Here is a 66,188-nt window from a genome sequence, read left to right as displayed (position 1 = left end):
GTGTTTGAAAATGCACCACGAATCTTCACTGAAGTTCTAATCTCATCATAAACAGTTAAAGGAGTTATTGGGATAATTAAATTATTGCTGTATTTTTCAAATAGTGATATTAAATGTTGTTTATTTTGTCAAGGATTCCAAAAAAAATTCCTGGGATGGGGTCCATATCTGATGTCGTGTAGTCAGTCTGCCAGACAAGCTTGTGATTCAGAGCAGGTAAATCGAAGGCATTATAGTCATTACGCTCCTCTGGAGCCAGGGGTGATTAGATAAAGTGGCTCGCTAGCATTTCTGCATGGGGAACACTTTATTAGACCCATAATGCAAGAATTGGATTAAAATGATTAATGAATTATTGGTCCATCCAACATTTTGCTACTAATGGTAGTCCTCATCTGACAGTTAGATCCTCATTCAGTGTTATTACCTGATTAATAGTCATGTGGACAATCAAAATTAGAAACAACTGTGAGCTCTGAGTGGATTCAGATACAGTGGAACAGCCTAGCTCCACCAGACCTTTCAGAAATGCTGGCCATCCGCATCCCTAACAGAGACCCAGTACAAGCAGATCACCCCAGTACAAGCACTGGGCTGATCGGGCCTTCTCTGTCGCTGGCCCCAGACTGTGGATTGCTTGTCAACACTTCTTTAATGCCAGGAGAGGTCGATTTCATTTTTCAATTAAAGTGCAGACTCACATGAGCCATAAAAAGTCTAGAAAAAGCAGATGAAATATTCCTCTGAACCTTCACCTATAACCCTGTCTTTACAATTACCCAAGTGTTCCATACACAACCAAAAAAAGGAGCTAGTGTTTCTAGGGCATTCAAAAAAGACCACTACTGCTCATCGTAAAGAAGGTTGAAGCACAAGGCGTCTGGACATGTACAGTTTTCTTGAAGACGTTTCGCTGCTTTTACCCAGACCCACCCACTGAGGTCTGCAACCACATATAAACCATGTTTTCCCACCAAACAGTTAGATATGATGAAGCTGCTTGGATGAGCAGCAAAACATCTTCAAGAAAACTCTACAAGTCCAGACGCCTTGCTTCAACCTTCTCTACGTATGATGACCTGGATGACTGAGAATCTTCATCAACATTACTGCCCATCATTGACTGTATGTACAGACAGATGACATGGCTCCACCTCCGCCCACTGGACAAAAGTGGGGTGATCTCACTTCAGATGCCAGCATGTTGTTCTTGAACCCAGAGTCTGCACAGTGGAGGCTGAAAGGTGAAGCCACAGCATCACCCAAACACACACAATCCCTGTCTCGACCCAGTAGCTTTGCTGCTCCACTGACTGCTGACCACAATATTTTCTTTCCTTGGTTTTTAGCCAACATTACATTAATGTATCCAAAAAAATTAGCATTTAGATACAGATCAGAGTGTCTTAATAAATATGTATAGCATGTATACATAGTCTGCCTATTTAAAGCTCTTCATATAATTTTGATAACTGTGTTATACTGCACACATATTCAAGTTGCCTCTACGTGTAGACGTGATTGTGCTTTTCCCATAGACATGCAAGACTTGACAAGATATGTTGCAGTAAGTAATGAGCCCAAAGTGGGTGAAGATGTGACAACAGTGAAAAACAGCTTGTGGTTCAGAGATGATGGAGTTAGTGAGGATGAGGACATTTGAAGCTTTTTGTGGTTTTGACCAATACAGCATTATTCAAACATCAAATGAACTCATTACGCATAATCTGTAAAAACATAAATCAGCATGTGGGCCATTACCACAGCAAGCTAAGGAAGGCTAAAAAGCTTTTTGCTAAATCCAATTTTGCCCACAACCCAGATTAGTAGTAAAGCAGGAAAGGTTTTGGTCACAGGGCCATCATTATCTGTGCCATATGTTCAGTTTTGTTGAGATTTTTACACCTTAGACACTAAGATTTTATATATACAATATATACATTTTTATTAGCCATAACTAAAAGGAATTGTTGTAATTTGAAAGAGGTCCCCACCCGGGCCCACCCCACTGTCCATATGAGCTGTCTTATCAGCACCCGGTCAGGGATCAAGCACCCGGGCAGGCGGCCAGGAACAGATGATCTTTTCTTGGGTACAGCCCAGCTCTGGGGCAACGGGTTTGTTACTTGAGAAAGTGATCTAATGCCAGCATGCGCCTTGTTATCTGCTCTGGCAACCTCAGATGGCTGCAGGGATTTAACGAATCGAAGGCTTCAGTCTAAAGCACCTGTGGATAACACACACTGAAGGAGTATAGACCCATGCAGGCTAAAGAAAGGCATTTTTTAAAAAACGGTGTTTTATTGTGGAAAAGTCAGATTATGTTTTAGCTAACTACAGGAGCTGGACCGCAGTAGCCCTTAGGGATAGGGTGCTAAAAATAACCATAGATGGCCTTAAATCTGCAGGGAACCTTTAACCAGGAGTTCTAGGTGCTGTTTTTGCTTAGGCTTTAAAATGCAACTGCTTAAAATCAGGGTAAGGTTGCAGGTTGTCATGCTGCCTGTTATAAAAAATTATTTGTGTCAGTCTGGCTGAAAAAAACACATTTCATTTCAGCACTCTTTCACAAAAAATGTGCTGCTGGCCTGAACCACAATTCCTCTCTATTGTGCCTCCAAGGTAGAACAGTTCCTACTGCATTATTGGCATATTATATCAATGCATAATTTCAAATGTTTCCACTTATCGGAGGTCTTTGGCAGGCTGCCTTCCAGAATCTAAGTGATGTTTGTTGTTGCTCTGCTGTGAGTTAGAAGGATGCTCAAACTAAGATGGAACAAAGCGCTTCCATGTGACACCCCCACAGGCACAAACGCTGTCCATGGTCCTTGGAGCTGTCAGCAGTAGCGACAGCAGCAGCCACTTGGACAGGCTTGCTGTAACTGGTGCTCCGGTGTCTTCCCTCAAAGTCGTCTTTGTTTACATGTTGATGAAGATTCTCGGTCATCCAGGCCAGAATACGTAGAGAAGATTGAAGAAAACTCTTCAAGTCCAGATACCTTGCTTCAGTCTTCTCTTGTCTTTGTTTACCGAGTCCAAAATATTTGAGGCTTGGTGGGATCCGTTTGGAAATTCGGACTTCCTATCCACACACTGCTTAAAAGTTCAAAATAAAACTCACACTGTTTATCATCTAAAGATTAGTCATTCAATCCATGAAATCCAAAGTCTTTAACCTCTGACAGAGAAATCGACAATATTTCAGAATCCCCCTAAATGTCTTAAAATGGGCTTTCAGGGGAGTTTGTGTCATTTTCAGGGGAGCTCCGCCGTATGTTCTAAGTAATGATACTGTAAATGTCAGGAAACCTGATGCCTAGCAACATGTTGGTGTTCATGGACCACTGCTTCTTTGGTAAGTTTTGAGGGTCAGTGTCGAGGGAGTGGGCACCACATTCTTGAGATGTTTCAGTCTGGGTTTAGAACCCGTCACAGTACGGAGTCAGCACTGTTGAGGGTTTTTAATGATGTACTTTTAGCTTCAGATGCGGGTCACTGTGTTGCTCTGGTTCTGTTAGATCTAACAGCGGCCTTTGATACAGTGGACCATCAGATCCTCTTGTCTCGCATGGAGAACTGGGTGGGCATCCATGGTGGTGCTTTAGACTGGTTCAGGGACAGGGAGAAACTTTTGTGTACAACTTGGAACAGCGGAGTCACGTGCAGCACCTCTCACGTGGGGCGTACCTCAAGGCTTTATACTTGGCCCTCTTCTTTTGTCCCTGTATATACTTCCTCTTGGATCTATTTTCAGAAAGCATGGTGTCACATTTCACTGTTATGCTGATGACTGTCAAATTTATCTGCCACTAAAACAGGGAGAGGCCTCTTGTGTAGACAAACTTTTAGACTGTATTGCAGAGATTAAAGGTAGGGTAGGAGATTTCATTGTGATGCACTTTTTGTTAAATTAGTGTAACTTCTCTTTACAATCTGATAGCAACCGATTAGTTCGGCAGTTTAAAACGAAGAATATTAATCATCTGTGGAAGCTATAAAACGCTAAAAACATCAGCCAATACTGCGAGGCACCCCTGCGCGTATAGTTGGCTGGTTGTCACTCTCTTCCTGCTCTGCACGCACCAGAGAGGTACGTGCATGATGGCCGAAGTCACAGACTTGTTGGGAAATCTGGCTGACTCTCACTGAGTTTTCAAAATCTCCTACCCTACCTTTAAGGCATGGATGTCATTGAACTTTCTCAGCCTGAATGACAAAAAAACTGAAGTTGTTCGGCCTTTGTAATGCCTCCAAAATTCATGTGGATCTGGGTCCTCTGAGTCAATATAAGATAAGATAAGATAAGATAAAACTTTATTAATCCCGAAGGAAATTCTTGTGCCAGAGGTATCAAGTTGCATTACATGCAGTTAAGTACAGAGTATAAGAGTATAAGTGTCACTATAATCCAAAAATAAGAGTACAGTACACAGTATGAGCACAATATATGATACATGGATACAATATGGAGATGTAAGGTGCTAAGTAAGCATAAATATAGACAAGTGGAGGGAATGACAGTGATGCCTGACATGATTATGTGACACAAACTGCCAAAAATCTGGGGGTAAAACTGGACAGTAGTCTGAAAGTCCTAACACAGAGACAAACACTCATGCTCATGCCTGTGGTATTTTAGGGTCACTAATTAACCTAACATGGAGAACTTTGAAACCAGAGTTCCTTGAAAACCTGAAACCTGAAAACATATTTGTAGTTTTATGCTTTCTTGCCAATCAAACAAAAGACCAATAGAAAGACAGTGACTGTGCGGCCAAGCTGCCTTTGTGGTTCAGATTAAAAGTGGGAAATAATATCACTGTGTCTAACTGCTAATGCTTAATCGCTTGTCCTTGGCTACCATCCAACAACTGAGCATGGCTGCTCTGCCTGCCTGGTGAGTCTTAAAGTGAATACAGTATGATGTGTAGCAATTTTACAGCCATAAATGGGGCAACTACAAACCAGAACATCTGGTTCTGGTTGTGGAAAGTAATTTAAAAAAAATTCTACATTGCAGGCAAGTTTGTGTACCTCTGAGGAGGGCCTGTTTGACCTACAGCACTGACTGTACATCTCTCGCTAAGTTTGGTGACTTTCTTTTGTCAAAAGCGACCAGGGATCTAGTGACTGATTTGATCTTTTCCCTTTTCTTAATTATACCACATTATAATCACCTCCCCAGTGAGATGTTCAGAGTATGTCCAACTAGGAGGAGGCCTGGAGGGAGCCCCATGACATGGTGAAAGGATTATATGTCTCAGCTTTGAATGAGCTGCCGAGTCAGAACCTTTGACATTTTAAACCACACACCCTTCAGTAGCACTATTACCAGCTCACATTACAATATTCACTTAATATGCATTATATGTTGGATATACACTCAACAAAAATATAAACGCAACACTTTTGTTTTTGCTCCCATGTTTCATGAGATGGACTTGAAGATCTAAACTTCATTCCAGATACACAATATTACCATTCCTCTCAAACATTGTTCACAAATCTGTCTAAATGTGTGATAGTGAGCACTTCTGCTTTGCTGAGATAATCCATCCCACCTCACAGGTGTGCCACATCAAGATGCTGATCTGACATCATGATTAGTGCACAGGTGTACCTTAAACTGCCCACAATAAAAGGCCACCCTGAAATGTGCATTTTGTTTCTGCTTTATTGGCGGTCTGGGGACTCAGAACCAGTCAGTATCTGGTGTGACCACCATTTGCCTCATGCAGTGCAACACATCTTCTTCGCATAGAGTTTATCAGATTGTCTATTGTGGCCTGTGGAATGTTGGTCCACTCCTCTTCAATGGCTGTGCGAAGTTGCTGGATATTAGTGGGAACTGGTGCACGCTGTCGTATACGCCGGTCAAGCACATCCCAAACATGTTCAATGGGTGACATGTCCGGTGAGTATGCTGGCCATGCAAGAACTGGGACATTTTCAGCTTCCAAGAATTGTGTACAGATCCTTGCAACATGGGGCCGTGCATTATCTTGCTGAAACATGAGGTGATGTTCATGGATGTATGGCACAACAATGGGCCTCAGGATCTCATCACGGTATCTCTGTGCATTCAAAATGCCATCAATAAAATGCACCTGTGTTCTTCGTCCATAACAGATGCCTGCCCATACCATGACCCCACCACCACCATGGGCCACTCGATCCACAACATTGACATCAGCAAAGCGCTCACCCACACGACGCCACACACGCTGTCTGCCATCTGCCCTGAACAATGTAAACCGAGATTCATCCGTGAAGAGAACACCTCTCCAAACTGCTAGACGCCATCGAATGTGAGCATTTGCCCACTCAAGTCTGTTACGGCGACGATCTGGAGTCAGGTTAAGACCCCGATGAGGACGACGAGCATGCAGTTGAGCTTCCCTGAGACGGTTTCTGACAGTTTGTGCAGAAATTGTTTGGTTATGCAAACCAATTGTTTCAGCAGCTGTCTGAGTGGCTGGTCTCAGACGATCTCGGAGGTGAACCTGATGGATGTGGAGGTCCTGGGCTGGTGTGGTTACTCGTGGTCTGTGGTTGTGAGGCCGGTTGGATGTACTGCCATATTCTCTGAAACGCCTTTGGAGACGGCTTATGGTGGAGAAATGAACATTCAATGCCCGAGCAACAGATCTGGTTGACATTCCTGCTGTCAGCATGCCAATTGCACGCTCCCTCAATGCTTGTGGCATCTGTGGCATTTTGCTGTGAGACAAAACTGCACATTTCAGGGTGGCCTTTTATTGTGGGCAGTTTGAGGTACACCTGTGCACTAATCATGATGTCAGATCAGCATCTTGATGTGGCACACCTGTGAGGTGGGATGGATTATCTCAGCAAAGCAGAAGTGCTCACTATCACACATTTAGACAGATTTGTGAACAATGTTTGAGAGGAATGGTAATATTGTGTATCTGGAATGAAGTTTAGATCTTCAAGTCCATCTCATGAAACATGGGAGCAAAAACAAAAGTGTTGCGTTTATATTTTTGTTGAGTGTATATTGCTTTCTTTGGACACACATGTGCACATACGTTTACATAATGTAAATTAACTGGCTTTAAATCAATTCAATCAAATTAGGACTCTCTTTTATTTAATCAGTGACCTACCACGCTGGATTATGGAGGGGAAACACTCCAGCTAACAAGATCCACCTCTGAGAATTTAACTTTTAAATCAAGCCTAAGTGCTATTGTAAGGAAGCGGTAATTTGTGCCAGACAAAACAAACCGGTTTGTTTGCAATCCCCACTCAGCCTAAAGTCCTAAAACCCATACAAAGAGGCTGAAGTTTGCCTGCATGGTCTCCATTTAAAAGGATCTGTATTGAAAAGTTCACGACCTCCACATAGGTTCATGCCCTCCACATGCCCCTTCACCCAATCCCCCTCCGCAAACAAGTTGCTGTGATGATAATCCCTTTGCAGGTGTAGGTTAACAGTCCCAGTGAGCGTCTCAATTTAAAATCACTCAATCAGCTGATCGCCACAAAAATCGCCTTTGATTTGGGTGATTTGTGCAAGTTTAATATCTTCTCATCTTGCACCTAGAATGACCACAAGGGCCTCTAAATGCAGGATAAAAGATGTAGCACGGATATTTCTGAGGATGTTCGGCACAAACACAAAGTGGTTAGGATGAGGAAAAGATGCCGGACAGAACAGTACCAGAAGTACCAGAAGGGTGGCAACGTTCCTGAGAGGATTTCTAGCTCAGACCCAGACTCTTTTACAGCACATGTTATCAGGCAAAATAGTTCAATTTCTTTTCGCCATTTTCTACTAAGATGATGACAAGTCTCAACTTATTTGACAAGCACCACTGGCTTAACTTGCATGGCAAAAGTAAATGCACACCATTTGAAGCTTTAGCTGCTCTGCCACTTGTAAAGATAGAAATACAGCTGACGATTGTTAGCGTAATTTATTGGTTGTATACAATTAATCAATCAATGTAATTGACATAAATGTAACATTTACAGGCAAACTAGTGGAAAATGTTCCAGTTTCCACTAATAATAACTTTCTTACCCTGTTATCTTTTATCTTTATTTTTACTGTACTATATTCTAATTTATTCTACTTAATTCTTGCTCTGACTGTCGGTGTTGTATTGCTGCTGATACCCGAATTTCCCTGAGGGACCTTCCCAAAGGGATTAATAAAGTATATTCTATTCTATTCTATTCTTTGTGCATTTGTCAGCTTCCTGACCTCAAGGCTTTCCTTATTACCTGTGTTTAGTTTGACTGGTAGTTTCACTGTCAACATGGGGATGGCCAGAGTCTCCCACATAGACTCTAAATGGATCTCCAGACTTCATTCAGAGGGTTGAAGTAAGGCACCTGGACTTGGAGATGCCTTGCTTTAACCCAGAATGAAAATGACCTGGATGACTGAGAATCTTCATTAACAGATCTCCAGACTTGTATGGGTGGCACATTCTGGGGTACATGGATGCTGGTCTGGTGTCTGGTCTGTCCAGATAAAACAACAACACAGGGACCATTTTTGTAGGAAGTGACGTGCCATGAAAGGATCATAATTCTGCATATTTCTTCCCTGGAAGCCCCGTAAAGAAATATGTACATCATGAAGAAACATAAAAACTGCACAGCTCTCTTCACTTTATAGATTTATTGTAGCTCACCGCCGTCTGTGTAGCGCCGATGATGACGGGGTGTCAAGGCGTCTGCGTGCACGTTACGTATCAGTTCATAGCGGTGTGAATGGTTAGAAATAATTCGTGTCAGTAAATTCTCCGTCGTGTCCAGCTTATGACTTGCGGTTTACTATTTTACTAGTTTCACAATACTTTTTTGCTGGTTTACAAGGAAATAAAACCTCAGCATAGCAGTGACATCAATCAGTTTTAGAGGTAGATTATATGGGCCTATAAAAACAGTTGTGTTATCTTACTTAGATAGTTAGCTCATCAGCTGCAGTCATGCCAGGAGTGCATCTGGAGAAGGACGGATTGTATTTACAAATGTCAGATCGATAACGTTTGTGACTGCCGTCCCACTCACAACAAACAATCGCTGTTTCTTCCTTCTCCTTCTGTGTTCGGACATTCCGCCTTATATAACTGAAACCCAGAAATGTCAGCTATAATTAAAGTTTTGTGGTTTGGAATAAAGCTTGTCCACAAAACAAGCTGAACAGTTCCCTGCTGACCTTTGGGAACAGTGTGTGTGTATACAATGACTTTCTACATTTTGAAGGCATCACAGGGTCTTGCTGAAAGAAATTTAGCTTTGCACTGAAGATACACGTGTCTATATAATCCATAATAATTATATAAAATATAAACACCTCTAATTGTATTCATGTAGGGAGCTCATGACTGTCCCATCAATGTTTGGGGTTAGGCAACAAAAGCATGAAAATATGTCTATTAAAACAGCCCTAAACCTTCCATAAGTGTTGGGACTGTAATCCTGTCCTCACTACAAGTGCTTAGAAACATATTACTGTTAACAGGCACCACATTGTGTTAAAATTATAATCTCTGTATAGGCAAAGGCATTTCTTACCTGATAACAAAGCCCAAAGAGTCTCAGGTTACTTTATTTAAACATAAAACATTTATTTAGATATTTTCAATATTTTACTTGTCTGACCATGTCTTGCTGCTGTTCCAGGGCCTCCTTCTGGTTGGACATGCTCGAATGTGGAGACACTCCTCACCCGACCTCTGAGGGAGAGTCTGCCAGAGGAAACTCATTTCAGCTGCTTGTCTTAGGATCTCGTTCTTTGGGTCACTTCCCACAGCTTGTAGCAGTAGGTATGAGTGGATGAGGACCATTGCACCAAATTAACAGGCGCTGATTCTTATCCCTGCTGTTTCACGATTGGCTGTAAAATGCTCTGCTGAGAGCTGCAGGTCTCACAGAGTCTGACGGGCTTCTGTTCACTTGTATAGGGACAGACTGTCAGTGGTGGAGGAAGTACTGAAGCTGGGTACTTAAGTAGAATTACCCAGTAAAATACATACTTAAGTAAAAGCAGAAGTGCTACATCAGCAATCCTACTTAAGTGAAAGTCTTAAGTAGTACTCACACAGTGAGTTGTCTGTAGGTAGAGTCATGTTGATAAAGAGTGCAGATGTAGCTCCTGGTGATACCTCTGCCTCTACAGACTACTTAAAAATGTACTTAAGTGCAGTAAAGTAGTACAAATACTTAGTTTCTGAATGGCCTGTAGAAAAACACCCAGTGAATTATGGGTGCTGATGCATGAGAGTAGCTTCTATTACGGCTATCACTCAAATAACCCACATAATAATAATGAAAAAAACACCCCTTGCTTGTTGGCTTCATTTGCTTTGACAGGCTATTCAAAACACACACAGAGAACTTCTAATAGAGTCACAGCCACCGCAGTGCCAAAGCATTCCAACACGTCCTCACACAGGGAAGGTGGACCGGCAGCCAGAGGTGCTGCCTGCCAGCAGGCAAGTCCGGTCAAGGGTCCCCTTAGGGCTGACAAACTTCACAGTTTTGGAAATGTAGAAAGTTTTAAATGACAGTAGGAGACTTCCCTAAGGCCTCCTCCACCTGCCCCTTTTTCTATTAACAACAACAAAAAACACTACTTCTTTTTGCTGCATTCACATACTGGTTTTATATTCATGTCTTTCACTCACCTGTAAAAGAGCTAAAAAGAAGGTAAAAGAGGACCACAAGACAGGTGAGTCTGAGGCCAAATAACACGAAAGAAGGCAAATTATAAAACAGCAATTAACTTAAAATCAGCATTTAATAATTTAACACATTTTACTTGACTTGAATTGCCTTAATAAATTTATATAAACGACACAACCAATCCAGACTAATAGCAAACGCATCATTCCGATAATCTCATTCAAACATCAGTGCAGACGAACCACTCGGCTAATGACATCACCGCTAACGCTAACTGGAGTCAGGAATTAACAAACCTGTAGTCCAATCAATCAAACAAGATTGGAGGTGTGTGTTTGAGCTACTTTGATTCAACAAGGAGCATCTGCTGATGTGAAACATGTCTCAGGAGGACTTCTGAGTCCAGACAAATCACTTTCTAAACAAAGTGCAGCGTCGCTGCAGAAGGCTTTGAGGTCAGAAAAAAGGAACCTTGCTGATTAAAGTGAAATTAAGTGTTCTATCTGATGTTCTTGCACTAAACATCATCTCGACACACCAGCGTGTGGGACAGCGGTGGCAGCAAAGTCATGTTTAAGGCCTTGATGACATTTGCTTTTGCTGATTCATCCTGTATCAGCAGCACTGTTGGCTCAGCGTGTGTTTCCTCATTCTAGATCTAGAATCTTCCTTCATTTTTCATAGTTGAACCAGTTCTAAAGAGAAACAATCATAGGACCAAAGTGCCAGAGCTCTCAGCAGCAGGTAGCTTGTGAAATATGCGGCACAGCCGCAACTGCCGTCTGTTTTTGCAGTAAGTAAGTCCAGAATGAAGCTTTATGTGTAAAAGTTCTCATGATCTGGACAATCGGTTCACTTAATGACTTTATTAAATGAATTCAAAACTAATCTAGCGAACCAACAACCAGAGGGACTGATACCTCATAGAAAAAGTGTCTTTAGGGCGGTTGGTGTTTTCTTGGTACCTAATAAATGAAGGAACAAAGTTGAAGGGCCAACATTAGTCAGCAAGGTTTACATCATAAGTACTCACCCGAAAGACAAGTGGCTGGAAAAGCTTCATGTCAAGCAAGAGTTCATCATCAGTTTCAAAAGTGACTGGTAGTTGTAGTGGAAGTGGTTAGCCCCTGTACTTCATTAAGCTTCGTTGTCTAAGTCTGAGTAGATTTGGTCTTGGCCAAACAGAGCCACAAAACCATCTAAAAAGCACATAAAGTATATTTTCCACCCTTCCTGTCTCACATCATGGACTTTGTGGCGGTCTCTGGTCTTTCTGTACAATGTACCACTGAGTTCAGTGATAACACTGACGGCATCATTGAGTGGTTAGAGAGTGGCTCCCTATTTCAAAAGACGTAATTGACTTTTAAGGGTTCATCCATGATTTTTGTCTCGCGATTAACACTAAAAACAACAGTCTAGGAGTAGCTGGTTTATTTAGCCATGCACCGAACAGCCTGACCTCACCCTCTGGAGGACGGTTACAGGCGTGCACGCTGATGCTGAGTTGGACCTGCAGCAGGTACTGCGGTTTATTTTTGCACAGTTAATCCTGCTGCTCATCTACCATTAGCCACATGAGCAGTTCCACTTCCTGTTGACAGGAGAAAGTAGGTTATGATCTGGCATGGCACAAATCTCTTTACTACTGTTCCCCACATGACGGGTTCGATTACAGGTGTGATACTGATATTTCTTTGTTCTGTGTAATATTGGTGCACTCAAGAGATTTACATGGATTAGAAATGTAAGAAGGCTTGCACAACTCCCAGACCTGACGCTCTTTCCGCATATTTCTGATCCTGTTATTTAAAATGAAATTCAGAGTTTTTAGGCAATTAGTTCCTGGAGTACACGACGTGTATCACATTGCCAGCTGCTTTTAGGGATTAACAATTGGCCAGATTATTTGACGTGTGTGTACAGCTCCAGTATTATGTTGTCAAAGTCTTCCTGCTACAAAGCTTTGGGGCTTTTTATTTCACACATGGAGGCACATTTATAAGCAGGTTTCTGAGATGAAAGATGACATTAGAGAAATCCAAACATTTTTGACTTGATGTGCCAGTTCCTAGAAAATAATCCCACTGTGGGATTAAACACAGAATTCTGTGAGTGCTAAACACTGCACCACCGTGCTGCCCCGTGAAGGAGCTGCAGTATTTTCATGTTACAATCCCATTTAGGAAAACAGGGGGTTAAGGTCCAGCAGTGAGGTGGCTGAGTTTATTTGGATTATGACCTCATAAGGAGGCCTATACCCAACATGAGATGGATCACCACAGCTGAAGATGGCATATTGGAAATGTCAATAACATAGATTGATAATTAATAATTCAAGTGGAATAACAGTGATGCTATAGAGCACAGCAGGGATGCTGTATTTGTTTTAGATCAACACGGAGGTTAGCATTTCACAGGTTCATTACACACAAATCCACTTTTTAAGGGGATTATTGCACACACACACAGACACAAAATTAGGTTTGTGATGTTTACACGTCTTCACAAATTAACTTTGATAACGTTTGAATCCCATATGATTGCTACAAGTTAAAAGTTGATGCTACAGTTTAAACTTTAGAGGTGGTTTTAACAGCTTGAAAATCCCTGTGTTTTGTGTAAAAAAATAAAAACTGACCCTGAATATCTCATGTTAACCACAGACCACACTTCTGACCTTCTGACCAAAAACACATTCAGAAATCCTGCTGAATCCTGGAGTAGTGATGCAGAAGTGCTGCAATGCATGTCAGGGTTTGAGGACTCATTTATGTTGTAGGTACAGCAGCGATTTACCAGGTGTACCCCAACAAAAAAAAATTAAAAGATTAAAGCACCAGAAACCTGTAATTACAACTTGTAGCCACAGGGGCCGCTGTTCAGCAAGCAATACACAGAGTTGTTTTACTGCTCTCGGCATTCTCTGAGTTGTTTCAATTGTGTGTTTCCTCTCTGTGTGTGTGTGTTTGTTTCCCATTTTCCAAAAACATTAAAGATCAGTTTCATCCTCTAACAAAAGAAAGGTTTCTGATCGTGCTCACATTTCTCATTTATCTGCCGAGATTTAAAGTTTCAACGTTTCCGTCACAAATCATGCACCACGGTTCCAGGAACCCGGACCAAGATTAAAGTAAAGATATGCTTTATGGTCCCTTCTGGAAATTTGTCATGGGTTCAGAGTTATTGCCACAACCAACCTTCAACTGCCAGACATGCAGTTCATAGCTGCATCCTAATGACAAATAATGCGTTCATAATAATGAAAGGTCGGAAAGTGTGGAAGTTTATGCGATCAATAAATCAGCGTAAAAACAAAGGTTGCGTGAGTCTAAGTTCACAGAAGTTATTCTGATGAACAGGGTTATAAATTTTGTATAGTTATTATAATTGTTATAACATATTCCAGCAAATATTCACAAACCATGAGAAGATGGTGATTTACATTTACAAGCTGACTCGTTGGCACCACAGAGGCTGGAGGAGGAATCCACTCACCCTCTGCTCACAACATAATCCCACAGATGTGGTCAGATTAAGGACTGTTTTTGATACACATTCATACTAATTTGTACATGGCACTCTTTGTGCAGAGTTGTGAAAGTAGGAGAGGTGAAAAGGTTGAGTGCAGGATGAAGGCGCAGGGAAAGCTTCACGGATTAGAGCTGAGATTAAACCACTTGGTGTGTTAACAGAGGAGAGCTGCCACTGGCTCTGCCCTCCCGTCTGCCTGAGAGACATATATGAGGAGTTTCAAACTTAATAGTGAGCTGGTGCTGACAAACACTGCATCAACCTGTCTGCACATTACCCTGAAGTTACTTTCTCCTGTCAAAAATGACTCAGCAGGTGTTTCAGCAACTGTTTCAGGCCTACTGTGCACTCAAGCTTGCTGTCAGTGCTGACATTTAAAATGCTGTGTTTTTAAGCAGATAATATGGTGTCTGGGGATGAAAAGCAGTCAAGTTAAAATGAAAGTGATATACAAATGATCTTAACCGTGCTGTATCTTGGCACATTTTACTCTTCATCTTTCAGGAGCTGTTTCACGGGCCTGGTACAAGACGCTCTGATACCAGAGCGAGTGGTCACCACAGTGGGGCTGAGAGATGAGGTTCCTAAAACTGCAGTTCATCGAGTGTCCACTTGAGGGTGGCTCCAAAAGGTATATTTTCAAACTGTATTTTTTTTTGTCTTGCTACAATGAGAAATGTACACAACTAGGGCAATAGTGGTTCAGTGGTAGAGCAGGGTTGTCCAATACCCGGAAGGTTGGTGGTTCGATCCCAAGTCCTCCCATTGTTGTGTGTCCTTGGGCAAGGCACTTTTTCCGCACTGCCTCCAGTGCACTCACTGGTGTGGTGCTCCTTGCTGGTCATTGTATGACACTGCTTGGCAGCAGCCTTAAGCAATTTCCCTCTAAGAGTATTAAAGTATCTATAATAAAAAATAAATAAACTAGCATCACAAAAGCAAGTTAATGAACCGTTAGCTTTGTGACTATTATTTGCTCAATCTTTAGAAAGTGTGGTGCTGAGATGCAGGCATGAGCATGTGTGGCTCACAACTAACAGGTCCAAGATCCAGTTCGGTGACAGAATCGCTCCCAAAGTGAGATCAAGTTCACTTTTTCTGTTGGATTCAATAAACACATGATGGACTGCTGGTCTCATAGCGGGGTGTAGCATGTGTTTTCACTGTCTGTGCCCACAGACTCTGGTTCATACATCATGTATAAATCATGACCTGTGGTGAGTGTGGTTTAAATTTTTCTTTTAGCCTGGAATCAAACCAACCAGGTTAGCTATCAAGTGACAGATCTGATCCGCAGCAGAGTCCAGCCTCCCCTCCTGTGCTCTAATGATTTCAGAGGAATGTGCTGTAGATGGTTATCTTCCAAACGTGCTCTTTATTTGTGAGGAGTTGTTGACATAGGCGCAACCAAAAAGTGCAAAGTTGATGTTCTGATAGCACAGGCTGATTGATCCCGCCCTCCCTCTGTCTTCTGGGCAGCAGCTTGCACACTACCCTGTGCTACCTGCCCATGTAAGTGCATGATAATGTGTAAACACATCAAGAACATTAGCTTTAAAAATGATGATCTGACAGGATTGTCTGTTTAGCTGTCCCCTAGTGGACAAAAATCAATGTCCTTTGTCTCCAGACTCTGCAGACATTCCACTGGAGATCCCTGTGTAAGTACAGGAAATCCTGCTTCTTGTAAGGCTGGATTACATTTCATTGATGAATATCCACGAAGTCGTAGTATTTCACAGACAGATTTGCAAAATAAGCACTTTATGTAAGTGCGCCTCTCAGACAGTCGCTGTACGTGAGCGGTAGGAGAGCTGGGTTTCTCAACCGAAGGTCGTGGTCATTCAGTAAACAACCCTGATTGGTAATCCTATTGTCTCGCTGCGATCCAGCCAGAGTCTTATGAAAATTCGGCATCCACAGCACAAAAGCTTTTGAGCTGAAACGTGTGTGTGTGCAGCAGAACCTTCTTTGAGTCTGACGAGCTCCCGTCAAGGCCTGAACAACCACGTGCTGAGCCTGCCGCATGTTGGAGATTCTTCTGTCCTCCTGGAGGCAACGAAGGCAGCCCTGCCACACCTCAGGCAGGGTGACACATACACATGTTTATATACGCCACAAAATGATTTGTAATTTCACTTCCTGCACACATGAGACCTCTGACACCCATTACTTCTACACTGCATTGTCCTGTCTCAAACCGTTTTTGAAGCACTTTTCATTGCCTCCTTTAAAACAAAAAGCAGGTGGATGCACTGTCCTCCATCAGTAAATGTCAGCTGTTAGTAAAACAACAGGAAAACACAGGACTCCCTTCTCTTCCTTCTCTTGTTCGTATGTGTGAAACATACAAACGTGACTCCACTAAAAATATTCAGTGACCACCAGTTAAAAATATCCCACAAATAATCACAGAGGACCTCAACAGGAAATGCCATTATATGCTCCTACATCAGGCCAGTCTAAAGTCACAAAGGGGGACGCACAGAACTCAGTACACTGGGTCCCAAAAACACCAAGGAGCAACATTTTTTAATAGCAATCAAGATATAAAAGTGTGTATATAGCTGATAAAATGAACACTGCGCCATCACTGGCTTGTTTTTTTTTGTCTCAGTTTGTGTTCACAGTGCAACACAACCTTCAGATTTCTGCACTTTATTGTGAAAATGTGCTCAGATCCCGTGACACACACTCATTCAGTTACTGACTCACTCATTCATTACACACAGAGGGAGAGAAAAGGAAAGGAAAGGGGGGAGGGCATAATTACGCAGATGAAAGACTTTTTCCATGTTAAATCATTTTCTGAATCCCAATTACAACTAACTGTTTGCGAGTGAGGAGCAGCTGTGACGTGACAGTCCTCGTGCAGAATTTGAGGCGTTTTAATATAAATGATTGAAGGAAACGTGCAAACAAAGCAGAGTGCATATGTGAAACCAATGAAGGGCTCATATATTTATGAAACAACAACTTTAACTGCTACCAGCTCGTCCACTGAGCAGGCGGCTCAGAACCTGTTTCCATGTCTGTTGGTGTTGGCAGTAGTAGTGGAGCTCTTCGCTCTGCATGCGGCTCGTCAGAGGGCGGCTCTTTGACTGCTTTTTACGCATCATTATAAAGGCTTAACTCCCTCCCCTCTGCGCGCTGTCCCGCTCCTCCGCTGCGAGCGAGCCCTCAGTGTCTGGATCTATGTGCTAGATAGATGGGCTGTGCGCCACCGCCGCTCGCCTACAGGTTGCACACATTTCAAGTTTCCTTTTTTCCCTTTGATGCTTTTTCCATTGTGGGCTTCTTTTTGTCCTCCTCTGCTTGGATACTGTTGACTTATACATTGGATATGTGCACACAGGATGATGACAACCCGTTTCCTCCCCGTAGAAGTAAAATAAAATAGGCTTTCGCGCACACTGGATTTACTCCTGTCATTCCATATGAAGAAGTCAAAAGTAAGTGACTTTTTATTTGTATTTTTTTTTTTGCACTTTATATAAAGAGTTTGGAGTTGTGGCGTGACGGACACGTCTGAGCTGCTGGATCGGTTCAGATGTGGCTCGGTGTGTGTTATTCCTGCCAGTTTTTCAACGTGTTTTTTTTACGCAGAAGTGTTTTGGGATCGACAGCTCGCAGGTTTAACGCTGCCCCCGCACGGTAGCGCGTCCCCCTTCAGACCGTGGTGCGGCTGATGAACCCGTGCTCTCCCCGCTCCACGGCTGCGTTCACCACGTAATTCCACCTGTGCACGGTTAACGGGGACTGACTCTGATCCACGTCTTTCTGATTTCCCTAGAAGCGCCCCGATCAATCGATCAATAAGTTTAGCGGCGTCAGTCTGTCACGTACTCACTTCTAAGAACCGCGTGCGCCTTGCGTAACTGTCAATCAGACCTATTTATTCAGTTCCAGTGTTTGAATTGAGCACATTTGTGATCGTGGCTGTTGAGCTTTACGCGCGCCTTTCTCCTGTAAACAGATTTTTACGCACACATTGGCTGATTGTGTAATTGAGATTTTTTTTAAATCCCCTCTCTTGATATACAGCTTACGCCATCATTTATCCAGCTCCCAGGGCTGACAGATCATTAGCAGGCAAATTAAACCTGCGTTAATCAGGCAGGCTTTAAACTCACTCTCCTCTGTGGCCTCTCTGTGGCTCCTTGTCTGATTCTACCCTGAAAGGTGGAGGATTTATCACCCATCTTCATTCACCGCCTGTCCACCTCTTCACGCAGCGCTTTACGAGTTATTATACAGCCTGCCCTGCAGGGGAGAGTGGCCGCTGTCTGCTGGAGGAGCGCTGCAGGGCGAGTTTAGGCTCTGTGTGTCCTGCACCGTAATCTGCGGTCTATGACACTGTTGACCTGAAAGTGTGCAAATTACAGTCTGAGGTTGCTATTTACAGCCAGGCTACCAGATTTAGCCTTTTTTCTTTTTTTACATTAAGCTGTCCTGGCTGTGGTGTAGGCGTGCATGAAAGTTTCTGTCTGCTCCAGCAGGTGATCACTCCGAGGGAAACACCTTTTTGTGTGTGTGTGTTTCTGTCTACACTTAAAGTCCAGCTCTCAGTCTGATGCACAAAGCTCAGGCTCATGTCTGTGTACACTGTAAGATGTTTTCTTTGGAACTTCACCCTCAGGCTGTTTTCAGTTGCACTTGGCAACTTGAGCCTGTTTTAATCACTAAAATCAGATAGAAAAAAACTAAAGTGATGTGAACATATAACACAGGGTGTGTGCGTGTGTGTGCATGCAGCAGGGAGTCAGTCTTTGAAGTTTCCTGGAGGAAAGGGTGGGCATCTCTGCTGCTGGTAATCACGTTCCGAGCAGCTTCCTTTATGCTTTTTTTATTAAGTTATACAGTTGTGCTGTGTGCCTGCTGCATTCACTGACACCTTTCATCTTTTTACTCAGTGCTGCTGCTGATTACAGAATATTCAAAATCACCTATTCTTCCTATAGGCAATCATGAGATTAACACTAGGTTTATGTATGGCGTGGAGGTGTGTGTGTGTGTGAGAGAGAGAGAGAGAGGATGTGTTTTAGACCTTCACAGAACATTTGGCACCAGTAGGGAGCGCTGGTTTTCTGATGCCAGGCATCCAGGGCTGCTTGAGGTTTAGAGAGACATCACGTGTCGGGCCCCCCTTCACCCTCTCCTGAGACAACCAGGACTGTTAATTCAGGAGCAGATAGCACATCCACTCCTGCTCTTTGTGTGCTGATGATGCTTCTGTTTTGGCACCATAAAGCAAATTGGCACATTTAGGCTTCCATATTTTCCCAGGTTGTAAATCCACAGGCCGGCTGTTGCGCTCTCTCACCAGCTGAGGGATCAGCAGCATGCTGCATCCGAACCATGAGAAGGAAACGGCGACGGGCCCGCTCCGGCTGCATCGTCAGATCCATTATGTCACATGTTCTGGGAAGCATACAGGAGGTGGGCGTCGTGGCAAAGCGGGTGTAAATGTGTCAGAATTACACTCTCCAGTCATCACAGCTGAATGAATTAGTTAATGAGATTATACTAACAGCAGGAAACACAGAAATCAGAGGCGGCACGCTGGCTTGTGTAAGCGACAAGCCAGTGAAGCTGCTGCTGAATCCAACATTTATTATTCATCATTTCTATGGCGAACATCATCTCCCACAGATGATTTATGGCAACTCACTGGAGCCAAGTGCAGAGCTCGTAAATTTCCCCCTCTCCTCCCGGTACGCTGGCAGTTACAGATTCTCCCATTCCCTACAGACACATAAGCAGCTCACATTAGTGGTGAATGCTGAGTGTTTGTCAGTGCTGCATATCAAACAGACCCTGTGACTCATGTCCTGATCACAGCTCACGCCCGGCTGCACATCTTTCAACAAGTTCTTTGCTTTGTGATAGATGGGATCTCAGCCCGGACACATTTCTCAGCCCCCGAACCACCTGAGCTGAAAGGCTTCCTTAAAAGGTGCAAGTGAGTCACTATCATCCACTCATTGTTCCAACAACAGGGAACATTGTGGGAACCTGCTGCTGATGTGTCAGTGGTGTATTTTACATAACTGAAGAAGGCTGCTGACTCGAATCGGGGGCTGAGCGGTGCGTTTGTTTATTTGTTTGTTTCTCAGATTCGTCTCCATCTTTAATGTTTCCCCGCTGTGCTCTTTCAGAATGAAAAGTTTTTACATGCTGCTTCGTGCTCTTGTACCTTGTGATGATTGACTCGAGGTCCGTAGGCTTGAAGAGGTCCATTGATCTTTGGGTCACATGTTATTGGTGGAAGTGAAATTCATTTGGTTCGGTTGTGCTGGTTTTGGTTTGGTGCCTTCTGGGCAGACTTTTTTGAATCATTGTCTCTTGAGTGTATTCATATGAGGACACTGCAGAAATGACGATGATGATGAAGGCTGCACACTTATGGAAAACATTATTAGAGGAAGCAAAACTTTGAAGATTTGTCAGGGTTGCTTCTTTTCATTAAAATGAAAATGAAGCAAAAATATCTCAGATGATTCAGTCTCCATCTTTTGTCCTGCGGCTCTGCTCTCTGAAACGTTGGCTTCACAGTCATAGAAAAGAAAAGAATCGTAAAGTTGGCAGAATCCATAAACGCAGCAGGTCAAACATGGTTTGAGTTCCAGCTTTATTTTATTATTATTATTATCCTGAGCCTTCTGTCTGAGAGCGTTTGATGTCTTCATTTCTGCAGCAAAGAGACGTTCAGCATGCTGACCCAGATCCACAGAGGTGGACCCATCTGACCCTCACCTTGCCTTAAAGATGCCGTGTCTTTGGCCGGACTGTTTTGCAAGCTGCTGACACTGGAAATCCTGGTGGTTTCGCTGCGGTTGATTTCTGTGATGTTTGCAATATAAAACCTCGATCAGTCATCCTCTAAAATGTGTCAGATGACTGAAGAATGTTTGTCTTTGTACAAGAGAGTGGAAGAGCTTTCATAATATCCTCCTAAAGCCAGCCGGGAGACAGAAAACACACTTAAGGAACGATGAGAGTTTAAAAACAATGTTTATAGAACTCGGCTCCACTAACCGCTACACGCTGAGGTCTGTCAGTGAAGAATTCCTGCAGGCCCTCTTCAAACGGACATGCAAGCTGCAGTCGAGGGGAATTATCTGGACCCGGGTCTGGGGCTTGCACAGAAGTCGCAGTCACTCGGTGTCATGTATGAACATCAGAGGGAGAAATCACTGTCACATGGATGCGGTACCAGACCAGAGCCAAGCCCCGATGGGTTTGTTCTTTAGATTGGCAGGAAGTCCGAACCAGAAGCTGCAGTGATTTGTCAGAGGCAATTAGCAGCACTTAACGAGGCAACATTTCATTTTCCCCCCTATCCCAAGCCCAGAAATGTGTTTCGAATCACTCCCTGTGTGCTCCATTCAGCGCCTGGGAGCAGAACCGATGCACAGCTTGAGCCCGTGCATGATTTATAAGTAATTTCTCACCAGGGAGTAGCATTAAAACTGTATGTAGTAAATAGTGAGTAAGGGGGAGAAGTCTGCAGCTTTTTTTTTCAGACCGAGTTAAAAAAAACAACAAAAAAAAAACATTAAAATAAAAATCCAGTTTTTCAGAAATGATTTTCTGCTGTCACTGTGAATTACATATATTTGGGCTTTGGAGTGTGTCTGCATTTTCAGCTATTTTCAGACACCAGTAATTGATTCCTTGTGAAGGATAATGTGTGATGATTGTTGCTGCTGCAGCCAGCGCAGAGTCTGTGTTTCTGACATATTCTCTAACTCCCTGCAGCTGCTTTAGAAGGGGAACAGCTCAGAAAGACACTTTGCTGCAACCTTTTTGGCTCTAATCAGAGGCCTGATTTCTGGATCTGTATGTTTCAGTAGTTTCCGTTTGCATTCAAAGTGAGTGCTTCTCATGGATTTAATCAGGATGCAGAGACTGCAGCCACTAAAGCACTTCAGCAGGTGCACTCAGCGTTCATTTCAATATTCTCCTCTGCTTTATTCTCAAGTGGCACCAAGCAGAATATGGAAATGTTTCCAAACCTCTCCTCTGTCCCTCCTGTGCTGCTCACACATCAAAGCAGCTTTTTTTTTTTGCAGGGTGAGGATTCACAGGGAAAGTATTTCCACACTTACGCTAGAGTGAAGTCAAACAAGTCTGTTTTAGTTGGTCTGTGAAAAGTTGACATTCAGAAGACGGAAGGTTTCACAGGGCAGCCGCAAACATCTTTCACAAGTTCCCTCAGGGAGCTGCAGGTTTTCCCCGCACAGGCTGGAAGTTTCTCCTTCTGTCGTTTTGGACTACAATTTAAAGTGTGGACTTCATGTGAAATGAAAAGAACCTGACACCTGAAGCTAATACCCCCCGAGGCTTAATTATATTCCCTTCAAACAGGATTTAGATTGTGTATATGGTTTTTGATCTGCTGTAAAAAAAGCACGTTCTTGGCCGATTCTTTGCAGCAGAAGCCGGCCGTCTCAGGATCCGGTTACTTTATGTTGACATCCAAAGCAAATGATGATGTGACTGATGGATTATTCTGCAAAGAAACATTTAATCTAACCTAATTAGCACACTAATCACACCACATTTGTGTGTATTCAGGCCTGTGAGACTGGCACGTTGCCTTAAACTCAATTAACAGAGGGACCCGGGCTGAGGTGACCGCAGGTCGTTTTTTACCAACATGCAAATTTCCCTCTGAGTCAGAGCAGCCGCTGTTAAGCTTCCACATGATCAGTTTGTCCCCAGGCAGCAATGACACACCACACAAAACAATTGATAAAAAATGTGTATTAGTCATCTACACTGTTGTGTGTAACAGAAGGCTTTAAGGCTGACATGCGGTGCGGTGAAACACATTTTGTTTATGTGGTTTAACGTGCTAACAGCTGTATTAAAGTTCTGGCACAAACTGATCCTTTAAGCCTATTTTTTAAATTCCGAAGATTATTTTCTGCCATTAAACACGAACTCCACACCCACTGGTGTTTATCAGTGAGGGTGCCAACCCTGCTGCAGATCCAGCAACCTCCAGGTTGCAGAAAGGGTTAAAAGTGGCATACTTTCTTTTTCATTCTCCAAATGTGTTTTCCCAAAGTTTTCTTGCCAATTTTGAAGCCGAGCTGTAAATCAGAGAAGTGATAATAGTGTTGGATGACAGAATGTGTAGCTCTGCACGGCTCAGGAACCAAAATGGCACCTTTAACCGATTCCTCGCTGTCTGAGGGGGGACGTGGGAGCCACATGCTCTCCTCAGTTCCTTCACCCTAATCTCAGATGTCTGATTTAAAATCCCTAAAAAGAATGATCTAAAACAAAAGCAGCCTAGCTTCCGCTGCTGACTGCCCTCTGACAGTGCTGTGTAGCTGCCTGTTATGTGATCAAAGTCAACAGCATAAATGGATAAACTGGATTTGGCAAACTGGGCCACAGCGAGCTGGTTTAGCAGCGTCTGCCGTGCACAGTTTATTTCGTTTTGAACTCAAGTATAACATGTAAATGATTCAGGGAAAGACATGATGCTCAGATCAGGGTGAGAATATGTGAAGGTAAGATGTTGGCTGGTCATCTTTAAGGGCGTCTGTTGCACAACGGCGCCGTCTTCCTTGTTGTCCAAGCCCCCCCCCCTCCCTGCAGTTAGTGCATATTAAGCAGATCCGTCCTGCTCGTTGTTTGTTGACATAGGAAGTGATGTGGCTATATAAAGGGGATCATAAAATAGCGCTTTTCCCTTCCAAAGAAAACAGCACAGAGAATACTGTCATCAAATGCATTTTATCTTCATCCTCCCACCTCCCTCGGTAGCGACATCAGATTTCCTGCTTGGACACCAGCGAGACGCTGAGATTGCATTCAGAGCCAGTTCAAGTCAACATGTCCTCTAAAGAAGCCGCAATTTATTTGAGTAAATTATGGTGAGGGTTCACTTGCAGATCTTGGAGACATGGTCCGCTGTGTAAGCAGCTAGGCCTGTAATTCTTCAATCTCACATTGGGACAGAGACAGTAATCTGATTAGGTCAGTGCTCCATAATCTCAAACAACAAATGTCTGGAGGGACGGGAGGAAAATAAGATCTCAACCACAGTCTCTGACTTCACAGGGCACCTGTTTGTTTTTCTCTGCTCCAGTTGTTTCTTAACTGTGTTTGCACCTTTTATCCACTCCAGATTACTGCACTTAAATTACGAATGATGTCTGTGTGCTGCAGTCTGATCTTTGTTTACCACAGCTGGGTTTCTCTCTGTTCAAAGCCCCGATGAGGTCTCATTAGACGTTTTTTGTTTGTTTCCTGTTATTCTCTCTAACACATGCTGTTAGCTGCAAAACACAAGACAACAAATTATTTTCAAGCTTTTTATTAAATTATCAGTCTGCTCGAGCTGTAGCTGCATGTGGCTGCTTGCTCGCTGTTTTTTTGTTGCGGTTTCATTGATCTCAGTTGCCGACTCGACTGCCTCTTTCTGCCCCGGCTGCCCAGTGAGACGCCATCATCCACTGGCAACAATTCTTTATACATAATGCATCACATCTGAAATTCATATTATTACGAAGCGATTGTTTGTAAGGCAGACATTCCTTCACCTTTCAAAGTTGCACCGAATTGGACACGCTACTTCACTTTTTTGTTGTGTTTGTTCATGCGCTGTCAACACAGATTTAGCAGCGACAGACAGAAAAATAAATCGACTATTGTCCTGCTTAAAACACCACCTTTAGTCTCAGGTAGTGAATTGTATAGATATGAAAATAAACAGCTTTTGTTTTTTTGTTTTCTTTCAGTAGAACAGTTTTTTTTAATGTGTCATTTTGTCTTTTCTGTGCCAACAATCACAGCGGACTTGTCAGACCGGTGCTGCTCAGTGTGACTCAGTGTAACTGTTTGGCTCCCCTCCACTACCTTGGAAGTGAATTTATTAAGCAGGTGCTTCGAATGATTTAAACACAGAGTCAGTAGCAGCTCTGTGTTCATGTGTAGCCGCAGCCTTTGTTCTGACTCTTGTCTTATCTGGAATCTTACTCTGTCGAATATTTACACTTCCTCCTCAGCACAGCTTATTCTTGGAGATGTTAAATATTGACATGTGGAAAGTCCTTCCTGATGAGACCAGCTTGTAATCTCTTCTTGTCTATTGAAAGTGGGACACCAACCTGTGGTTAGTCTGAGCCTGCATCTACATCTGGACAGTGTTCTCTCTCTCTCTCTCTCTCTGTGTGTCATCTCTTCTAATCCTCATTATGAAACACTAATGTCTCTCTTTGGGAAATTCAAAACAAGTGATGCAGGCAGAAGATTAAGATAAAACATGCACCTCTGGTTAAAAAACAGGACGCATGTTGCTATGGTGGACTAATGTCATGCAAGGTCCTGAGTTCCGCTTTTATGAGATTATGTGGATAAGAGGGCCACGAGGCCTGCGGTCTGGAGAGCCTGTTCAGCTAATGATGTCTGAGGTTCAAAGTGGTGCTGGAAAATGAGATGGGTGGGGTGGGGGCGGGGGTGGCAGAGGAGTAATCATCTTCAGCATCAATATGAGGAGGGAGAGCCGTAATGCACCTGACAGGCAGGGATTCAGACTGGAGGCTGGTTGGAATAAAAGCCTGGGAAACACCGCGGCTCTGGCCCTCAGGAGGAGGGGGGTCGGTCAGAGAGTGTCGGGAGACTCTGAAACGAGGGAGCTGAAAAGTCACAGCGCCGTTCTCACTGCAGCTCGGCTGTTTATTGATATGTTTGGCCCCGCTGCATGTTGCATGGAGTCCATGAACATTTTTGGAACTTGTAGAAACAAGAGCTGTTTGTTTTTGCACGGGTATTATTTAACCAAGATGTTTTCCCATCTCGCTCCTTGTTGTGATAAGACGGCTCGATAAGAGCGCTTGCACCAAAGTGTGTTGTGTATGCTGTGATCTGCATCACAACATTGTGATAACATATTAGTGCACTTTCACACACTATAATTTAAAGTGCTGCACAACAAGAGCAGACACTTGCCCTTCACAATAAAAGCACCTCTGTCCCAACTTTATCTCTGCAGTACAATGGCATATTGTGTTATGCTTATCAATCATTTGCATGCTTGCTTCATTCTGTACTAGCTTTGAATGTTTACTATCACAGTGATTGATTGCTCTATTGACATTAGGCTCAGTATTGACTCTTTGATCAGGGAAGTTGCCATAACTTATCAGTGGGTTGGATAACGTTCACAAGTCTCAGTGTAATAAGGGTTTATGGCAGCTAGGCATGTGCACCAGATGATGATTTATATCGGATACAATAACAGAGATTTATGCTTAAACAGAAGCACTTTGTGCACAAAAGTGGTGACCTTGCTGTCACCATCATCATCACCTGGAGACAAAATCACTCCTCAGTCTTATGAAAGATAAAAACACACAAAAAAACAACACAAAAAAAAAAAAAAAAAAAAAAACAGGGCAGCAGTGGCTCTGTGGTATAGCAGGGTTGTCCAATAACCGGAAGGTTGGTGGTTCGATCCCAACTCCTCCCTAGTCACTGTTGTGTGTCCTTGGGCAAGGCACTTTACCCTCATATTGTATATATATATATAATGCTGTATTGCTTGGCAGCACCCTCAAGAAATTTCCCCTCTGTGGGACTAATAAGGTTTATAAATTTAATAAATTAAAATTAAATTTAAAACATTACAGTCATTAAAAAAGGGCAAAACTCTGACTTGTTTTGTTTCTGGTTTATTTTCACTTTTTTTTACATCCATGTCACGGTATGTTGCCTTTCAAAGAAACTAGTTCATCCACTCTATCCGCTGGATGGAAACCTGTCTAACCTGTCCTGCATTTATTTCACATTTAGATGAGAATGATGAGAAGTTTTAAACTCTTCTCGTGCATCTATCATCGCTGCCGCCCTGAGCAGGCTTCACTTTCGCTCTGTGGTCTCTTCATTGACTTCCACTGAAGTTCTGCTCACTTTCAGCCTCACTCCACTGCAAAGCTCCGGAGTGCTGTGGGGAACATGAGATGTTTTACATGTCAAGAGAACATTTTAAAGTTTTTCAATGCCAGAAGATCAATAGCGTGATAGACAAAGGACGTGCTGAGGAGGTCTGCGTTGGTTTGTTGGAGGAGGAGGCCCTCAGTTTGTCTGTCAGCATGTCAGATATATATGAATGGATTCCTGGAGGACAGAGCAGCCTCGCAGCAAAGAAACAATTAATTATACTTTGGTATTAATCCAGATCTGGGAATCCTGCCTGCTAGACATCGTTTTCTTTTCCTTTCCTCCTTCCAACCTTTGGCCATTATCAATTACACAATCAGATTTTATGTCACATGCTGTCATGCACTAACACTGAAATTCAAAAACATAAACGCTGAATGATGTTTCTCTTGGAAATCCACAGGGGGCTGTTCATAAAACCTATTTTTGAATTGTGCAATGTAAAACTACAGGCAGCGAAAAAACAAACGTTACATCTGGACCACCGTGAAAACTCAACGTCTGATCCCCAAATTCAAATGTTCTGGCTTTAAGCTGTCAGCTCCCAGAGGTCCGGTGAGATCGGAACCTCTGGATAAAAATCACAGCTCTGTTTAAGACGGCTGCTTTTCAGTTTCATGGGCTGTCAATCTGTCTCATAAAGACGCAGGGAATGGCGTCCCACGTTGCTGTCATCACTCACATGTCACATCCTGCTGTGTACGCCGCTGTGTTTACTTACCTGACAAAAATAAAGAAACCACAGGGTTGGCCATTACTTTTTAAGGAAAGGCAACAAAAGCGGCGTCTCCTGACCCGAACGGACTCTCACCTGCCGCCTTTTTACTGCAAAGTCAACCAAATGTTTGCATGCAGCAGGTAAATGTGCCAAAACATTCACGGCGAGCATGTGTGTGTTTGTGTGCAGATTTTTGCGGACAGTCTCCCACTGCTCAGGAAATGATTCTCCAGACTGCGTCCAGAGTTCGCACATAAAACCGGCTCGTTATAATCCCCGTTCGCCCGTCAGAGCTGTTTTCAAACTCCTCTGGACTTACTCTGCTTATTGAACACACATGTGGTTTTATTGAACAGTTTTCTTCACCAGAGAGGCACGACCTGGTGATATTGTCGCACGCTGTGACCGAGCCTGGTTTGGGAGTCGCCGGCATTTCTGGTTTTGGCTGCATGTGCATGGGATTTGGTCCAAACCAAATGTACATTAATGATCCTTTTTCCTCCCGTCAGTGTAGAAAGAATATTATTTCATCTGACGGGTTGTTTGACATGAAGGCATTAGCGTCATGTTTCATAATCCCTGACCTTCTGGAGTATCTGTTACAAATATGGGTCGTGACATGTAGAGGCACAGGCATGAAGTTGATGAATTATAACACATTTTGTGTTTGACTACTCTCCCATTTTAAAAGGCGATCGTGGGGACTTGCCATTGAATCCCATCTGCCCTTCACATGGCGCTTTTCCTTCAAGCCTTTCCTGCTGTTGATGGATCATTGTTCCGCTCTCTTCCTGTTGTGGCTCAGTTTGACTAACATATAGTGGCAGGAGGAGCGTGGGTGGGTGCGTAGTGAGGGACGGGGAGGAGGGGAGTCTGACTTCAAGATTCAAGAAAAGGACAAATGATCAGTTAGGATGGACAAGCGAGAAAGTTGTTAAACCTGGGCTTACATAAACTGAGATTAAACTCCAGTTTGTTCGGGGTCTTGAGGATTAGCCTCAATACAGCTCCACATCAAGTAGATCCGTTGCATGATTTGGTCACAGAGAAGAAAAAGTCAGCCAGAATAACGGCAACTGTCAGCTCCCAGGTTAAGTTTGTTAAGCTGCTGTGTCCATTAGAAGTATCCATTGTGTCTCGGAGTGCCTTTCCTTCCTCATAGCACAGACAAATACAGTGTTTACATCCGTGTTTGTTTGATAGCAGAGTATTTTGGGTGTTTCGCTCCAGCTATGAAAAGCTCCGGAGCATGTCCTAAACATCCATTCATCATCGTTAAAATCCCCAAACAGATGTTTTGGTCTCACAGATATGGTTTTATTTTCATTGCCAAGGCAAAAAACGATCGTCACGGTGGCAAGTTGTTTCAACAAGCATTGCTGTTTGTTGAGTGTTTCTTTACACTGTTAAAGGTTCATGATCAGGGTCAGGATGCCACCTGATGGATCTGGATCTGGATGAATTGCTCACCCGTCACAACAATGGCAAAATGACAGCGAGCAACGTGCAGTCAGTGTTTCCTATCTGTGCTGAGAGTCAGCACATCGCCAGGCCAAAGATGGCTCCCATGTGCTCTGCTGACTGACAAATTGAACCAGAACAGCTTCTACCAGCTGCATTAAATCAATATTTGATAAATATTGTTTCATATCTTTTCCTGAAAATATCGTGCGCGCACTACAGTAAAAGCTCAGTGGGTGTGTGTTTCTTTCCTGTGGTGGAACACAATGAGAGGTATTTAAACCCCGACACTAACCTCACTCATTTGTTTCATTAACTTGAGATGTTGTGATGCTTCTTGCGTCCTTTGATTGGTTCCAATTAGATGTTTATGTGGATTTAAGACTTTGCAGTGTAGGACAGATGTGACCTGGATCGCACTGATAATCCATCCAACCTATGAATGTCCTCGCTGTGAGAAAGTCAGCGCAGTAAACTAGAGGGTTTTTATTGCCAGCTACACCTATAAACCACTGTAAAAAAAATCACAGCATATCCCCACTGCTCATTGTTTTCTTTGTAATAACAGTAAAAGCTGCTCTGAGTCTGTGTCAGTGTGGTGGGTTGCAGTTTTTGCATGTTTCGGTGGTAGAAAATGTGACAAAATGTGTTTTTCTCTGTTGAATTTCTAGAGTTGGATACACGTCTGTGTCCGTTTCCTGCTGTTCATCACGCTCGGGGTACATTCAGATACACTTGACGTCAACCCAGTGACCGATGACATCTCTAAACTCTCTACTTTGGTAAGACACATGAGGCTTTTTATTCCATTAAATCGCTGATATTTCAGGTGAGACTAGTCAGGACTGGCTTTAATGTTCCACCCCTCATCCATCACTGCCACTAGTGAACCACTTGTTAAAGCCTCCCTCATTATTAACAAAGTGTAACAACTGTAAAAACAAGTTCATGGTAGGACTCACAAACCAAACCTGCTTTGCAACTTCGGTTGTCCTGTTGCTGTTGCCGGTTACAGCTGCAGCAGTCGGTCAGAGTTTTCTGTGGTGGTCTGCTTCCTACGAGCAGGGATCCAGATGTACTACATGTCAGATGTGGCATCTCTCTCTGTGCACGAGAGGTACCGAACACCTAATACAAGTTTTACTATCAAATGCATCTGAGGAACAAGTAGCCACACATGTTGTAGCACTATGAAAACCAGAGACCAGAGTCTGCCTCCCTCATCAGCCACTCCAAGGCCAGATAGGAAAGTCTTTCAGTGAGTTCTGGATAAGCCTCAGGGTCTCAGCCAACCCTGCTGGTTCTCAAGCTTGGAATCCTCCATTCTGAGCACAGGAAGTCACCCTATCAGCAGCTCAGTTTCTAGATGGTCTCCATTGGCCATAGCCTTATGTAAGCCTTTGCCGTCCTCTGCAGTCATGTAAAATGCAAACTGTGACTGTAGTTTGCACCCAAACTATGGATTTTGAGTGTGTTCCCAGTTATTTGTCTTGGACCTGCTTGTAGTTTCTGAAACCAAACACCAATAGTGGCTCAGGAAAATCAGCCAGGTGATGCTTTTTTGTTTGGTAATCCGTTCTCTTTGTTTTGTTTTTACAGAGACAAAATATACCTAAAGATTACAAAATTCCTGTACGCTACATTCCAAAGCAAGAGGTAAGAAAATGCCTGAATGACCTTCAAATGTTTGCACCTTTATCCTCCGCTTCATTACCATTAGTGTCAGTAGCACAGTGGGAATCTGGCTGAGAGGAGGATTAGACTTTAGTGGAAATATATGTACATGTGACACTCTTCTGTTTTTCCTTCCAGGGAGGGATGTGTTGGGTCAATTTAAATGTCTTCAACTTGGAATCAAGTTTACAAGATTTAGCACATAAGTTTGGAAACATTTCATCCAATAGAAACGACATTAACATAGTCATCCAAATACTCCAAGAACTGAGGATCAGAATGCCGAATGTGGTAAGTTTGTGTCACTGCACCTTTGCAGTACTGTGTGATAAAGCCTGAGCTTCACACAAATGGCCTGTTTTTGTGTTATATATATGTGTGTGTGTGTCTATATTTCCAGGAGATGATCATGTATGACTTTGAGTGCCACTACAGGGAAGAGAGGTGGCAGACGGGGCGATACTTTGACTTTGTCAAAGACTTCCTTGCTACAGCTGCACAGCGTTTCACCACTAGAGACTCAGAGTCGAACGAGTGTGAGCCTCCTCCCTGTCCCACCACGCCGTACACAGACACAACAGAAGAATATTCACAAGGTGAGTCACTGTTGGACGTAGCCGTAGGTGTCATGTCGTAGTGTCATGTAAACACATATAAAAGCAGTGAGAAGGAGGTGGCAGGTGGATTAACTTTAGACTTTCAACCTGGAGGCTGGTGTTCCTGGTGTGTCTTAATCCCTTTTTAAAAGTACTTGAGGAGATATTATGGATTTTTTAAAAAACAGGCAAGACTTTTCCTTCTTTGTTCATTATTTCAGTCATTTAAAGGCCTTGAATTAACCCCTTTGTGAGAGCTGGCTGGATGTAGAGGTTATGTGTGTGAGCATGTGTTGGCTGTGTGTCCGTCTGGTCTGTTACAGCTTCATCAGCAATATAATGATAATTATGATAATAATGATAATTCTAAAAATATTGACAAAGGTCAATGTTAGGAGGTGTGGAGGGGACGCAGGCAGCGGTTCGAGTCCCCCTGACACCACTAACTGATATGTTTTTTTGTTCACTTTCATTATCGCGCACAGTTATGTTTCATGTTTTATGCGCACTTTAGGTTATGCTTTAAATAAACTACTGGATTGGCTTTGAACTAGATGAGACGAAGGCTCATTAAGAAAAGCGAAGAAAAGTTTGTCCCTGCTGCGTTTGTTAATGGATCCTGGTGCGAAGCTGCACTGCTGCTGATGGCTGCACTTATTGTATAAGCTGGCACCGCTATCAGAAGGGCGGTTGAGTGCGTGCCTCTTTCAGAATTAGCCGCACATTATTTCCTACTAACAGTTTCACAGATGCTTGGCAGGCCTCACTCGGCATATTGCTTTTATAGAGTTTTCGGACTTATAACCTTATAAAAGCTGGCAGTTCTGATTTATAAATGGTTGGACCTCTATATTTGCTCGCCTTGTCAGATAAATGATAAACAGAGGTAGAGTAAGGAGTTCTATTTGATGTTACGCTCTCCTCCTGTGGGCCAAAACACACACACACACACATACATATATTTATATATATATATTAAATATGCTGCAGCTGTGTTTTTAAATCTGTGAAAAGTTGTAACATCCTCGCACTGAAGTGCATGCTGTGCACTCGTGTTCCTCCCATCTGGTTTGCGATCCTTCAAAGCTAAAGCACACTGCAGTAAATGACCAGACTGGCGAAGGATATGTTGGATGGGAAGAAGCACATTAGCAGCTAGTTAAAGCATAATTCACACACATGGGAGCCGGTATTGGTGATAATGTCTTCGAGTTTTATTTGTAAAGTGACTCTGGCACCAGGAAATCTTAAAGATAAGATTGCTGAAATGTCTGCCAAACAGAAGTTCTGCATGTGATTTGTGCCTTCGTACATAATCAAGATAATGTTGAGAACATTCTTCCTCATTAACGCCCACATGTATCAGTCACCATCCCCTCAGAAACAAGTAGAACATCGTGTCTTTCTGCGCCACAGTCAGATGATCCGCCCTGCCGCCGTGGTGAAGCTGGCAGATGTGTAATCTTAGATGTGCATGTCACACAACCTCACAACAAATATTCTGCATCGCTTCACAATGATACATGAGGAAAGATGTGTTTTTATGATGTGGGTTAACCGCCTCTTCGGGCCTTTTGCTGAACGACCCATTAGCTGCATTTGACGATGTAAGTGACACTTCACATTTTACTGAAACTGGTCTACAGACACTAACCCGCAGCATTCCAGTCACATGCTCGTTTGAGCTTGTAAAGCTACCGCCGCCCTCTTTGCTACTATTGTGAACAGGCTCTATTTAGGACAGATCTCCTGTGGCCGCTTGGAGAAGCTTTTAATCCAGGAACCATTATTTCTTCACAAGAACTTTGCGAGATAAAAACTTGAAAACGCTCTCAGTGCTTAGACGGCCCATTGAGACACGGCTGAGTCACAGAACTGAGGGAAGATGTCCCAAGGTAGCGCATGTGAAAAGGAAGAAAAGGGCCGAAACCTGATTGTATACGTGTTGATTACAGAGCAATCTTCCAATCTTCCCAAGCGCTTTGCTTTTCTTTGGCGGAGTGGTCGGATCAGGTCTTTTGTATGTGTGTGTGTGTGAGGAAGGGTAGAAAAGGTGGCGTTGAAGTGACTTTTTAGCACCTGACAATGACATGTTTTCATCATCAGGCAGTGACTGTCCTCACTTTCATTTCACCGTGTTTTTATTTGTTTGCCCCCCCCCCCCCCCCCCCCCCCACTCCAGGGTCGCTCCCTCCCAGCAGTAAAGACCCAGCAGAGTGCTCACCGAGCTGCACAACACGTAAGTTCTCAGTAAATCTCAGAAAAGTGTCCGTGTGTCCTGTAAAACTAGCCCAGCTGGTGTGTCAGAATGCCAACTTTCATTGGCTACAGTGTTTTGGCACATTCCACAGCGACTAAGCCTGTTTCCCCTGAGCAGCACTCTCACTTGATTAATGATGCTCTGCAGGGCAAATTCCACGTTGTGTCTTATGCCTTGTCTCATGCGCTGCCTCTCAGGATTTTTTGTCGATACCTGCATTGCTGAAAGCCCTGCAGAGACTTCAAAAGCTGTTAGACTGCTTCAGCCTGACTGGAGACATACAGATAGAGAGAATGTGGAAGTAAATGTTTAAACTCCTGTAAACAACACTTGCTAGCTGTCAATTTCTTGTTGGGTTTGCCGTTTTGTGATCATTAAATTTGTTCATAAAACTTTCTGGAAATTTAAAATGTGGGTAAATATGTCATTTTCATTGACTTTGAGGTTTCTGTTTTTTATCCCAGGTAAAGAACCAAGACTCCTGCCTGAGGTGGTGGAGCGAAGCCTTCTCTCCTTACTGTTCATCCCCCTCCTAGCCCTCGTATTCCTGCTTGTGTGGAAGGTGAGCTGGCCTTTGACCCCTTACACTGAGCTGTATAACTTCCTGTGGTGCTCCAGAGATATGACAGTTTGTTGGTGTCCTATTTAATTGTCGGGAGATAGCGCTTTGTGCCGTGGGATTTATGACAGCCGGCGGCGGCCTTTCAACTTTTCCTGCAGATGCTGTGCAGGCTGTGTCAATCTGAGCTGTCATGAGATGAGCTTTGGAATTAAGTGTTTTTTCTTAATCCAATACAGGTCAGATCACGGAGGACTGAGGAGGATCTTCAACAGCCCCCTGAAGAAGTACTCTTCAGTAGAACAGAAGGGACTGCACTTCCAGTAGAGGCTGAAATATCAGAAAAGTGAGCTGCATTTTATTTTTTATCTAAAGTTTAGAGTTAAAATATGAAGAGATAAAACACAGGAGCTCTTGAAAAAAAACTCTGGCATGCTGTAGTTTCAGAATTGCATTGTGGGAGATGAAGTATCCAGTGTTTGAGGAGCTGCATGTGTTTTGTTGTTAAACATTTTCCAACTTTTGTGGAAGTGCAAGTACACTGATATGGCATTGCATACATTTATCTTATTTTTGCCTCAGGGCAACAGGCATGGTAATAATTGACAAGTAGATTAGAAGTGTGTGTGTGTGTGTGTGTGTGAATATATGCAGATTGCTATTCACTTCTCAGGAAAAATGAGAGAAGCATTGTTAAAACATCAAAACCTTTAAATACAAACTATGCGTTTAGCATTATATTATATTATATTTTTAATTGCAACTTCATGAACTCACTTACTAAATAATTAGCTAAAAATTTGACACCTTTTAATATTATAACAATCAGATCTCCTCACACATATGTTTCAGTAATGGTATTACCTATTTTGCTACCATTTTATACACAGGAAGTGTGACAAATAAAACTGAAGGATCACACTGGATTAGTTATTTTGATTTTTACACCTAACTATGTCGTTTTGATGCCTAAACACACCCAGACTGCAACTGAAAGCAGAAGTGATATGACATGAGCCACTTCATGTGCTTTGTTTGTTTGTGTATGTGCAATAATAAAAAAATTAGGATTGAAAAACTTTGGAATCCCTGCTTGAAAAGGATTGAACTCTAAATCCTCCTCATGCTTTACATGAGTGAATTCACAGGCAAAAATAGTAAAACATATCAAAATATGATGTCTGCCTCTTGACTGACCTCCTTGATGATGTTGCCTCCAGTGTCATACCTCCTTCACATGATGAGCATCAAAGCGCTCAGATTAGGGCAGCATTTGCACAGCTAACACCAATCATTTTATTACGGTGGATGACGTGGTTCAGTTGATTCCCTGCTGCTGGGAACCGCTCTGCAACAACAGAACGACAGGGCTTCAAGTTCAAGAAGTTTGACCTCGCCCGACTTGCCGGGTTATCAGCAGCTGAAATCTTGCGTGTCTGCGGTCGTACTGGGCTCTTGTCATGTGAAAGCCGCCCCAGTGTTTGTGTTAATGTTTGTGTTTCTGTCTGTAACTCCAGAAACAAGCTGAACGTCATCGAGACAGTGTAAGGCTTCTACTCATCCATGTTCTTCAGTGTATTCGGTGAGTTTTACATGAGATAACGGCTAAAAGAAGAAACTTGCTTGATTGTCCTTCCTCACACCGCCTCCCTCTCTCTCTCTCCCACAGGGCTCTATTCTTTTCTCCTGTTGGTGTCCAAAGGTGGAAAACAAACATGAAGCTCGGAGGTTTTGAAAGACCTGTTTTTGACTGCTCTCCAGATTCCTCATGGCATATGAACAAATGCCATGACAACAAGATTCTTCTGGGTAAATCACGCATGATACTGTATGGATAAGCTTGCCTTTCCTATAAGACTGCATTAACCCCTTGCTTTTGGGGATTTTAGCGAATAATAGAACCCCCCCACCCCCCCACCGTGTCGTCACCCCGCCACCCATTCCCCATTCTGGATTCTCTGGCTCACCGACCTGGTCTCATCCTGTAACGTGAAATATTCTTAAATTGTAAATGTATTGTTTTGTGCACATCAACCTGCAACCTCAGCCACACCTAACCTGAATCAGATGTGTTTTGATGCCCAACCACGTGTGGAAACAGCTTGATGGTCAAGAAGCAACAGTGCCATGAAGGGGGACTTGAAGCCAGGACTCCTAGATCAAAGTCTTCTGGCAGGTTGGATCCACCATCCCCCCCTCACCTGTCCGTCCTCTTGACATGGATGTTCAGTGCAGCTTTTTTAAAAAGTCAGATTTCGAGTTTCAGAGTTGCACAAAACAATAGATTAAACGTGTATTTCACGTCGCAGGGCGAGGCTGTGTCAGGCTCCCCACCGATCATCCATCAGATGATCAGAACCTGCTGCACCATCAACTTCTTCGGGGAAAACTTTGCCTCTGTATCAGCAGTCTGTTTGTTTTTTTTCTTCTTCTTTGTTTTTGGGCCTGCCAGTAATTCTACAAAGAACAAAGCAGAGAGTGACTGATGCTGGCTGTCTCTCGTATGGACTGAGGCATGATTTACTACCTCCGCTGACCCTCATGTTTAATCACATCCTCCAACATCTCCACCGTTTCCTCTTCTCTTCGTCCGGGGGTTTCCCAAAGAATAATAATGTTGAAGAGTTATAGTTCCAAAGTATAGTCTGGTTTTTAGGCATGTGCCCGTGTGGGGGTGTGTGTGATGTATTTATTTATTGGTTTGCAGCGCTGATGGCTGCTGCTGTTCATACATGTTTCGAGCAATCATTTACGAGCACCTTTATTATACACATCTGTATACTAAAACTTCAAAAACACATTCCTGAACATGTTCTTGGTGTGAACACGGAGAAACAAAAACACACTTATATACAGAATTATGCTGCTTCGACTAACTTACACCCGCAATGACATTCTGCTAACGACTATCAGGGATGACGTCTGTAGATCTACATGTTTTGTTTTGGGCACATATAAGACAGCAATGAGCCTCCCGCAGGAAATGTTAGTTCAACAATGCCTTCATTTTTTTTTTTTTACTTCTCTCACCTTTATGCTTGCAAGGCAGAAACTGTTACAGAGAGTTTTTGATGGCCATTAAACTTAAAAAAAGAGAAAAAAATGTAGATTTACCCAACTGAATAAATAAATAAATAAAAACTCAAATTTTTTTTATTATGACTACTTTTGACTGTTTATTCAACAACCAAAAATCAAAAATCCGACCCGTCCAGCTTTAGACTGTTCACTCACTATCTGACTTTGCCTTTGCCCAGTTGTCGTGTCGTCGTGCTTGCGTGTTAAAAACCTGTTAAAAAAAAAAACAGACAATCTGACAAAGACAGTTAGTGCATTTATCACATGCTGAAGGATGACACAGATGTTTTTTTGTTGTTTGTTTTTAGAACTGTAGTCACAGCCCACAGAGCTCGCCATGCAAAGTCTCATTTTTGCCTTAAAGAGTTGCACCTGTCCCAAGATTCATGTCGGAAATCATTCAGAGGAAACAGCAGGAGACAGCGAGGCTGTTATTAAACCTGCATGTGTCAAACCCCCTCAGGCCTAAGATCAGGAGGGGGTTTTGCGCTCCTTCTTAAAGTGATGCACTCTAAGATCTGATAGGTGAAAAAGCTGCAGGTGCTCCCTGTCTCATTAAGAACAGATCTTATCAGGAGCCCTGAGGAGAAAAGGCAAGCACACACACACACATAAAAGAGGCGCCCATAAAGCCTTCCCCACAAAAGTAGTAAAATAGGAATTCATAGGAATTAATACGAATGACAATCAGTAGGAGTGTGAACAGGGCACGCTGGCTGTGACCTTTCCCATCAGGCAACTAGGAGAAGAAGAAGAGGTGGCCGGACACAGACATCTGTTTCAGTTTGTAGTTTGAAGTATTTCTATCATATTTGTGGTCTTACATTGTTACCATGTCCATTCTTGGTTTTTGTGCCTTGTTTGATTAGTGTGATTGACTCGTGTGTAAATGTCAAAAGCCTGTCTATGTTTCCGTGTGGTAGCAGAGAGATCATTACAGGGTTAATTAGGAAAAAAAAACTCACCACGATAACTCCACAGATTCTACAGTCTATATACATTATCCTTTTTTTTGTAGTTGATCTGTGCCCAGTTTATGATACATGGAGCTTCGGCGCTTTGGTGTGTGAAAGAACGAACTGCAGTGGTTGTAACATTTCTGTCCACATGTTACATTTTAGCCTTTGTAACCTTTAGGAAACAGTTCACCTGGTAACTGCTTGTTTCCTGTGTGTTTGGGACTATATGTTGGGAATTGTTTTTTTTCCTATAGGAGACAAAAGTATATTGTGCAAAATTGAATCTGTGTTTGAAAAAAAAAACGTATACCACATTGGTGTTCATATAGCTCAGATCAACAGTACCTTTCAGCGTCAATAGCTGGAATTCTTTGGTGTGGTAAAGTATTGTTCGTTGTGTTAAACTCCAAAACAAGATTCAAAAATGCATTTTTGTTGAGAACGGCCACGCCTTACCTGCGGCGCCATACTCGGTATATGGCAGAAGTATAGGCGGCCATGTTGTCCAAAGCAGAAAGAGCAGATCTGCTCCTGCTCGAAGGTGCACTTTTGAACCAAGGTGGAGTGTACTATCTACAGTATGGCAGTTTAGACCTGAGACTTTCTCTTCTTTAGGTTGTGCTTCTCTACATGAAGACTATTACATGCAGTGCCCAGTATTCTGACAGAGACACAGGCTAGTCTAGCCTCAAACTAACTAACAAACAAGGTATACTATGTTGAACATTGCTTTTTTTATACATAGTCTATGAATATAATGAGCTGCAACAGGTCTAAGCTGTGAACAAAAATAAAAAAAATATTAACATGGTCTCCCATTTTCCTGTCTATGTGAGAGCCAGAAACGGGGCGGTATTTGTCTAATGCATGAAGGCTAGAAACCTAGGTGGTTTCGTGCATCAGTCGAGAGGATGGCTGCCTTCGAGTACTGTTCCTATGTGGGCTGTGTGGTCTGAGAGTGAGCAGAGCTGCATCCTGAACAGTGCTTTCGGGCACAAGTGATCTAATACATCCCACTTCAGTGGGTGAATCAAATGGCTCGAGGCAGGAAATAAGTCTGGGTGCCAAAAAAGCAAATGTAATTATTGCCCGGTTGGTATTCTGGGTGAAAACTGTATTCTGTATTTTTGTATAAATGTAAACAAACATATATGAAATATGAATAAAGTACACGTATCCAACTATGGTATACTGATTTATTTCTTCTTGGTCCAGCCTGTACGGGCTGTCTTAAAACCCATAGACCTCCATGATGTCCAATTTCATGACAGAAATTAATTTATATTTATATATACCCGTTTATATAATAATAAACAGAATTATGCTTTGAATGACGGGCAGACGTCCAAAACACAGAGGCGCAGCGCTTTCAAGCATGTGTAGACCATAGACTTTATGTAAAAATATATATAGATTATATGTTGGCTGTCGTCTGTAGGGAGCAGGGCATATGTGAAATATGCGGTCGCTTAGGGCCCCCAAGAGCACCAAAAGTCCATGATGTATTTTAAAAAAAAACATTTATTAACACAAACAGGATGATATTACACTTTCAGTAGCATGTATTACACACAGTGCAGCCTATAGGATGATGAAGCATGAGCTGGTGGTATGAAATTTTGCTTAGGGCCCCATAAAGTCTTGGACCGGCCCTGGTAGGGAGTGAGAGAGGAACCCCCTTTACATTGGTTTCCTTTTCTCCTATTCTCTTTGTACATATTCTGTATTATCAACCATATCAACCAATCCAATCCATCTTTATTTATAGAGCACTTTTAAAAACAACAAGGTCAGCCAAAGTGCTGTACACAGCCTATCAAATGTAGAATAAACTACTAATAAAATAAAATAAAATAAATATAAATTTGATAAAGCACAGGAATATAAAACAATACAATAAAAACACCAGTCAGGAGTAAGAACAATAAAACAAATAAAAGTCAACAACTCAAACAGAGTTAAAAGCCAGAGTAAAAAGATGTGGTTTAAGTGATGACTTAAAAACCATAAAAGAATCCATCTGTGCAAAGGCAATTCATTCCACAGTTTAGAACCCGCGACTGAGAAGGAACGGTCCCCCCTGAGTCTTCTCTGCGTTTTTGGGACGACCAAGAGAGACCTGAGACAGCGGGCAGGGCAGTAGAGCTGGAGCATGTCAGACATGTACTGAGACTGTACAGTGGACTTTTGATATTGTGTCAGAACACCCAAATCTGCATCGGCAACAGATGCATCACTGGGCCCAAACAGTATGATCTCTGTCTTAGAGTCATTAAAATATAGCAAATTTGCTGACAGCCAGGATTTAATTTCCTCAACACAGTCTAAAAGTTGTTGAACAGAATGAGTTTTCTTTCGTTTCAAGGGCATGTAAATTTGTGAATCATCTGCATAAAAATGGAAAGAGACACCATGTTTACGGAGAAAGGACCCGAGAGGAAGGAGGTATAGGGAGAAGAGGAGTGGGGCCAGAATATAGCCTTGGGCCACTCCACAGGTGAGAGGGGCAGCAGAGGATTCAGCAGACCCCACACGGACATTAAAACTTCTCCCTGGCAGGTATGACCTAAACCACTGTAACGCACTGCCCTGGATTCCCACACAGTCATTCAGTCGAGGCAGGAGGATGTCATGGTCCACTTTGTCAAAGGCCACAGTGAGGTCGAGCAGGACCAGGATGACACAGTGGCCATAGTCTGTGGCTAAAAGAATATCATTAAAAACCTTCAGTAGTGCAGTTTCTGTGCTGTGCTGAGTTTTGAAACCTGACTGGAACACCTCAAAGATTTTATGTTCATCTAAAAACACATTCAACTGACTAAAAGCAACTTTTTCTAAAATCTTTGAGATAAAAGGAAGTTTTGAAATTGGCCTAAAATGGGTTGATGGGTTAGATAAAGGGGGGTGTATGAGGGTGCTCTCAACCTTGTTAATAAAAAAGTGCAAAAATTTCTCACATAATTCATCTGAAGCTTCCAAACAGTTGTTGTTGTTGTTTTTGGGGCATTGATAACATTGTTGATGGTTGTAAACAGAACACGGGTATTGGAAGCAATAATGTCAGAGAAATATTTAGTTCTTTCAGCTTTTACAGTGTTTTACAGCAGTCTTTTAAAATTTAAAAAGACACCTGTAGCATGTCCTTTTTCCACTTTCTCTCCGCTTTTCTACATTCACGCCTGGCTGCGTGTGTGACGTCATTCAGCCAGACTAGGTTTTGAATGCCTAGTTTACACCGGAGCCACAGAATCTAAGATAGACAGGCATTTAGAATTAAAACAGGAAAAGAGTGCCTCTCTGTCTGCGGTACAAGGATCAGCAGCGGAGGTTTGACTGAATGAAGCGGAGAACTGAGAAGCAGTGGAGGATGTAACGACACGGTGGCGCTGCGCAGGAGCGCACAGCTTTTTGACCACAGGACATGGAAGCAGAAAGTCAAAAATCACAGGTATATGATCGGACAGTAAAAGTTCGCAGAGAGCGCTCGACTCACCGACGAACATCCAGGTCTCCATGATGCAGAGGAAGTCCAACTCATTTGTAATAAAGAAATCCTTTAGAATGAAAGTCTTGTTGGCTAGCGATCTAGCATTCACGAGGGCCACCCTGACAGCAGCAGGCTCCAGTGCTGCTGCTGCCGGTGGAGCACGAGGAAGAGGCTGCAGGTTGTGGAGGTTCACCCCACGCCGGACCAGGAGACAGGGAAGACTGGCCCTCCATCCAAGCCAACCACTGGGAAGAGGCTAGATTTGATCGGGTCTCGGGAGCGCCAGGGCTCACACACCTGGTCGATAATACCTTCGACATACTGACAGTGAAGACTCAGAACAGCTCTTCAGAAACCTGTGGACGATGTCCCCTGTAGCCAAGCTTCAGGTTGTCTTTAACAGCTTATCCTTGAGATCTTGATCAGGTTTGGAGTAACAAACAAACCCTTGGTACTTTCTTCCATAGCTTTCAAAAGAGAGGTTTTGAAGCACAGTGCCTGAAGCTATGGGACTAAATCCAGCCATGTACGCCCGTAATCTAAGCATTAATCTGGCACACAAATACTCACTACTTGAAATTCTGTAGGTTTTTTGTAAGACTCTGTGAGGAGTCAGCCTCAGGTGGCCACTCAAAAGGTTCTTCATGGGTCAACTACAAAGTCTCGCCATTCATAACATACAAATGTAGATTCATTGTAATCCAAGGAAACCGCAGACCTTTGAGCAGCGTCCCCGGCATGCAGTTCTCTTAGAAGAATCAACAAATCCTGGAAAAGCCACAAATTCTAAATGAATGATGTGACCACAGAGGGTCAGGTGTCATTCCAAACCAATACGTGTCCAAGAAAAACTCCTTTTAATGTCTTGTGTACACTTGAATGTTCTTAATTTGTCAGATTTTATACAATAAATCAAACTGTGCTCCAAGGATAGAAAAAAAAACCTGCTTACAATAAAGTGTTTCAGTCCCCATTTGAAACTGTGTAAATCATTTCTCTTGCCTTTCAAGGTTTCAGCTCTCCCAGAAGACTACAACCCGTAGAATGCGAGTTTTCACTGCTCCTTCATGACCATATTTTGTTAAAAACTATGACACCACGGGGAGTACTTGGCTGTCAGACCTTCTGTCTACGGCCACTTCACGACCGTGCCAATATCTCACGGTTCAGCACGACCTCGAGTATGTTATTGCTTTTTATGCAACATTGAGCACATTCGCCGCAGACAAACACAGAAGCTTTCTGAAGTTTTCATAAACAGATAAATTGTTTACACATCCCTGATCGTAGAAGTGCTAAAAGTGTTTGTGTAGCGCTGCTCTGGTCTGCATACAGCATTCCACCTGGACTCTTTGTTTAAGTGTCTATTCCGCTAGACGTGTATTTGCTCATTTAACTAAAGCGTCTGGTTCTTCTCCAGGTGTGTTGCTCCTTTTGACATTATCACGGTTTTACTATCAACAGCACAAATACCAGAGGAGATTGTATCTGATCCGTGCATTCCTTCGTTTATATGTTGTCACGACGATCATTTACAGTATTTTGATCTAAATCAAATCAAACATAGGACAAATGTTCACAATAAAATAAACTAAAAAGGCTCCAGAAACCTTTAAGATGCACCAAATTCTGCAGATTTACATGATTTTGTGTAAAAGATCTGGTCTGGTTGTATCTCCGTTTATCTGTTATGTGGGTGTTTTTTTGCACAGCTCTGTTCATTCTGGAGATAAAACTGTGTACAGAAATGTATTATATGTGTCTCATTTCTATAGCTATGTAACTACAGCTTCCACTGTGGAATCTTTGCATGTATCAGTGACCTCAGTGAACTGATCAAATGTTAGAAAGATTGTAGATAAAAATACATTTAATGGAGTACCATTAGCCATCCCTGACACGGAGACACCCCACCTGCACTGAACCTGCCATCATATTAACGTGTTATGACTCTTTGGATTTAATGGCAGGTTATTGAACCACCTCAAAGCGTTGAAGGATGGGTGCTTTACAAAAACCTGGAGTCTAACCCTCAAACAAGCAGTTAAAGTTTGATTCTGACTCGGCCTTACTGTGTGGAGTTTGTACGTTCTCCCTGTGGCTGCGTACGGTCTGGCTTCCTCCAACATTTTGAAGACGTGCTTGTTATATTAATTGGTCACAAATGAGTGTGAATGGTTGTTTGTCTTTGTGTGTGTTGATGGACTGGTAACCTGTCCCAGGGTGAACCCTGCCTCTCACCTGTAGATAGCAGGGATAGGCTCCAGCCCAGGGCTCCAGGCTCCAGGGATATCTACAGGTGACCCTGCACTGCAGGATGAAGCGGGTTCAGATGATGGATGGATAAAGCCATGGCAACATAGATATCGGCATATCAATGAATATTTCCTAGAGGAACTATGTATATATATATATATATATATATATATATATATATATATATATATATATATATATATATATATATATATATATATATATATATATATATATATATGTATATATTGATGGTGTTTTGTAAACTTTTTCTTACTTTTTATTGAAATAAAACGTAAACAGGAGCATCTCAGACTCATTGTGCCTAATCTGATGAAAATGACCTGGACATGAGGTCACAGAGTACATACATCATGCTGACCAGTGTTATGATTTTTGCTCTGCTATCAGGAAACAACAGGAAGACCATTGTTCACTGACATGTCACAATAAATGTGCAGTGGTGTCGGGCATACTGAAGCATGGCTGTAACAGAAACAGGCCACAAAACAACCATGTGTTTGTCAGGGCCACGCTGGTCTCTCCTCCTTCGTGCTATGCCAGGTCCATAAATGACTTGCTCACATGACACACCTAACCACCTGTTACAGCGATCCAACCTCCATGACATCAACTTGGTTAGGTTTTTCCCCTGCTTGTTGTTTAAAGGAAGCATAGAACCTGCAATAAAACAGAACAAGGAAGTGTAGGAGGAAAAAGAATGAAAACAACTTCGCACAATGCAGAAGATTAAATCACTGGAAATGTCACGGCACCAGGTGAGTTGCTGTACAACCCACAAGCACTTCTAAGTGTTGAGACTTTTTGCGCCTGGCAGCAGATTGGACCCCTGGGGTCGGGGTTTGTATGGGGCACATCGTGTCCATACATCACTGCTGACTGAGGGCATCACTTCTGTGCAGGAAATGACCTAAGTCCCCAGACAGTCTTCATGAGAGTAGTTCTCCCACTTTGGTAAACATGGCCTGGAGGACTCTCTCTCCCAGCACCAGCTTTCATAACCTCCCTGGTTTCTACCTCACAGCCAGGAGCTTCCGCTTTCCCATCCTTCCTCTCAGACGACTCCCAGCTGCACAAACCGATGAAGAAGGAAGAGCATTTAAGCAACCAGACCTTTTTTTGTTTTCGTGACTGTAAGCCAGCTGAACTTGGACCGCAGTGTGCGAGTGCTTTTGATGGATCAGTCCCTCATGTACCCATGAATGTGACTTGGATTGGTGTTCAAATAGGGGTTTGTTTTTTATTTTTGAAAAATTTGTTTTCAGTTGTGCTTCGTCTCAGGCGAAGACAAATGTGAGTCGATGTTTCTCCACCAGCTATGGTTTAGATAACAGCTCTGGAAAATAGTGGAGAGCAAACGACGACGTCTGACAAATGGCAGTTCAAGTGGAGTCACTTTGGGAAGGGATTTAACTGCTGGTCTTATCCAGAAATAACAATGCGTGTGATTGTAGAGTGGTAGCAACAGCTTGAAAGCCTTCACAGCCAGCATTATGGGCCAGTGGATAGTAAACACCCCGAGACAACGTCACTCTGCTCAGAAAATAGCTCAAATATTGATTTATTCCTTGAATAACATGTGGAGAAAAAAAAAAACAAGTACGAGGATGCTGGGATACACTGGCACCGAAATCTGTGTTAATACAGAAGCCAACTGTGAAAGTAGGTTAGAGACACAGAATTTAAACTTATGTCACAGTGTTGTCACTACAAACAGGATGGGATTAGACCTGTTTGTTTTTCTCTGGTTAAACTGCACCTACACAGTCTGCATGGAGCAGGTAAAACCCACGTGGCAAACCTCCAGGGCTGAGAAATGACACCCAGGTGCCAAAAAGGGCAGAGCCTGGCCTCCATGTTAAAAATAAACATGTTTACAGCCTGATAACAACAAAGGAATGTTGATTATATTATAAGGCTTAAAACTCTGCATGGTTGCTTAATTCAATTCCATTTTATTTTTATAGGATCTTTTACAGTCAGAATTATCTCAAGGTGCCAGACCCTGACCCCCGAGCCAGCACTTCAAGGCAAACCCCTGAAAGTGGGACCCTCCTGCTGATGGCCAACCAGGTAGAGGAGGAGAAAAGGGGCTACATGAGACAGAGAGGGTGGACGACTCTAACATGGCAGGTTATTGTTGTTGTAAGACTGTATACTGTTACTACAAAGATGAGCAACATAGGCAGAGGGCCGAACCTGCAGGTCAGCATGCAGACCTTGGTGGTGGTGCTGCTGAGGGAGTGGAGGAGGACTGATCGGTAGATTACGTTTGTGTCCCCCTGCAGCGTAGCTCAGATGAAGGACTAAAGCCGGGCAAAGCAAAACGATTTATATCTGTGGATGCTCTCTTTCATCCAGGTCATAGTCATTTCCAAGAGTTTAAATTGAGGCAACTGGACTCAAGGATTGTTTTTTGAAGACGTTTCGCCACTCCCCCAAGTGGCTTCTTCAGTTCTGCAACTATTCTGGTATTCACGATTTACGTGGTCACACCATAAGGTTCCATCCCTAACCACGATCACACAGATGTTCATTCAGGGTTTTCCTGTGTGTTTATAGTTGGTCTGGTGTCTCATGTTTCCAGGATGTTGGTTTTATTTTGAAGACCATTTTCCCTGAGCGTTCACTTCCTCCTGTGTTTCCTGCCTTGTTGATTACCTGCCCCGACCCGTTGTGTTCACCTGTGTCCCCTCGTTGTCTTTGTCAGTCCATCTGTCTGTGTCTGCCCCTCTGTGTACCTGTGTCCTTCTGAGTGTTCCTGTTCACCAGTTCCTCTTGTGGATTCTCCTTACCTTGGTTTGGTTAGTTTTGTCACCCTTGGTAACTTTGGTTTTTTGTTGTGTTTGTGTGTTTCTGATGTAATTAAAGCTCACCTTTTGTTCCACGTTCACCTTCCGAGTTGTCTGTGCTTGGGTCCTGCTCCCACCTCACACATAACTCCCACGACAAAGCTGAAATTTTTTGATTAAACAAACGAACGGCTCAGAATATGGCTCAAAATAGGACCAAAAACCGCACGGTGTATGCCCGGCTTAAGGGTCAGATGACTGTACTCCTGCTGTGGCTGTAGCCCTAGAAAACAGGGATGCAGTCAAAGACTAGACCAGGTATATGTCTCAGATCATGGGGCACCTGCTCTACCAGGTGAGTCTAACCTGGCCTCTGTGATCTTGACGGTTAAACAAAAATGTTTTTCCTGAGTTATCTGCCACTTAAAATTTAATTAGTTTTTGTATACCTCAGTTTAAGCAAATGTTCAAACAGGTTCAGACGTGCATCAGAAATGACAAGTTCACAGGTTTAACGTGCCCACTTTTAGGAAGACACTTTCTATTTGAAGTCAATTGGCAATGTAGAACAATAGAAATATCTGACTTTGATGTCACTATCTGGTGTACAAATCAACCTAATGTTGCTGTCATTAGTTCAAATTATAATTTGCTTTAATTGTTTGTTGATTGTTGTGTAACAGAACAACCGCAGGACGATGTGTCAGCATGTGTAAGATAATTTGATGTCGGTCTGGTCTTTGTCCCATCATGACTCACGGTGGTGCGGATGGTATGTGGGTGTGAGTTTTCTGGAGAATACAGGTGTGTGTGTGGGTGTGTGTGTGTGTGGGAGGACCATAACAGAGTTACTACTGTGGTTGTGAATGCTCCCCACTCTCCTGTGTTGGTGCATACATTAACAACAAAACAAAACAAAAAAAGCACATTATCTGGCCTCCTGAATGCATGACAAAGCTCTTTATCGTCATAAACTGTCTTTTTTGTGCGTGTCTCCTCCCACTCAGTGAGTGTGTGTGTGGGAATCAGCACAGGAACCAAGTCACAGGTCAGGGGCTCTAAGGTTACTAATAGCCCACACCAATAGACTTGTGATCCACGTCTTGCCCTTTATGGCGCTCTTCCCTGCGGCCAGAGCAGAATGCCTTCCCCCCCAGGTGGGGAGCGAGGGCCTGGCCAGCCCCGTCCCGAGAGGACGTAACAGGAGGCTTATCGGAGTGCCGGGCTGTGCTGTAATACTCCTGTGAAAGGTCTTTCAGGCCGCCTCCCAATATTGATTTTTCTGGGCAGGAGGGAAATTGAGAAGGCCCCCCTCAGAAGCAGTGGAGCTGGGAGGAGGAGGAGGAGGAGGAGGAGACAGGTAGAGATAGAAGGTTAGGATGGGAGGGGGTGAGAGACATAGAGAAGAGCTGCTAGCACACCTAGCCACTGTCTGTAGGGGGTTAATGTTTTATTCATGTCTGTTTAGGTAAACAAAGGCCTTGCACAACCTGTTCACTGCAGACTGCTCCATGCTCGGTGCCATTAGCTTCATAATTTACAACCACTGTGCAAGTTATTAATAACAACAGTCAATCTGGTTACTTCTGGTGTGGTCTGATTTTTTTATGTGCTTTCCTCCATGCAGGCAGCAGCACCACTGTGCTTTCAACTTTTGGACTGCTTATATTGACCTTTGGGGGTCCTACCTCAATCAAATCCCTCCATGAAAGGCATGGGGCCTGAAGAAAGGCAAACAAGAAGAGAATGAAAGATATATAAAGAGATGAAAGAGAATTGTCACCAGTGACAATGTGTGCTAGTTTGTCGTTGCTGTATTCTTCCACATATCATTGTTAGCAAGCATTGAGCAGCATGCACCTTTATCCGAGATGCTGAGGTTTGACTGGTCTGTGGGCCCAGACCTGCAAATCTGATGGAAACCTTCATATTTTTGGGATGTATCTGCATCATCCTCAGGCGAGTGCTTCAGTGATTCACTGTTTGCTTGCAAACAGGAAGAGCATCAGTCGCAAGATAAAGTTGGCAACAACAAAAGTCAAAGTATCAGCCAAGGTTCAACCACATATTTGCTATGCAAGGAGAGCTTGTAAAAACATGGAAGGGGAAGAGCAGGAAGAAGAGTTCAGTACCGTCAAAGCTGGCAGGACAAAGACAGAGGAAAAAGGATGAGAAAGAAATTTAGAGAGTCGCAAACAGGTGAAGGAGCTGAAGGAGCAGCTGGGATGGTGATGATGAGGAGGACGAGGGGGAGAAAAAGAAGATGATAATAATGAAGGAGAAGAAGCATAAGACAAACAAGTTTATTTAAATTGTTTATTTAAGCAGTGTTGGATGAGTGTCTCCTGCATGCAGAGCATTCTCAGACAGTTTCTGAAAACTGACACAAAGGCATCAGAGGCTTTGGCACCTCCAGCCTGTCTGTCCACACAGTGGGTGTCCTGTTACACAGGTTATTCATGCTGATGGTTTTCAGTCAGAACGTCCACATTGTCCTTTTTGTCTATTTTGTGCAGACGCAGTTTTTTATTGACCTCAGTAGTAAGGAGGAGACCGTCGAGTCCTCCATCCTCGCCCCCCTTTGCAGAGAGCTTTTGTGTCCACAGCTCCAGCTGACCTCTATGCACTCAGAACAGCGACCTCCTAACTCACTAGAAGGAGGAGGAGGAGGAAGAAGAAATACACAAAAAGAAAAGGACAACAACTCCTGGAGTCCCTTTTCCTCCATCACCCCCACACATCCTCCTCCTCATCTCTTCACCTTCCACCTGCCCTGTGCTCATACCCTCATCCCTCCTCCTCTAACCCCATCCAGAGTAATGACGGCAGCTTCACCCCTCCACCGTGCAAAAAAAAATACATCTAATCAAATTAAATCTTTATAAATATAAATATAAAATATATTAATAATTTACCAGACCAGGTGACAAAACAATAATGCTTTGAAATTAACATGTACATAAATGGAGGCACATGGAAACACACTGAATGTTCAGAATGTGTTTTGCAGATAGGTGCTGGTAACCTTGACGATTGTGTGTCTGTTCCGTTTGCATGTCTGATCGTGCTTTTTTGGGGCTCTCCATGGTCGTCATCAGCGGCTCTTGATTATTAACAGTTACTAACACAACAAGCAGTCAGGTGATTCTGTCAAAAACAATCCGTGGTGCTGTGTGGACGTATGTATGTATGCCTTCCTCCAGCCTGCTGTTGGCTCCGGATCGCTGACCTCTGACCCTCCTCCTCCTCCTACATTCTGCAGTGACCATTCAGGTGTGCTTTTTACAAACAGTTTGTGTTTTAGCCAGTGTGTCATTACTCTGATGTTTAAGTGTTGTCGAGGTGTTCTGACAGACTGTACACAGCCTGCTGAGAGGAGTTTTGTTATGCACATTTATTCTAGTGATAAATCATCTGACGCGAGCAGGCGATCAAATTATATAACACTTCTTTCTAGGATTACATTAGCTCGATGCTTATAACCCTGCAGATAAATGTCATCATCTAATCCAAAGCAGGATTAGGATTTGTGAATGCAATCTGAGTGAATCAAATGATCAGTGAAAGAGACGGGCAGACAGCGACAGAGGGAGCTGGATCACCTGTGTGGGAGGAGGCGACAGAGGCGGGTGGGAAGGAGGGGGGTGGAGGTGTGCAGATGAATCGGTCAGACAAGGGGGGCCTTGAGAGCTCTTGTTCGGTGTCACCTCGGTGCAGAAGGAGAGTGCGCAGCGGCTCCAGCCCCCGTCATCTGATCTAAGGTCACCCCTCCGCACAGTGTGACTCAGTGGCTCCTGAATGATGCTTTCAGGCCTGTTCAGCTCCACTCTAGGATGAATCACTTAACTTCAGCCTTTTATTTCTGGAGAGGATCCCGTTTCTGTGCAGCCGCGTTTCCGCTCCGAAGGGAACATTGGTCAGCACCTCGCCCCCACATGAGAGCTGCCGTAGGTTTGATCAGACCATCTGCTGAGCTGTTTTTTAATCAGGGGAGAAAAAAAAACAAAACACATGTAAGAGCTTCCACACTGTTGTACAATATGCTGTACACTAAGCTATAAGTTACATGATCATCACAGCTCTGCTCTGTATCTTCAGTCACAATCATCCCCACTAAATTAAAAGAACCCCCGTTTACACATGTACAAAAGTGAATAAATAGCAGTCACAACCGAACGTCTCCTGCGAGACTCTTTATTTGCAAATGCATCGACAAAAGAAGTTGGATGGGTGTTGCCATATTATCTAGACATGAATAACGCGCCGCTTCCCCCATTCAGTCTCCCTTTTGACTGATTTCAAAGGGGAAACATGATAAGACTGAAAGCCAGCTGACAAAAAATACAAACAAAAGCTATCTCGCTCTTTTAGTATTATGACATGAAAGACACCTGTTCTTCCTCTGATGTGGCACAGAAAATATGTAATCAACACCGCAGATAAGCACATCTTCTGGCAGACTGACTCAGACATGCTAACATCTAGAATGTGATATACAGAATGTTTCACCTCTATGAAACCAATGGCGACACAAGGCTGGACCACCTATGTGCCTATGGCGTGATATTTGTGACTTTATTGTGAGCGCAGACAAATACAAACCTGCAGGCATGTGAAATATATGTTGAGGAGAATATGTTTTACTGCAAGGAAATAAATGCACAAGACTGGTTGGTTACAATGTTTGTGGTCCAGCATATTCCTGCTTTAACTGTCAGAAACGTCCTAACAGGATGTTATGGCGCTGGTGGTCTTCCTGGTTGTCTAATGTGGATTAGAGGACTCAGTGGATGACAGACGGCAGGACCCAGATTCTGAAGTCTTCTTATTAGTTCTTGATGTCTCTTTACCAAAAATCTTTCAAAAAAATATGATCAATAATAAAGTAAAATGCTAAAAATGATACATGTCAATTATATCTGTTGTTGTATGTGTTGCAGCAGAATCCATGAATAAATACTTTTACTGTTTTTAGTCTATTTATGGGAAGGGAAGGGCATGAAAACCAGCACCGAGTGAATAAGATAAAATTAAGATCTTCAGCCGTCATCTCATTTCTGTTTTAAGACTGACCACATACAGAAAATGTATCCCCACATTTGTTTGATGATATAATTGGAAATAATAAATTTCTCATGTGTTTGCTTTGTAATTTAACTTTGTATAATCACACACACTTAAAATCACCTGTATGTATATGCCAACATGTAAACACATTTGTCTACTAGCATAGAGCAGTGTTTGCACTGTAGTACATCAGGGAAGTTTTAGTCAAAATCCCAAATAAACACAATCAAAATTTTGCTACTGCTTAAAAAAAATAAAGACATTTGTCACTGACCCCAAACTTTTGAACGGTGGTGTACCTTTCAAAGTACGGGAGAATGCAGACTTTCTCTTGCTGGACAGCTGCAGCTGCTTTTCGGCAGACTTTGAAAGACGTTATTTAGAAATTTAGTCCTCATTTGATTTGTAGTTTATAATGTTTATTTGCTAGCCAATGCTTATTGAAACAGCAGCCTCTCGCCACATGGAGACAGGACACACATGATGACGCACAGAGCGGTGTTACCTCAGGCTCGTGGACTCCTTAGATTCATGGTTCTATTTCATCTTCTGAACCGTGAATAATTTGGATTTTGTCTTCTCAGATATAAAATATTTGACAAAATTGAAATACGAGGTATTTTACTTTTGTGGTTCTCAATGCAGTTCATGAAATTTAAAAATTACTTTGAATTTTTTTCTCTACAAAATCCAGAAGAAGCAGAAATGGAAAAAGACCTTTTTTTCATATCCAGAGCCTAGATGTTGTCTTTGTTTTCTTCTTCTTGTATTTGATGGAGGCCTTCTGACTGCTATCGGCTGTAACATTTTTGCCATCTACTGTTTATTTATGATAATCTCGTGTTTAAACCATAATCTACATAATCTGATGTGCCATTAATGTAAATGTTCAACGTAGCTGTTGCTATACACGATGAGAAAAGCCAGTACTCTGTCACGATGATTCTTATTGGTCCCCCAGCAGTATTATTTATAAAAATTCCAAAATTTGGTTCCTGGGGAACCCTAACCCTAAACCTAATCCTGACCCTAATGCAGAGCTAGGGTTTGGGTTAGGGTTACAGATAGGGTTAGGGCAGGGGTTGACAACCTGTGGCTCCGGAGCTGCATGAGGCTCTTTCATCCCTCTGTTGTGGCTCCCAGGCAGCGAGCTCATTTTTGGAAAAAAATAATAATAATGTGAATAAATAATGGCTGTTTCATTTAAATGTATTTTATCTTATTCATTTTGTTTTTTCATAGTAATAATTATTTCTTTAGAGATTGAGATGCTCTTGTGATATTAAAATAAAACTTTTAATATTTTGTCAAAATATGCATTACGGTCGCGTCCTGTGCAGCACCTGTGACACCGGAAAAACTTGTGTCCAATAGCCTGCATGGAATGACATTCCTGACACTTATATAAACATGGAAAAGTTTGCATTTGGGGTCCTGTCGATCTTTGCATCCTCTTACTTGTGCGAGCTGGTGTTTTTCCATCATGAACTACATTAAAAGTAAACATCGCTCTAACCTCAGACATGAGAGCTCGCAATCCTTTGTGAAAATCAAAGTGACGACTTACAGCCCTGAAATGGATATGATACGCTGTGCAGTGAGGTTCAAGAGCAGAAATCACAATAACCAAGTCAAAGAAATAATTAAACAAGCACATTATTTTGAAAATACATATTTTTATATCGGACCCTGAACTAACGTGTTTCATATTCAGGTTGACGGTTGACTATTGTAGCCTACAGCATGGAGGAAATGAATGACGGCACACTGAAATCATATAAACTGGCATTTTTTGTCCAGATAAATGTTATCTATATCTATCTACACTCAACAAAAATATAAACGCAACACTTTTGTTTTTGCTCCCATGTTTCATGAGATGGACTTGAAGATCTAAACTTCATTCCAGATACACAATATTACCATTCCTCTCAAACATTGTTCACAAATCTGTCTAAATGTGTGATAGTGAGCACTTCTGCTTTGCTGAGATAATCCATCCCACCTCACAGGTGTGCCACATCAAGATGCTGATCTGACATCATGATTAGTGCACAGGTGTACCTTAAACTGCCCACAATAAAAGGCCACCCTGAAATGTGCATTTTGTTTCTGCTTTATTGGCGGTCTGGGGACTCAGAACCAGTCAGTATCTGGTGTGACCACCATTTGCCTCATGCAGTGCAACACATCTTCTTCGCATAGAGTTTATCAGATTGTCTATTGTGGCCTGTGGAATGTTGGTCCACTCCTCTTCAATGGCTGTGCGAAGTTGCTGGATATTAGTGGGAACTGGTGCACGCTGTCGTATACGCCGGTCAAGTACATCCCAAACATGTTCAATGGGTGACATGTCCGGTGAGTATGCTGGCCATGCAAGAACTGGGACATTTTCAGCTTCCAAGAATTGTGTACAGATCCTTGCAACATGGGGCCGTGCATCTTGCTGAAACATGAGGTGATGTTCATGGATGTATGGCACAACAATGGGCCTCAGGATCTCATCACGGTATCTCTGTGCATTCAAAATGCCATCAATAAAATGCACCTGTGTTCTTCGTCCATAACAGATGCCTGCCCATACCATGACCCCACCACCACCATGGGCCACTCGATCCACAACATTGACATCAGCAAAGCGCTCACCCACACGACGCCACACACGCTGTCTGCCATCTGCCCTGAACAATGTAAACCGAGATTCATCCGTGAAGAGAACACCTCTCCAACGTGCTAGACGCCATCGAATGTGAGCATTTGCCCACTCAAGTCTGTTACGGCGACGATCTGGAGTCAGGTTAAGACCCCGATGAGGACGACGAGCATGCAGTTGAGCTTCCCTGAGACGGTTTCTGACAGTTTGTGCAGAAATTGTTTGGTTATGCAAACCAATTGTTTCAGCAGCTGTCTGAGTGGCTGGTCTCAGACGATCTCGGAGGTGAACCTGCTGGATGTGGAGGTCCTGGGCTGGTGTGGTTACTCGTGGTCTGCGGTTGTGAGGCTGGTTGGATGTACTGCCATATTCTCTGAAACGCCTTTGGAGACGGCTTATGGTGGAGAAATGAACATTCAATGCACGAGCAACAGATCTGGTTGACATTCCTGCTGTCAGCATGCCAATTGCACGCTCCCTCAATGCTTGTGGCATCTGTGGCATTTTGCTGTGAGACAAAACTGCACATTTCAGGGTGGCCTTTTATTGTGGGCAGTTTGAGGTACACCTGTGCACTAATCATGATGTCAGATCAGCATCTTGATGTGGCACACCTGTGAGGTGGGATGGATTATCTCAGCAAAGCAGAAGTGCTCACTATCACACATTTAGACAGATTTGTGAACAATGTTTGAGAGGAATGGTAATATTGTGTATCTGGAATGAAGTTTAGATCTTCAAGTCCATCTCATGAAACATGGGAGCAAAAACAAAAGTGTTGCGTTTATATTTTTGTTGAGTGTATATTATATATGGATTAATATTACCTTCAATTTAGTGGTCAAATAGGTGTAGATTAGTAGTTAGGGGTTTGTGGCTCTGAGTGTGCTTTATTATTATATAAATAGATATATGGGAAACCGGCCCAAATGGCTCTTTTAATGCTGAAGGTTGATGACCCCTGGGTTAGGGTTAGGGTTAGGGTTAGAAAGATCACAGAGTTGTGGTTCAAAGTTTATTACATTCGGCTCACTGAGACCATTACGGAAATGTCACTTGAGGCTCTAAGCCTCATGACGGCCAAGAACCTAACTCTAGCTCTGCATTAGGGTCAGGGTTACACCTAGGGTTAGGGTTAGGAAGGTCACAGAGTTATGGTTTAAAGTTTTTTGAAAATATCTTCACAGAAGATGAGTGTTGGTGTGCAGCATCAGTCGCACTTAAGATGTGAGGGAAGTGTGTGTTAATTCAAGGGTTTTTTAAAAAACATTTTTTTTGTTTTTAGGTGTGGTATTAGGGTTAGGGTCTGAGACTCTGTTCTGCCTCTTAAACTGATGCAGGTCCTCCCATTCCGCGTCACATTCATCAAGCCAGCAGCTTCTGTCCTCCTCCTCCATGTGAACAGATGTGGAACATGCACCTCCCCGTCATGATTTAGAGGGTTAGAGACCCTAACCCTATAGTTAGCTGTCATGCCTGACTCCAACCTGTATTAAAGTGTTGGATGTCTGGCCTGGTCCAGGTATGTAAGGCGTGGCAGTACAAGTATGTGTGTGTAAATGAGCTAAAAAGGTCATTAGGTACACCAATAAGTGCAAACCCCATAGAAATGAATGGGAACAAAGCTACTTTTATCACCACTTCTACGTTGGAAAATGTTGTTTATGATTCATTTTCATTCGAGTCGGCCTGGAGGGAAAGTTCTTTGAGCATGTGACCAACAAGGATTATTTTTAAGGATTAAAAATAGCATGAATACCACATGCTATCGCTCAGCTAGTGTTTAAAATGCTTTAAAGAAAATGGATCATCATTCATGGCTGGTGAGGCAGGACAGCATTGATAGACTTCTCCAGAAGTAGCAGACTGCAGCAGCTGTTCATTCATAAGTAAGAAATAAAAAGGTATCTGGTCACACACACACACACACACACCCAAGCACAACAGAGTGAGAGTGTTATGAATAAATGGATTTTCCTAATTGCATTCTGTGGAGGTCCACTAATTGATAGAATCTCTTCACTCTGTGTCCATACCAAAGTCAATCAGTCAGTCAATCAATCTTTACTCATATAGCACTTGTTGTGATACTTTTTTAGAGATTGCACCCACAAACAATCCATTTAACACTGTTTTAATGGGTTAATTTTAATAGTTAAAACTGGGTTGTGGTTAAAACTGTTAAAATGAATGATGGTTAAATTATATAAGACATGAAAAGTCTTACCATTAAAACCTAAGAGATAAACACATTAAAGGGTGGAAATGGAAGTAATGACAATAAAAGATGTAATTATTATAATTATTATAATTATAACATACATAACATACACCTGGTTACAGGTAACCACATGACAGCTTCTCTCACTAAACTTGATGAACGCACTGTTTCCTGGTTCCTTTGAAGACCTCTGTCAGTTCTCTGTGAGGCGAGACTAAGGAGAACAAAAACCAGACATGATGGTCAGCAGAAGGACCCTAGTGAGCATAAAACATATAACAACACATACAGTACGCATGCAGAAAATCACATCATGCTGGGATCTGCAAGCTTCTATCCACAGCTAAAGTTAATCATTTCTAGAGTGGAGCTTTGGGAAAAGCGGTATTCATGTCATGAGTAGCAGGGATCTCTGCTCCCTAATAAAAATATGTGAATGCTTATCTAATGTTGGCCAAAAAGCACATGATGATCCTCTGGAGCTTTTGGAACAATGCTCTATGGAAAGATTAATCAAAAACGGGTAACTGGAGCGAATCCATCACAGCATTCCACACTGACTCATACAAGAGGTCAAACAAGTTGGTGGTAGGATCCTGGTGACAGAGGTCGAAACTGAGCGATGTTCTGCTCCATCACAACCTCAGAGGCTGAAAAAGCATGTGACGAATCATGGATTCTGTCCACCTATCACTGGGTCAGTGGAGAACTGAGGCTAAATGGCCTAAAGGCTATAAGAGTTAACATGCCGTTCTGTTCTGTTCTGTTCTGTTTGTTCATACCCATGCAGGAAGAAGTCCTACGTGCTGGTCAGGTGCTACCTTACATGTTCAATGTGGAACAAAAGCACCGTCCACTGTGACAAATGGAAGGGGAAGGGATGAATAGCTGACCTCACCTGGGTTTTATAAGAACATTTAAAACACACAACGGTCTGATCATGAACCTTGTGTATACCCATGCACGCAAGTTGTGTTGTAGAATGATCATTTTATACCTGCGGTATCCCAAATTCTGAACTTATTGCTACTGGAATGGAAAGCAGGCACTTTTTTTTTACAAAATCGCCCTCTTTGACTTATTCCCTCCCAACAAATTCTTCAACTTTTCACAACATTTATTTCTTAAATACTCAGGTCCAGACTCTGTGGGTTAGCATGGGAAGCTGGTTTGCAGTTTTTCATGCCTGACAGACAAAGTACACAGACCGTTACAAACATGAATTTTTTACATTACACGAAGTAGGAACACCCTGATCAGGGCAGATAACGGCGATCCAAAACAATCAAAAAACATTCTAATGGGCCCGTTTGTCTGCTTAATGATAAACCGTAGCACGATAACTGAAAGAGGGAAAGAGCAGAGGCAAAGGTGAAAGGAGGGAAAATGCTTCTTCTTCCTCCAACACAGAAACAGGTTTAGTTTGCACATTTTTGCCTCCCTTTATTTCACTGGTAGGTTCTCATATGTCACATAGAGGAGTTTAGGAGGGCATTTTTGATTCTGGATGTTGGACACCTGTTGTTTAACAACGGACACGATAGCACTTTCTAGGAATTGTTGAGGCTCAGACTAAAAGCCTGTTTAGACAGGGTAAAGTCAATCCAGCTAGAGTGGGATTGAATCCAGATCGCACACACACATCCGCGCTCAATGCAGCGTCCAAATCACTTGGTTTTGCATTGTTAAATTCCGACACTGTTCAGACGACGGTAGGACAGGGTGCGTGCATGCGCTGTGTGGTTTCTTTCGCTTTTGTTTTACACTGTGTTCCAGAACGCAGTTGATTCCTTTGTAGCCACGCCAAAAATAAACTCCAGACAAAGCTATCGTAGTACGGCATATTTTTACACATGGCTTTTGTAAGCGACCCGTATACTATCTGTCATGGTTTCAGCCAGGTCTTTTATTTTGTAGTTCATTTTCTGTTTGTATTAGTTCTAGTTTTACTAGTCACTTCCTGTTTTATTTTGAAACTCGATCTTCCCCCTGTGTTTCAGTTCTGTTTACTTCCCCTTCCTCATGTGTGCTCCCTTCCCCCACCTGTGATTACCTGCTCCGCCCTAATGTGCTTCACCTGTGTTCAATTGTCTTCCCGCCCTCCTGTGTATAAAGCCTGTGTGTTTCCTGCCCCTTGTTGCCAGTTCGTCTTGTGAGTCTTCCATGCGACACAGCCATCCAAGTAGCCTTTCCGCTCTTGTGATTATCCCTACGTGTTTTTGAGTAAGTTTTGCATTCTTGTGATTTTTTCCTTCGTGTTTTCGAGTTTTGGATGCTCTTGTGTGTGACTTGGATTGGATTTGAATACTGCTTTTTGCCTTTGCCTTTTTGGATACCTCTGCCTCGTGGACTGAACTCCTGTGTACCGAACCTTGCTTGAATTAAACACTGAGTTTGCCTTAAGTCTGCCCTAAGTCTGCATTTGTGTCCTCCGTCTCACTACCCTCCTGACACTATCCCCGTGAACCTGGAGGTATGACATCACTAGCCAAATTCGTTAGCTGCATTTGCGTTCAGAGCTTTCAGCCAGATTGGTTTGAGGTGGATTGGTTTCAGTCCGATTTTAACCGAATTTTGTGCTGTTCAGACTGATGACACAAGTCTTAACAGGGTCAAAGAGGACGCCCAGATTTTGTCATGCTGTTTTAGATTGCTTCAGTCGTAAAACTGCTTGGCTAGGGCCAAAAAACATACCCTCTGCTTCTTAACGCACAGCTACTAGAGCACTCCTAGTGATGTCTATCAGACTGGTATAAACATAAATCATAAATCTTCTAAAACTTTTCGTTCATCCTTGAGTCTAAGTAAACAGGTTTCATTTTTTGTGTTGGTCTGTGTGTGTGTACACCAAGACCTCAGTAAAATTGAGGAAAACCATAAATCAGAAAAATCCAATTTTGGGGGCACAGTGACCTCTATAAGTGTGACATGGAAGGACACACTGAAGTACAAAGACATCCTTATTAAAAAATAAAATAAATAGTTGACCCAAGGCTGTGCTGAGTGTTAAACCTTCTTAACCCCAACAGCAAATCAAACCTGAGAAAATTGGATAAACTGCCCAAATCCAGATCTCCAAATCTTGTAGAGACTTCCAAAAAAGTACTGACGTAAGCCTCTGAATACCTCAGTGTTGGAAACAACCATGGCCCCACAGTTTTGGTGAGGTCAAAGGTTATCGAAACAATATCTCAAAATATATTTGCCTGAGTGTCAGATGCTTGTCCATGCTCTGCCTTCAAGTGAAGACAGACATAAAGTGGTGCCACATGAACCCATCCCGTTTTTGTTTATCTGTGTGATCTGGTCTCACAAGACAACAAATCAGAATCTCTGATTTGAAGGAAGAAGGAAGTTGAGCTTATTGGGCCTCTATCGTAGTTTTTCTTTTCATCTCTTCATTTGTTGCTGTCCTTATTATTTCATATTTGCTCTTCGTGTGCTTTAAATGTCAGATGTGTGGTTCATGGAAACTCTTATCTGTATGTAGCATCGGCACCTTCAAACAGTGTGCCGTCTGCTTTAAGCTGGGGACACACTACACAATGATTTGACTAATTTTACCTCTAATTTGTCGGGCAAATTTTGCACCAGTCGGGGATAGTCGTCATGTATAGTCGGCAGTAAAATCTCTTCATGAGGGGGTGAAGTCACAACTTTGCAAGTCAATTAAACGTTTACATTTCTCAGGCTGAGTCTGGATGCAGGTGACCTGATCACTGACCCAACTGCAAACACGTGATGCTGACAGCCAATACAAAAAGGGGTTAGAACACAGGAGACACCATCAGAAGAAGACCAGAAGTAGCGGGAATATCAAAACAATGATCGACTCCTCCACAACGTAATTAAAACCTGTCCAGACAGCAGCAGCAGCGAGCCAACTATCGTCAGTTTGTTTACTTACCCTAACCCTTCTTCTTCTTATGGTGTGTGACCATCGCCATAAAAACCTGCTGTAGCCAGTCTGTTAGTGTGTCTTATCTGTTAAGACTGTGACAGTCGTGCAGTGATGGCGACTTAGATCCTACACAAAAGGCTCCGCCGTTCTGCCTCGGTGGGTTTCAAACAGCAAGGCGAAGGAGCACTAAAGATACAACAGACTGTGTGATTGAGGTTAACTGTTGGCTAGAGGTGTGAGTAATTGAATTCTTGGAATAAAGAGACTGACAGATGTGTTCGTTTCATTAAAAACTTGAGTGTTCTACGCAGAACAGCAACATTTTTCTACACAGAGCAGATGGTTCTGTGTAACAAACATCGTCTTGTCATCTTGTTACAAACACCTGAAAGTACAGCGGTGAGACATGAAGCTGTCACTTTTAGCACCTGAGGCAACACAACTAACTACTCAGGTATTTGTGTGAGTCAGTGGGTGAGTCACAGTGAGCTGTGTGTATGACACACAAACGGCCACAGCCGTAACCAGAAAGTCTTAACCTTAAATCCATCATTGAGGGATCATAGCCCTTTAATCTGCCCAGGATTAAGGGAGATTATCAGAGCAATGCTTCGGATTCAGCAACACCTTTCACTTTTAGTTGGCCAACGTTTAAATAATCAATCATATTAAACAACAATACTAATGTTATTTTTCCCACGGATTTGTCTGAGCTTTGATACTTTGCAGGCCTTTAGAGTGCATGTGGAGTCAAAAACAACAGGACTGCGTGCTTTAACCCACGCCAAACTGTACTAGGATGGTGAGCAGCGATCATCACGTGATGTCAAATTAGATCCTAAACAGCTGTAAAATGATTAACACAGCACAGAATGGCTCTCTGTGTTGTCACAGCTTGAGTTGAAGCGACAGATCTGAGAAGACCCGTGTGCTTCACTTTTAATGACTAACACTGTCAGCTCCGGCTGAGTAATGACTCCAATTCACTTAATGAAATCATGCTAATGTGGCTGCTTTAGCTACACGGTCAGTGCTGTGAGGCCTGAATACTTTTTTTGTGGGGGTGATGATGGTGGTGGTGGTGGGTGGGGTGGGACGTGCTCCTAGAGAGCATTTGTTCTTGGCATGAATGGAGCTCCATCTCTGAAGACAATATCCAGCCCTCTTCAAACATCCACGCTTCAGACAGGCCTCCTCGTTGTCTGAAGAGCTAAGATAAACTCACTGGGCAATACAGCTGTGGACGACAATGCCCTCTTTCTTTAGGACAAATGCCCCCTTGCTGGTGTATCTGTGTCTGTCTGTCTGCTGCACCCCGCAGGCTTCTCGCCTGCTGGTCTGCTGCGGAGCCGGACAGACTCCACCCTTCAGACCAACTGAGATGTGATCAGAGCAGCAACAGGACGACTGCAGACCCATCCTCAAAGTCTGCAGACATGTTTTCTTTATCTGAACAACACACCTGCCAAGTCGTCACTGCATCAAGAAAACACACAAAACAAAAACCGACCCTCTCTGCTTCACTGAATACTGAATAACACTGACCTGTTGATTAAATTAAAGAAAAGAAACATTTAAAATATTTAGTGCATGATATTTTTACAGCTCTTATGTAAATAATTAGTTTTATTGCTGCAAGGCAATCAAACTCTTGTTCTTTTTTTTTTCTTCTTCCGTACGTTTTTTGGCACAGCATATCTTCAGCATACATTGACCGATTTCAGCCATTCAACTATCAAAATGTTCATCTCACAGAGGAAATACCGGGTCAACTTAGTCTTAAAACGCTCATTAGATCCTGCTCTATCAAACTTGTATTCAGAATTTTCTAATTCCGAAATGTTTCTGCGCGCCAGACTCTCAAAGTTTGAGTGGTTTTTGAGGTCTCCTCTGAGTTTAACATTAGTGTGTATTGCGTGGAATGATCAAAGGCAGAGTGGAGAGAGGCTGAGGCGATGCCTAAAAAACATCTCTCTAACCTGCGCTCAGGCCTGCACCTTCCATCTAACTGGGATAATTTTTATATTAGGAACACTCATTAGCGTTTTGATGGTGTGACTTGTTACGGACCCCTGGTCCGTTTGGATGAGAGTGACGTGTGTGTGTGTGTGTGTGTGTGTGTGAGAGAGAGTTGGAGGTGGGGCCCCGAGTCAATGAATGGGAGTGAATGTAGGCGGGGCCCATGCAAACTGGATCTTCTTCTTCTTCTTCACGATTGGCTGGCTACGAGACTCCTCCACCAATGTTCGTTCTGCAATCTGGGCGGCCGCTACAAAGCCTCGAAGCACTACATCTCGGCGGAGACTGCTAAAGAGAGGGTTGCCGCGCGTGTGTGTCTTTCTCCCCAGCGCAACAGAGGTGTCTGTTGCGCTGACTATGGTCGTTACGACGTGTGCTTTAACATTGAGATTGTTTGTGTAACTTTGTGCTGCCGCTCTCAGTGAGTAAGTGACTTGTGCTGTGTTTCTTTTTGAATGGATTGTCCTCGCTCGTACGAACGAGTAGATTTATGTTACTGTGTTCCTGCCCTTTTAAAACCACCCCTACTGGCCTGTGAGTGTTTACCAGCATTTGTTAGTCCGCTTGACTAGAAGGGGGGTTTTTTTCTGAGTTTTCCTTGTTAGCACTGCCTTGCCGTGCCTCCGCTCATAACGAGTAGATTTGTGTTTGTTTTAAAATGACCAGTTGACCTCCGTGTGTCAAACCCGCATTGAAATTGTCTTTTTTTGTTTTTTTGTTCTGTGGCGTGGCTGGACCTTTTGTCCCCCGCTCTTGTTTTGTAATTTTCTTGTTTAACCCAAGTAAAGAACCGTACCGCAAACCACTGGCTTCCTTTCATACCTAACGCAAACAGGTTGATTGTCCACATCCCCCCCCCAGCCCCTAGACATCAGTGGGGAGATGTGACAAGTGGGGGCTCGTCCGGGAATTCCTACTGAGGGAGAGTTCCAGCAAGGTCTCGGTGACTATGTAGCTTTGTTGTAGCCATGTAGCCTGCTGGAAGCCTTGTGGTAAGTGTGAGCTTTAACCCCATTGACTGTCTTCCCAGTTTAGAATAGGTGAGTGCCCAGCTGGTCTGCTAGCAGTCCTTCCATCGGACACTCTTTTGTTATTTTGCCTTTCTTATTTTCGGAGCTAATCCTGGGTGGGGATCCAGTTCCCTGGCGGGGGTAGGCTTTCCAGGGCCTTGGCCACTGGAGTTCAGCCTTTAAAGACGCCTCGAGCCCGGCACGCTCCAGAAGACAGTTAGGTGAGTTTGTTTGGGCAGGAACTGGGACAGTCTGTGTAGAAACTCTGTATGGTTAAGCTTGTGTATTAGCATGCGCTTTGTTTGTGTTTTCTCTGCTGTAGGCAGAGGTGTGCGAGTGTGCACTTTCGTTCGTGTGTTTGTCTGCTGGAGGCAGAGGTGTGTGTGCACACTCGGTTTTCATGTGTGTTAGCGTACGTTTCGTTGTTCTCTGCTGCGAGCAGGGGTGTGTGTTCGCGTGTGCTAAGACTTTGAGTTTCTCTGCTGTGGGCAGAGGTGTTGCCGGGCGTGATTTGTGGTGCTGCCGGCCATAGTAGTGGCTGTGGCGGTAGCGTGTGTGGCCATGTGGCCTGTGATTCCATTAATGCAAAGGCAGAACTGGTTCTCTGGGCAGGACTTTCTGTTTCGTGTAATGGGATCACTTCGTATGTGTTAACCCTCTAGTTGGCAAACCAGGGGTTTGCTTTTATGGGAGGGGGTGTTACGTGCCGGTACTTGTTGTGTGTATGTCTGTCTCTGTTTTCTGTGCAGGTTTCCAAGTGCTTCCAGTGAACCAAGTGGATCATCCACACCTGAGGCCACTTGGCCCTCGTCAGCAGAAGTATATCAACTGGAGGTGTGCACATGGCCAGGGCCAGTGTGGGCCAACTTGTGGACGCACCCACCATGCGTCTTTGCTCCATCCAGAGGGACTAGAGCATGATAATCAGCGCTGATCTTTTTAGTTTTGCTTTTGTGTCTAATTTATTATTTTGTTATTCGTTTAAGTTAATAAATTGAATTAATAGTCACTGTTTCCGACTGCTGTCTCTTTCTCAGGCCTGGGTAACATTATTGTTGCTTCCCCTCATCCCCTGGACTAACTGGGGAACGTAACATGACTCTTTAAACTGAACACCAAACCGTTTTGCCCATACAGCCAGCTGTTTGGGGAGAGTGCTGGTCATTCTTCCATTAAGACATAATGTAAAACCACAAACAGAGAAGAGCCATATTTTCTAACTCGCCGCCATCTCCACATCTTTGACATCATAGACATAAAAATTACACTGTGTGTAGAGCAAATTCTTGTGATTTTGACGGTGTCCTTATTTTTTGTCTGAAGGCTTCAGTTTGGACAAAAAGAGAAGTTGTTCGGAGGGTGCACCCCCCATTAAAATACATGGGATCTACCGTGAGAGGAGTAAAAGAATCACACCGGTGTCTTAATTAGGGCTTAATTAGGCAGGCAGGGCTGTTACCATGGTGACAGGCTGACACACAGAGGCATACAAAGCAGCCATATTTGTAGTCTTTGTCAGACTTTAAGCATTATATCTGTCATGTTGACCATCCTTCAGCTGTATACTACTTTTCCACATTCAAATCACACAGCCTGTGCTTCTTATAATCTTATGGTATTATTCCAGCCTCAGACCTTTCATATGGTATATTCACAGGCTATTCTTTAAGGTTGTGACTTCATACTGTTCTTGTCTTCAGCTGTGTCTGTTTCATATCTTCATATTAATATTTTCTGCTTTTCAAAATAAGAGCTTCATCTTTTTAAATTCTTAACTGTGTTTCAGCAAATTAAATTCAGATCGCAGATTCTCCAGCAATTCAGAACAATCCTTCACATCAGCTTTCAAAGCAATGCTTCAGCTGCAGCAATCAAACTTGCATCTTCTTCAGGAAATGCTTTTCAAGTGTTAATTGTCATTTTCACCATACCAGATCATAATGTGCAATAACAGTTTAGTACTGAAGTCACTATATTCTGGTATTTATTCAAGCATTCATTAACCTTGTGTTTGTATTTTTTATATTTGTATACTTTTTTTTTCTTCTTACATGTGCTGCTTCTACTGCTGTAACACTGTGAATTTCCCCTGGGGGGGACTAATAAAGGATTATGTTATCTTAAAACAAGTAGCTCTTTTCCTTCAGCTTGCTATTTGAAGACAATGACAGTGGACTGTTCACTGTCACTCACTCTGTTCTGGCTAAAGTGAACTTCAGTGAAGCATTCATTGCATGGGAAAAAAAAAAAAAAAAAGTTTCTATCCGCAGGCCATCAGGCTGCTAAACCACTGACTA

At 43.0% G+C, this 66,188-nt stretch overlaps 1 protein-coding gene across 2 annotated transcripts; it reads left to right on the top strand.

Moving 5' to 3' along the window:
* Positions 1 to 17,359: 17,359 nt before the first annotated feature.
* Positions 17,360 to 38,756, top strand: kitlga (kit ligand a). Of its 2 annotated transcripts, XM_028431746.1 has the most exons (11): positions 17,360 to 17,439; positions 17,555 to 17,651; positions 30,010 to 30,120; positions 30,938 to 30,994; positions 31,151 to 31,303; positions 31,413 to 31,608; positions 33,791 to 33,847; positions 34,333 to 34,430; positions 34,667 to 34,773; positions 35,945 to 36,009; positions 36,097 to 38,756. In XM_028431746.1, the coding sequence occupies exons 2-10, from the start codon at positions 17,637 to 17,639 to the stop codon at positions 35,973 to 35,975; spliced, it is 825 nt and encodes a 274-aa protein (XP_028287547.1). In that variant the 5' UTR covers positions 17,360 to 17,439; positions 17,555 to 17,636; the 3' UTR covers positions 35,976 to 36,009; positions 36,097 to 38,756. The 2 variants fall into 2 exon arrangements, with proteins under 2 accessions (XP_028287547.1, XP_028287546.1); XM_028431745.1 differs by having other exon boundaries at positions 17,369 to 17,651.
* Positions 38,757 to 66,188: the final 27,432 nt, after the last annotated feature.

Source organism: Parambassis ranga, chromosome 19 (genome assembly GCF_900634625.1).
Source record: "Parambassis ranga chromosome 19, fParRan2.1, whole genome shotgun sequence".
Classification (NCBI taxonomy): Eukaryota; Metazoa; Chordata; class Actinopteri; family Ambassidae; genus Parambassis; species Parambassis ranga.
The sequence above is the reverse complement of the archived record's forward strand: the minus strand, read 5'-3'. Positions and strand labels throughout refer to the sequence as shown.

Excerpts from the sequence above, each read along its gene's own strand:
- kitlga (XM_028431746.1), top strand. Across the intron at positions 33,848-34,332 it reads CTCACCGAGCTGCACAACAC|GTAAAGAACCAAGACTCCTG; the intron begins GTAAGTTCTCAG and ends TTTTTATCCCAG. Across the intron at positions 34,774-35,944 it reads GAGGCTGAAATATCAGAAAA|AAACAAGCTGAACGTCATCG; the intron begins GTGAGCTGCATT and ends CTGTAACTCCAG.